Source organism: Platalea leucorodia, assembly GCF_965183815.1.
Source record: "Platalea leucorodia genome assembly, chromosome: 20".
In the NCBI taxonomy this organism is placed as follows: domain Eukaryota; kingdom Metazoa; phylum Chordata; class Aves; order Pelecaniformes; family Threskiornithidae; genus Platalea; species Platalea leucorodia.
The window spans coordinates 2,440,159-2,512,028 of NC_138842.1; the positions used below are offsets into that span (position 1 = coordinate 2,440,159).

General features: G+C 44.2%; 1 protein-coding gene across 1 annotated transcript; it reads left to right on the forward strand.

Moving 5' to 3' along the window:
• Window positions 1-17,332: 17,332 nt before the first annotated feature.
• On the forward strand, window positions 17,333-52,677 carry BARX2 (BARX homeobox 2; the record flags this gene model as incomplete). Its single annotated transcript, XM_082330547.1, has 4 exons — window positions 17,333-17,519; window positions 48,214-48,511; window positions 51,125-51,209; window positions 52,426-52,677. The coding sequence occupies 4 exons, from the start codon at window positions 17,333-17,335 to the stop codon at window positions 52,675-52,677; spliced, it is 822 nt and encodes a 273-aa protein (XP_082186673.1).
• Between the last annotated feature and the right edge of the window lie 19,193 nt (window positions 52,678-71,870).

Sequence of the window (71,870 nt, forward strand, 5' to 3'; positions counted from 1 at the left end):
AAGAGTAACAGAAGAAGTGTTATTCATGGTCATTCAAGCCCACAGGCAGGCAGTTTTACCAAGGTATGTGGAGACTAACAGTATTCCCTCTGACTTCTGCACAGGAGCTGCTAGCGTAGGAAAGGTGTTTTATTGTCTGTGGGGGTGCCCCTGGAGAAACAAAATAACATTAGATTGTAAAATCTTGGTGAAAGGGACAGTTTTTATTGCATGGTGATTCAGCATTCAGCACAAGGGGTGCTCATCCCAGCTGCATGCCAACGTATTAAAAGTAACTATTGCTTTCCAAACTAAAAAGAGCTATAATAGTAATGAGTAGAGTGGGAAAGACAGACAAATGAGAGGTATAAGAGGGCATGCAGTGATGATTTTGCCCATTATGGTACAGAAGTTCAGCCTGAAAGCTCAGGGACGTTTTGGTCTTTCATTTTCTCAGGTTTCCTTGGCTTGAGGTAGTGCTCTTGACTGAGGTTGCAGCAGTAAGAGGTTATGCTCGTGTGCTGGCTCTGAGGCTCTGCTCTGGAGGATTGCCATCTGGTGGTCTTCTCTTGGAAAGGCATAGCTATAGTGAGTGGTGAACTGGCATAGTGCAGCCCTCCGTTTACCTCTGCAGCTTGGCTCATCCGTGTTCCCTCTGGTCCAGGAGCTGGTGTGAACCCTGGCAGGGCAGAAGCACCTTTGCTGACTCCAGGCCAGCCAGACTAGGGAGCAGAGCTGGACGTTTTAAAATGGCTTTCCAGTGATGAGTACTATTTTACAGATGATTAATCCCGCTCTATGTAAGAGTTTGCAAAATTATAATGTGTTTTTTTTTTTTAAACACACTTTTATAAATGCACTAAAAAGCAAAAGAATTATTAGAAGTTGTAACATTAGAAATCAAATGCCAAACAGTCTTATTAAATCAGGACTTGGATCCTAAAGGTGAATGCATTCAAATTAGATGTAAAACTTCCATTTTGTAGTGGTGCATCTCAGCAGATGGGTGAATTCTTTGTTTCAGGATGCCATCAAATGAAGGCTTTGTGGATGCTTTTCTGAAGATGCTGTTTCACCCCAAAGTTACTAACCAGAGCAGCTCAAGGACATCTGCATTGAGCCGTCTGGATAACTTTATGGTATGTGCTTTAACTCTCTGAATGTGTTGCTGTTGCTTAATAGGGAGGGTGACTTGAATAATGGGAAGAGAAGGCTGGATTGGGGTTCAGATTACATGGGTTATACTTCTGTCCATGGGAGAAAGTGGATGGCAATCATTAAGATAAGACCTGGGTAGCCCTGTCTATGTACATTTGTTTAGAAACATAATTATACTGGTACAACCTGAGAATACAATATCTGTTACAGTAAAGTTGGCTGTAATGGTTTAATTTTTAGCTGCAAATGTACTGCTACAAACTGACTCGGTCCACACAAGTTATAAATCAGACAGTGCCCACCCACAGTTTTACCGTGTTTTTAGGAAAATCATACTTTGACTTAAAGCTGAGGAACTTTGTGTGGACTGAGTTGGAGTGAAGACTTCTGTGTTCTCTGTCTGGGACACATGGATGTGATTCATGAGCCTCTTCTTGTCTGTGATGAAGAACTCATAGAATCATAGAATATCCTGAGTTGGAAGGGTCCCACAAGGATCATCGAGTCCAACTCCTGTCCCTGCATAGGACAACCCCAAAAATCATACCATATGTCTGAGGGCGTTGTCCAATTGCTTCTTGAATGTTGTCAGGCTTGGCACCATGACTGCCTCCTGGGGGAGCTTGTTCCCTATCTGGGAATATGGATATGCAAGATATTCCTGATAGGCAGGAACCAAACATAAGGCTGGTAATATAATAAGGCTGTTCCTTAGACAGGAACAGAAGAAAAGAGAGACCTAGAATTAGGCAAGATGGTTTCTATAACAAGCATGAAAGACTCATCCCAGGCTCATTCCCTAGTCTTCTGTTTCCCCATCTTATATGGCAAGCAACAAAGTCTGGATCTAACACGGTGTAACTGTGAGCCTATTGCACCTTAAGAGTTTTAATAACTTCTTTGAGCAGAAGGATGCAGCCGTTGGCTATGATTTTATTTGGTCCAGCTGGTGAACCTGTCCTTGGCTTGTCAGGAGACAAGGGAAAATGCTGTATTTCAATGAGTAGAGATCCTGCAGGGAAGGACTGTGACACAAGACATCTGGTTGAATTTGGAGTGCTGCCCTGAAAATCACTCTTATTTCCCTAGACAAATCTCATCCCTCATCTTTGCCTCCAATTCCCCACATGTAAAGAAAATGATAGTATTGCGTGATGTGTGGATGCTGTGAGAGTGAATCCACTCGTACTTGTAGGGCACTCAAATTCTGTGGTAACACGCTCAAAGAAAAGCCAACCAATAAAGAAAGTGATGAATAACACAGGCCAATATAAACCATTCCTTGGACGTGGTACAACACGGTTTTAATGACTCACGGTCTCGTGCAGTGTAAAAAAACACCATCGTTTCTGATAGAACAATAGTTTTATATTGCGTCATGCATCAAGTGCTCACAGACTTATGCACAAGAAAGACAGTTTTATGTTTTATACACGTATGCTTTGCAGCCTTCTGCCCCTCTGCTTCATAAAGATTTAAGGGGGGGTTATTCCAACTTTGTAGCAAAGCCAGTGTTTCTTCCTGAAGATTAGTAATTAGATCCTGTGGCAGCACTTAGATATTTTGATGATGGGTCCTTTAAAAGCATCTTAGATTAGATAGCCAGATAGGAATGCATGATAATAAACTGAGCAGACAGGGCCATGTGCTGAGTTACTCGTTATCACTTCAATCCATTTTGAATTGCGTGAACATGCCGACACTAAAAAGGGAAAAAACTGAAGTGTGCTTCTTAAAAATAATCCTAGTTTTTGCTCTCCGTAATTGATTATATACATATGTTATTGTAGAAGGATTCAGAAGAAAGGACAAGGAATAGGTCATTTTATCCTTGCCTGTCTTTTGCTGGCTTCCTTAAAAAAAAAAAAAGCAACTTTGAATAGATGCAGCCATACTCTGAAAGTGTAAATTACATTCCATTAAAAACTTTATTAATGGGCCCTCTGTGAAATACCAGCTCTGACAGTAGTGAGTCAGGCTGTGTTTCAACGGACTTCAGTTGAAGCTCTGCTGCCTCCAAACACAGGACTGGGCATTTATAGAGGGGAACCTGATCCCAGAAAGGCACTGCAGGATGCCATTCACAGTTATGATTAGAAATGTCCCAGGAATGCGTGGGGAAGGAGGAGTGTACAGTCTGCCTTAGATAGTGCCAGCATGGTCTCTAGCTCTCTCAGAAGTGGCCAGATGGTATTGTCTTTTTTTCCCAGTGATTTTGATTCGATAAGGTCGTCTTTTCCATGTGCTCAACGGTAACAGCTCATGCACTCAGCCTGGCTGCAGAGGACCTGGGAGAGGGGGAACATCTGACTCAAATCTTTTCTGTGGGATTCTTTCAGGATTTTCTGCCGACCCCATTCCCCAGTGCTGGCATGCAACAGCCTGCTGCAGCGCTCCAACAAGCAGGGAACGACACAGGGACACTACCCAGTAACTTTTCAGCCTGATACCCAAATTTCCACTCCCAGCTATTTCCAGGCTCTGCAACTGGCCTCTGGCAACTAAAGAATCTCTACAAGAGGCTTCCCTTTCTCTTGCCAGTGTAATAAATTTAAAGCTTTGAGATCATTGAACAAAGACATAACACTGCTGCAGCACTAATAATATCATTACTAGGGTTAAGTTAGCCAACAAGTTACTGGCTGAGTTTAGTTCCTTCAGCTAGCTGTCAGTTATCTCCAGATAGGCTTTGATTATTTTTCCCTGACATGCAGGCTTTGTAATTTGTCTGACATACTTAGCTTTGAGCTTTATTCACAAGGAGCCCTAACCCAGCCTTGGATTAATTGAATATATAATTTAAAAAAAATTTAAATCCTGTTTTTAAAAAGGACTTGCAACTGCAAATTTTGCCAGAAGGGGGAACTGTAGCTCCATCTCCCAACAGCTGCTTAGCACAACTGGCAGGCATGTACTCACTAAAAGCTTTGGATTCAGTTAGTCCTTTCCCTCTTTCTCTTGAGGCAGCTGCTGGAAAGAACTCTTGGTAACATTCAGAGTGCATTAATTATTCTAATAGATCAGTTTTACCAAAACCCAATGATCTAAAAATCACATCAGGTCGGAAGGGACTCTAAGTACTCATTTAAAATCATGAGGTTTTTATTATTATTTTATTATTACCGATGCTGCTCGAAAGAAGCATCATGTGCTTTTTTGTTCAGTCTTTTGGTGGTTTAGTTTCTCAGCAGTCAGAGTTTATCTGACAAGGCTGTGATTATATTTCTAGTAACACAGCTCAGGAAGCTGGTACTTTAAGAAGAGTGTCAGCACTACAAATCTTGCAATGAATTACTGAGTCAGAAACACTTCAGACCTCAACGCTGTTGGTGACCTGAAGAGACTACAGGGTGAGGCTACATTTCAGAGGCATTTATCAAGATGCAGGCCCCACATGTAAGGCTGTTTCTTTTCAGTTGTACATGCAGTTCTCCAAATTGCGGTCTGAGCAGAGAACAGCAACAAAAAGGTAGGCATGTGTTGCAACTTTTCTGGGGTCACAGGGCTGGCAAGTGGCAGAGCCAGGAACTGCATCCATCTCCTGAAACTGAGTTGTCCGAGTTGTTTGCAGATAGCACCGTGCCCTCCCAGCGCACACCAACGATCATTTATTAATTGTTCAGTTTAGCAACAGATCCATTATCTGTCTCGCCTGTTTTTTACTTCTCCATCCCCTCCCTTCACCCAGAATCTCAAACCACAACAAATTCTGACCCTCTTTTTGAGGAAGAGAAGTCTTCAGAGAGACTCACAGCCTTAAATGTAATGGAAACATTTGCTAATGAATGAGCCCTCGTTATACACATTACAAGGAAACACTTAATTGACAGTGGCCACCGGATAACAGGGTTTAATTAATAAATCTAGGTGGCGTCATATACACCACAGGAAGGGATTACAGGGGTTAATGTGTCTGTCTGTTGGACTTTTATGGAAGAGTTGTGTTGCCTGTCTTTTAACATGAATAACCCGCACGTCTCTGATCCAACACTTGCAAAAGGGAGAGTCAATTGGTTATGAGAACACAGCAGCCCTGTCTGGATGTTTGAACATGGGCTGGATGGCATCTGTGGCTGAAGCAGACCAAAGGGACATTTGTTTTCTTGCCTCTTTAGCCAGCATCTGGGTTTCTATGGTGCTATCTATTCTAACCACACACACACCACCCTGTGTTTGACAAACAGTCTTCTCAAACTTAGCATTTTAATGACCGGTTCATTAGTGCCTCAGACCGACTGTCAGCACCTACCACTACAATAGTAGCGAGCTTTAGCAGCAGGATATGCAGAAGAGGGATCCTCAGCTGATGGATATCGATAACTTTATTGAAAAATTAGTGAAGCTGTGCTGACCTACCACTACCTACCACTAATGCGGTGACTCCGTATCCAATGGGAAGCAAGGCTCTGGAGATGCCACTGAAGTCTGTCACAGAAGACAGATTGCTGTTGCTCTGACCTGCAAGCTGCTCTTCAAGTTTGCAGTGTAGTGTGAAAAGGTCAGAAAGAGTCCAGGACTTCTAATCAGTCTGTCTTTTGATAACATTGTCATCCTCTTCTATTTGCACGCATTTAGAACAGTTATAAGTACTCATTTTAGAGCTGAGAGCATTTATTTGTTTGTAAAGCACAATGGGGTAACGTTCACAAATACCACCAGCCCAGGAATGCTCCACCTTTACCCACGCTGCAGATTGCTTGGGTGCTAGTCGCCAAGTCCTCAAAAATCCCCTGCAGGGGAGACAGAAAGCAGCAGCTGACAACGTGTACCTTTGCCCAAGAGACCTGTATCTCCTAATATAAGTTCGCTAAGCCCTGCGGAAGCAAACAGAACCAGCCTGATTTATCCCAGCCCACGATCCGGGCTGCATATCTACTGTTAACTTATGTGTACAAAGTGACAACTGGGTACTAGATGAGCAAAACTGCTCTCTGCTTGAAGTAGTGCCTCCTATCAAGAGAGCCCTTTGGAAGATGGAAGACTTGTTTGTACTCCTGTACACAGGAGCATCTTGTAGCAATGCGGCCATACCAGTTCTGCTTAAAACAATTAGAAACAGACAACCCTTTAACCTGCTCTTTGCTTTTCCCAACAATCATTTGTGGCTTACCAGTAAATCCTAAGTCACCATCCTTTGCCTGATTGAGGCTGTCGTTGTCATGCCTTTACAATGTAGGTATATATATAAAAATAAAAATCACACTGGAAGTTTAAAGGAGCAACTTTTCACAAGCTATAAGCTCAGAGTAGGTCTTTATTGTTAACCAGTTACTTATCCTGATTCAACCAAGAGAACGGTTGGACCATGGAGACCTAATTAGCTGGTAATTATTCTCCAGCTTTACCTCATCTGGATCACAAGACAGATCTTTATCTAGTATCAGTTTAGTCCCATTGCAGGCAATGGAACAGGATTAATCTGTTAAACTGGATCCTGTTCACAATCCTAGTATTCTGGAAGACCCTGGGAGTTTTTCCACTCGTGTGCAGAAACATAGCAGCTAACAGCAAGTGTTCAGTGGAAGTTCGAAGTGAAGGTAGTACGCCAGAGATGGTGTTGATTAGCCAATGCTGGTTAAAGAAGCAGCACTAAAAAAGATGGACACAGACCCGCTACTGGAGTTAGCCCTCTGCCTCCTGCCCCATCTTCCCCAGCCAGCCCCCTCCATGCAATGTCACTCAAACCTCCTCTCCTTCCTGCTAAGAGCTCCGTGTTCTTCTTAGCTCTCACGCCCTCCTTTCATGCTTCCAGTGCCCAAGTGCCCTCAGCTCCCCCATCTTGCTTTCTGTTACGGCATCCACAAGCGGCTTTGATTATGGGCAAAGCTAAGACAGGAGGCTGTCATGCTGCAATGGACCAAGAGCTGCTGTAAGCTGGTTGATGTACATCAAGTTGATAACTTGCTTTCCTCTACCCAGATCAGCAAAATTAGCTCTGCTTATGGGTGTCTAAAGCATGCCCTTGAGTTTGGAATTAGTTGCACATCAAATGTCCCTGTTCAGGCATTACACCAAGACAGAAACGCCTGCCAGTCTACTGTCAAGCTTTCCAGCCAGTGATGCCATCACCATTTATTGTCAGCCCCATCCTTCTCACCCCAGCTGCCCATCCAGGTCTGCCCAGAATTTTTTTCTGAAAGAATTGTAGCAGAGATGCTGTATGTTTCCTTTCTATGTTATTTGTTATTCTACTCTATAAGGAAAGAGAGCCTGTCTCCATCATTCTAGGAGCAGACATCTCACTGTAAAAGAACAGGCAGAAGTAAGCTGTTCATTATTAATAGTCATTAACAGGCTATGAAGTGGTAGTAGTGAGTTGAAAAAAAGCTTATTTTACTCTGAGAAATTTTGTATCTTGGTTTATTCTCTAAAGAATCATTTATTTCTGCTCACTTGATAGAAGACTTCCCATAAGCCTTGACTCTTCTTCCATGTGCCAATGTACATACCTGCTTTAATGCATCTATTTTCCCAGGCATGCAGTATTCCTCTACACTTTAGAGCTACAACTATAGTAAATAATGATTTTCTTTAATATAAAAAGCACAGAATAGGATGCAGAGAAGAATTAAGACTAAGGAGTCTCAGCATGCTCCCCAACCCCTTGTAGCTCATAAGGGGCTTTCTTACCTACAACAGGGATCCACAGCCAATGAAAGTAAAGTTGCATGTGAGTTAACTTCAGAAACTAAGTCTTAGAACATTCTTGTTTCAGTGCTAAAAAATATGTTTGTTTGAAGTTCAGAACCGAGAAAAAGAGAAAGAACTCTCTAGAATAAAGCACAGCCTATAATAAGGTGTTCTTACCATAAGATCGCAGACATTTTTTTCCTTCGTGGTATCCTTTTAGGCCAATATTGTGCAATTATAGTCTATATAGACTCACTGGATATTGACCTTGCCTATTTTAATAGCTAGAACATTTTGTTTTCAATTTCTGAGATTACTATTGAGTTATTACCACAGTATAACCAGTAACCACAACTATTACAGGTCTTTCTAAGACTGTCCTGCCCCCTTTTTATAGTGCAGAAGGCACTTAGCACAATGACCCCTAATTAGTACTTGCAGGTGGAAATGCAGGGGTGTGGGCACCCTTCCTTTCTTATAAAAGGGGGAAGATGAGCTTCCCTTCTGTATTTTTTTTTTTTTTTTTAGCTGGAGTTCTCTTTTCCTTCTCTTCCTTATAGTAGGGAGACTTTCAGAGCAAAACATGAGATGCTAAACAGGAAGGAAGGTACTGCCTCAACTCTGGTAAGATAATAATAAGAAAAGAATAGGAAATGAGAGAATAAAATGGAGCTAAGCTATGAAGAATTTTAAACGTAAAATATTAGTGTAGTAAGCAGGAATGCCTCTAGAGTAGGAAGAAATGTTAATGGCAGATTGGTGGCAAAGTGGTAGACAGGTAGCAGGAACAAGCTTTCAGGCAGAGTCTAGAGAGCTTTCTTTTCGGTGTTAAAGATGCTTTTTAATTGCTGCTGTTGTGTCTACAGCAAGCTGGAGAGTGGAACTTTACCTACCTTAGGAAATCTTTGAAGTATGTGAAAGGGCGATGACAACAGTTCTTGTTTGCAAACAGACGTGATCAAGATCTGTGCAGTCTCAGTTAAGCCCTGAATGAAAGGCACTGCACTATGATCAGTTTGCAGCTAATGCCAGGCTTGAGGCTCCCAGAAGCAGTAAGGTCCCTGGCAGCAGGGATTAAGGCCTTTCAGGATGTCATTGGAAAAGGACTGCTGAGAGCAGGTGAGGAAACAGGTAATGGTGAGAAAACAGATCAGGGTCAAGTATAAAGCTGAGATTATGGGCAGAAAAATGGGACATCTGAGTCAAGGAACTTGGGAGGTGCTCCTCAAATGCAAGGGGATTGGACACGTGCACCAGTTGTTTGATGTCCTACTCCCACACGTACACTGATAACACAGTAAAAGCTCTGTGGCTTAACCGTTGGCACCAGGGTCTTAGCAGCTATGTGTATTTTAGTGTCCTAATTATACTGAATGGCAATTGAATTATAGCTGATTTCTCCCTGCTCCTCATGGGCACTGGCTGTTTTGTCTGAATCCTAGGCTGGGGGCAGGGCTTGCCCCTGCACAGAGCCAGGATCATCCAAAACGCTCTGTCTGAAAACACGTTGCAGCAAACAGAAGGGAAGTGAGGCAGAGCCAGTTATCGTGGAGGTGGGCAGTGGCACGACCTGATTGATTGCAGATTCCCCGTGGGTGCCTTGGCTGCTGTTAAGCAATCCCGAGTGCAACAGATTTGCTTCCAGAACAGCACTGGTGCAGACAGGTCATTCTTCAGGGCCAAATCTTTTAGTCCAAGGCTACTCTGAGGGATTCAGTGTTACAAGTAGTTTTGACTGAGCTGGGGCTGATGAATCTGAGTGTACTGCAGGCAGCCCAGCTGTCTGTGCAGAGCCCCCCAAATAGAGTGCTCCTGGACCCTTGGAGCTGTGTGCTGGTTCCTAGCTGATGTTGAAATCCCCAACTGCTGCAACCCAGGCAACAAATCCTTCTGGGAATGGCACTGTTCTTCAACTTGGGCCATGACATTGATTCCTGAGCTGTTCCACAGGTAGGAACTTTATGCAGACTTTGTGGCAGGTCGAGGAAGGACACTGAACATCACAGGTAGCCAAATTAGGTGCTTTTAATACGAGAGAGACTCTCCTCTGTGTTTCAAGCACCAAACCCTGCCTTGCCTGGCTTCCATGGATACAGCAAGCCTTTTGCCTGTGAGCAGGCTACCTCAGAAGATTAAATTTGGCCAGAACCCTCTGAAAGGGGTTTTTCACTTTAGCTGAGGTTTTGCTCTTTCCTTGTTTAGAAGGAATGAATCTATTTATAGGCATGATCAGGCTCTGCTTCTTGGAAATCTCTCTGCCCTTCTCTTAGCATTAGGCAATGAAAGTCTCAGCCTTACCTGTGAACCCTAGGGACCCAGCAGTGCTACAGTAAATTCTGGTACGCTCTGTTATTTATCGACTCCCAGAGCCCCTGTCTCTCCTTGTTTGTCCTTGTATTAATTAAGTGCGAGTCTATCTACACCAGTGAACTGCAGCAGTGCGGCGCCTGGGTAAGTGAAGAGCACGACCTGGGCTCTTGTAGTGTACTGTGATAGCTGGGCTTCTTGCAGGCAATTCCCGACTCTCTGCAGCCTGCTCGGGAGCGGTTCGTGTAGGACACACAGCATCTGGGTTCTCTCTGGGGATGGCGGTCTTGGTTTCTTTTGAATGGTTGTGCTAAGATCCATCTGCAGGTTTGGATTTGGGGTCCTGCAGAGCCCAGAATGATGAAGGCTGTCTAGAAACCATTTATAAAGATCGGTACTTGATGGCATCAATAACTCCCTCTGGGCTTCTTGCAGGCTGAGATAGTGGCAGATTGTCAAAATTACTTAACGTCCTGGAACACCACCCATTCCAGTATGAATAGGCTTCTTGTGTACAACTCACATGATCGTGGTGTTTTTCTGGTGTCTCTATGGAGACTGGAGACATTCTTCTGGTCTATTGGTTTGGGATCTTTTTTCTTCTCTGCTTTCAGGTAAATTGTCTTGTAGGAAAAAAGAAAACAAACAGATATAATCCTCATGAATAAGGAATACAGCATCAGTCACAGCATATGAAAACATCCTGGCCCCTCTTATAGAAGGAGTTGGAAATATTTTTATTTTTCCTTTTTTAACATGCTACCATCCAGCTTGGCACAGATTTAGCAAGCCTTGTGCAAAAAAATAATTGGCCTTAGGCAAAGCTGGATGAAGCAGTGAGCGTTCGCATGTGGATCCTCATCCAAATTAGGCTGGAGTATGGATTAAAGAGTGACGTGGTGGTAGATTTGGGAAGGCTACCATGCCAAAAAATCAGGGGAGTTTAAGATGTTCCAATCCCAAACACACTCATTCTCATGAGATCAGATGCTTCCCCTTACTGTTGGCTCCAGTCCCTCTAGGAAAGTGGTTTAAATGAGATTTTTGTTACCTTGGCCATATTAAAATAGGTGTCTCTGTTTTCATTGGCATCCTGGAGAGGACAGCAACGTGGGTAGGATGATGAGGAAGAGGCAGTTTTGCAGCGTGGAGTTCCCTGGAGAAATGGATGCATGCGGAAAACCACCATTTATTGTCCCATTAATAACTGGGATGAATAGTAGGGGACCAGGCACATCTGTCTTGCCCAAACTGGACCCTCAGGTGTTGTGCTTAGGACTGCAGCAGGAACAGTTGCCTTCTGTGATATTCTCCAGGATTTTTTTCTTCCTCAGCAGTGGGCCCCGTCCATAACCGGTACGATCTGCTACCTTTGCTCCACAGTAAGTCCCATCGGTGTGTTTTACTGCTCAGGATGATACAGAATGCTCTTTTGCATTCCTGGTTGCCGCTCCCAAACTCCTTAGCCCTAGTTTACAAGCCCAGATTCTGGCCTCTTAGCTATAGCATGAAAAAACAAATCCCCACTTGCTGAAAGATGGCATATGTTTCTTGGCGTAAACTCAGGTGTACGTGGTATCTATACAACACCCAGAAAATGAAAGCCACCCCATAAATATCTCTCTAAATGCCTTCAGTTCTGCCAGTGAGTCTGTCTCAGGATTCATAATGATTTATTCTATCCGGTTTGGTATGTTTGCTGCCCTGCATAGTGGCAAGGCAACGCCCCTGGTGAGCTCATGGAAACCGCTCCAACCACCGCCACCACCAATGGCAGGATCTGGTTCGATTTTGGTAGCAATAGAGCCTAGGAAAGGAGAAGCTGCTGAGGTGTTGTGCGTCCCTGCAAAGAGGTAACTGGAAAAATAGCAAGACACTGTCTCGCAGCCCCCAGGGCCGTTGTGGGGAAAGAAAACATGAGGTCATGGGAGGAAAATACTGTGATTTAGATGATGCTGTCCACCTGGAGAATGCATGATGTTGAGTGAGGTCTGGCTTCTGTCCTGAGGGTTAACAGAGGGAGCCTCTGCCTCAGTTTCTCTGCACGTGGATCTGAAGCCACATCTGTATCTCCTTTCTAAGGGACTTTGCAATCCGTGTGATGAGTTCTTTCTGGCTTGTGCATTCTGAGCCTGCTACCAGCACTGATAAAAACAATTAATATTAGCTGTACTAGTACTTTGAAGTAGAGCATCTTAACTAATTTGGGGACTAGTCACTGGCTTCACTCACATGATAAGTACCAGTGTACTCTATTTCTAGATGATTCAAAGTTGGCTCTAAGCAAGGGAGACTAGGTTTAGGGCTTGTGGCAGAGCAACAAAGGTGTCCCCTTCAGCTTTCACTATAATTTTATTGAAGGAAGTAACTCAAGCCTTGACTTACTGCGACCACGTCAAGGGGGCTACTTTGTAGTGTTGCTGCCATAAGCCCAGGTCCATCCATTAAAGGACAAAACCTGCTAGCGAAGCCAGGGCTGGTTTGGACTGCACAAATGCTGCAGGATCACAGTGGGGTAGGGGGAACAGGAGGAGAATCAGTCAGGCTCAGAGTGAGGTCTGCTGACACTCAAAGAGGCTGCAGACAGATTTAAAGGTGGCAGGGGAAGTAATGTAATTGTGAGGATTTGAGACAGACTCCGTAGCTTTGGGAGCTGGCAAAAAAAATTCCAATGAAACCGCTGGACTTGGAGCAGTCCTATTCTGCAGTCACTTAGGCCGGGAGTGAAAATTGCTTGTAAAGATAAGCTGGAAGCAACAGCCTTCCTGAAGCCAATGGAGTGCGTGAACATGTGCAATTACCTCTCTGCTCTGCGATTTCTATTACATTGCACACTTCGCTGCCCAGTGGTATCATCTTGCCATTTGCAAAGGGGCCAAGGTAAACTTCAGAGTCAACAAACCCTTCAGTTTCTTTTCTACCCTATGATGGGATCCTGCTTTTACAGAGGCCTTCCAGGAGATAGGGGCAGAGACACCCTGCTCAGAGGTGTCTGTCTGTCTCTCTCAGAAAGCATTTCTGTCAGGGGAACATAGAAGACTAAGGGGCTCATTGGGTTTACCTTATGTGTGCAAGCGTGGGGAGATTTTACGCTCTTTTCCTGGTTTTAAAAAAAAAAAAAGCTTCCTAGGCAATGCTGTTTTCTCTGGCATCAGGCAGATACTAGAAACCCTCTTTACTTATGTGAGGTAGATGCTGAGATCTTGAGATCTTTTACTCAAAGGGACTTTCATGCACCGAGACCTTTCATGCTGAGAGGACAAAGCCTCTGGATACGCTTCCCTTGAGCAAAACACTGGCCCAAATTGTGCCTCCCTGTTTTTAGCCACACATTTGATTTTTCTGTTCTGGATCAGGTATCAAGCCCAATATCATGCTGAAAAAGGCATACACTTAAGATCAGAGTGGTGGTGTTAAACAGGATTGGTTATGTCTGTATGAAGCTATTTTCAAAGGTGGTTGGATTTTACTGGAAAAGAGACTTTTCTAGCGATTAAACATGGTAATGTCAGGGGCTTGCGAAAGGTATCTTTGCCCTTTTGTTAAGGAAAAAGGAATTCAGAACAAGAACCAATGCACCTTAAGGCTTTGGCACTTTTTTTTTTGATGGAATGGCCAGGAAAAAAAATAGGTATTTTGCATTTTAAATTCTTCTTAGAATGTGAAAACTAGTGAGCTGAAAACCCATCAGACAGAATTCCTCTCCTTAGGCAAATGATCCCAGTGTGCTAGGCAATGTACAAATACAGAAGCAAGTAATCACAACCAGCGAACTCTTCCCTCAGCAGAGCCGGGTAGTTGGGTGCTACCTAAATAACAAATTTAGTAACGTAGCAGCAGCTTAATTCCTATGGCCTTAATCACCATCTTACGATAATGTTTGTGCTGGGACTAAACAAATCTACCCTAAGGTGCTTAATCACTTTCCCGAGGCGCACAGCACCACTGGGGTTTCAGTACTGCACGAGAAGTGCCTGGGAGCACAAATTGTCTGCAAATTAAAACAAATTGTCTCCAGAAGCCCTAGTTCAGAAGGTCTCCTGCCATCTCTTTTCTGATTGAACGTGATTGCCCTCCTGGAGGATCTACTTTCAGTTCTCTGGTGGAGGGCTGAACTCCCTGCTCTTCATCATTAACAGCCCGTTGCTGACTGACAAGCTCAGAGCACTGCTATTTTCCTCCTCAGTTCTGATATGGGTTTCATACATAAAAATCGCTTCAGTCGGTGAATTGCAGGATCGTGTCCCTTGGATTATTCCCCTTCCCTCTTGGAAAAGGGCCTGTGCAGAAATCCTGGTAACTTGCTGTCACGCTGCCATTTGTGGAGTGCAGGTGCTGGGCTCACGCACGCAAACTGCGCCAAGTCTTCTGCTCTCCAAACCTTCCCGAACATGCCTTTTGCCTCCCACCCTCCCGTACGGCCCCATTTCGCAACCGTTAGAGAAACCTTAGGGAGAAGTACTTATCAGCAAGGCTGTCCTACATGGGAAGAGGACTGGGGGCTCCAACAGCTGCTCGCGGTTTGAGTCCCCTTGGCAGATGTTTGCTATTCCAGCCACTTCATTAATGTTGGAAACAAAACCCCTGATTATTCCTGACCAAAGCACCCCCTTTTTGATTGACAGCCAGTGTGTGTTTCATACGACATAACCCACCGTATTGCTCTGGCCACTTTAAAAAAAAAAAAAAAATCATTAATAAAAAAATAAAGTTTCTAGAGACATGCTGGGGTGTGCTAATCCCACCTGCCAGCTCATCTCCCTGGGCTCTGGTGAGGGCATCGGTGTTTCTAGAGCAGAGGCAGAGGCGCCAGCCCCACATCTCTGGATATCCAGCCCTTCAGATGCGAGAAAGAAACGTTTAAAGACAAGCGGAGACTCTTGTCTTGCGGTCAGTTGTGTGCGAGTTAGGTGAGCCGACGGTTTTCTTCCCCTCTTGATTTCTGGGCTGGATCTAGCAGGGCTCATGGAAGACTCTGATTTCCAGCGCTTGTGTTGCGCTCTCAATTTAGGAAACATTCCTCTGCTGCGTCTTGTTAGGTTTTGCAAAGCCAGTAAATGCAAAATGAATTTGGAGTGGGGGTAGGGGGGCTGCAGCTACTGCCCAGACACCGAGGAAACACGGTGGAGCAAAATGCCATTTGCTGCTGGTTTCTGCCGTTTCAGGATTTAAATCAGTAGCTTGCTCAGGAGATTGCTTCAGAAATATTCTTTCCAATAATTATCAGCAAGCAGCAATTGCTTAAGTTAATGTTACTGGTAATTATTTTGTTTTTGTGGGGAAAAAAAAGTCTGAAAAAGAAGCAAAGAAAGTATGCTCCTAAAATGTTTTATGTCTGAATTAAGATGTGAGTATAGAGCTGCATTCATAATGAAGTCAGCAAATCTCCTTAAATATTTTTAGTTTGTTTAGCAACAGTTTAAGTAGTTTAAAACCAGTTATATCATCAGGGGGAAAAAAGTCCTTGAACCCCTTAGTGGTTGTTGTCATTCTGGTTAAATTCTTGTTTGTAAGAACACTTCAGTTTCTCAAAATAAAAAGAAGTAAAACCATTTCCAAGCAATTTATTTTAAATGATGAGAATGCCGTTCCAATGGCTCAATGAGCAAAAAGCTTTGTTTTATCTTTGTTTTGATATAATTTGCTGCGCTGTGTTTTTTAAAACCACGTAACGAGTTTTTAAGAAAAAAGTTCAAAGGCGATATCAAAAGTATTATATTTCCTGGCGTCTGCCTTCTGGTTTTGACAGTGGGCGGACAACGCGAATATCTTTATTTTGGTTTTAGGGCTCTCGAAATCGGCAAATGTATCTCTGAAGTTTAAAGCCGAATGATACTTGTAATTGAAAAAGAAATAGTGCTTATACAAAAGAGATTAAAGATAGTTTATAGATTTTTGAGGGCTTTTAAAAATATAGATCAATAAAATAAAAGTTGCTCAAATAGTTTATGAGAGTTTGAGGCAGTTGTTTCCTTCTGCAAAAGCAGACTGAGTTTTCTAATAGAAAATAAGAGTTTGCTGCCATTTGGATCACCAAAGCATGAAAACTGAACGGCAGCTGACAACGTTTCGCAGACTGTACTTAAATCCTTGTGTGAAGCCTGCGAATAATTTTTTTTTTGGGGGGGGGGGGGGGCACATTTCCATAATGAGCCTCTCTTTACCTGTTTAAAGTTTGTGGCCATGAGTAATTGCGAGCTGCTGCGGTTTCTGGAAAACCACTCAGCAACGGGTTGGAAGCGGGAGGACTCCTGATACGCCCTTCCCCGGAGAAGGTGTCCCGGTGATTCCCGTGCTAAACCGCACCGGTTCCCAACGGGGCGCGGGGTAATTTCTCAGCGGGCTAAAATCCCCCTTTGGGAGCAGCCCTCCCTGCAAATCAGGGGGGCCGCCGCAGAGAGGCCCCACAGCAGAGAAATAAAAATCGGGGCTCAGCCTGCGAGGAAAAACAGCTTTGGCCGAGCGGGGAAACCTCGGCACCCCATGAGGGGTCTGTCCTCAGCAGAAGGGGCTCAAAGCTCATCTTTGCAAAAATCCAGCTGCGATAAGCAGCGATCCGCCAGTAAATCATCTCAGGCTGCCAGAGTAACGCTGCTCCGGAGAAGGCAGCGTTTGCTTCAGCAAAGCACCTATAAATAGTAATTTTTTTTTTTCCCCTGCCGCTCTCCAGCACTTTGCGGCTGGGGAATAGGTTTGATGCCGATCGGAGAAAGCTGTAGGGGCTCGGGAAGAGGCACCCTCCCGCCGGCAGCCCGCATTTGCGGGATGTGCACTTTTAATTTTTTAAACTAATTACAGGCGGGGGGGGGGGGGGGGGGGAGAAGAAGAAAGGAAGGGGAAAAAAAAAAAAAATCCAGCCCCAATGTGGAACCTTTCCAGTTTTGGCACAAAAAAAAAAAAAAAAAAGAAAGGAAGAAAGGCAGACACACACCCCGGTATCTTAAAATAGAGAGCGGGGAGGGGAGGGGACGGGCGGGATCCTCCCCGCCCGGCGCAGGGTAACAATGGTGCTCGCCGGGGAGCAGCGGCGCCCTGATTGACAGCCGGAGCCTCCTAAAAAGGACGCGGCGAGATGCTTATCGGCAGGTTTATATAGCGGGGGAGCCGGCGCTCCCCGGCGCAGGGCAGCGGAGCGGCGGGGCGCAGGCAGCGGCGCAGGCAGCGGGCGGGGGCCCATGCGCGGCCGGCCGCGGCTCTGGCAGCGCCTCTGGCAGCGCGGCGCAGCCCCGCAGCCCCGGGGCCGGCGGGCGGCCCCGCCATGCACTGCCAGCCCCAGCCGCGGCTCGCCGCGCCCGGCCGCCCCAAGGCAGGCAGGAGGCGCTACAAGACCTTCATGATCGACGAGATCCTCTCCAAGGAGACCTGCGATTACTTCGAGAAACTTTCCCTCTATTCCGTCTGCCCGTCTCTCCTGGTCCGGCCGAAGCCGCTGCACTCCTGCGCCGGTAAGCCCGCTCCCTGCCCGGCCCGGCGGCGGGCCAAGCCGGCGGGGCTCTCCCGAGGGCGAGGGGAGCGAAGCAGCCCCGTGGCAGGGGCTCGGAGGATGCCTCGGGGCGGGGGCACGGGCACCGTTTGCGAGCCAAACCCCCGTCGCCTCGGTGGGCGAGCAGCCTCCTGCGCGTCCCGCTCCCCCAAACCCCGTCCCTGCCGTGAACCCGACTTTTCGCGCCCCCATCCCCAACGGAAGGGTTTGCGTTTGCTCCCGCTCCCCGTCTTCTCCAGGGAAGGGGGGAGATGTCATTTGATAAATCTTCAGGGCCACATGGCTAATCTCGGCGTGCAGCGGTGGGGTTCAGCCCCCGTCTTCCTCGGGGTGTTCGCAAATACATAACCAATGCAAATGATAAGGAGTTAAGGGGTCCTCTAGTATGAGGAGGCCTTGATCTTGTGCTTGTTGAAACCATTGGTGGTTTTTTCAGTGCCTTCTGTGGGAGTACAAAGAAATTAATAGAAGCTTTGAAAAAGGAGAAGAACTGCTATTGAGACACAATTTTTTTCTACCCCAAATTCTCTCTTCCTTTGAAACAACTTAGGCTATTTCTAACAGAGATGATGTGAAAATATTGGTGTTGATTTTGCAGACGTAGACACCACAAATAAAGACATACAAATGCATCTCTGTCCTGGAAAGATACTACTGATTTTAATGCAACAAAATGAGTGAGTGGGTCTTGCCTGTGGGCATGATTAAATTTCACAAACAGATTGGTGTAATGTGAGCTTTTAAAAATCCATGTTAAAAGTAAAAATATAATTTTATAATGCATTCCAGATTTAAAAAAAGAAAAATATCCTTCTTTTTTTGGGTGAAGTAGGCAGTTTGCCACATTTATATTCTTCCCATAAGGCCACGCTTCCAACGGTGACACCTAATGTCTTAAGAGAATCAGGTGATGAATCTGAAACTTGAAAATACGTTCTTCAAAAAATCTTTACTATTGAAAAATATTTGTAAAGGACTAATTCCCAGTAAAATAATATGTATTTCAAGGTCATAAAATTCTATCTTTCTCTTTCCTGGGAATGTTCATTTTGCATTTGTAGTAAGTTGCATTTAAAAATTCAAGGCCTGCACTTTGGCTTAGGTTTGGTGTTTTGTTTTGTTTTTAATGCTTGGCTAAATATAAATAAGAAGGAACTTTTCACGTCTTAGTGGAGCTCTGCTAAAATAAAACTTGCTGTTAGGTTACCTAAGAGTTTGGTGAGCAGAGTAAACCCTTGATCCAAGCACAAGTCTTCCTCCAACCTCAATATTTATTTTGAAAATAGTAATAATTAAAGATCCAGAAGTGATTAGGAGGCCGGATCAGAATTAAGACCCACGATGACCAACTTTTTGAAAGAGATTATATGAATAGCGTGGTCCTCATTGAACATTTATTTCTTCGGATGGATTTGTGCGTGACGTTCCTTGCCTTCTCTAACTAATCGCTGACATATTTTTATACAAGAAGATCTGGTTGTTAATCAAGATATTGCTGACAAGGGAATTTTTCAGAGCTGATCCCTCGCTACTGCGTAGACAGTGAAATTCTGTGCTTGGCAAAAATAGGCATGAAAGTCCCAAATGGTTTCAGTGTGTAGCAGCTTGCAGTTAGGCGGAGAGGGCCCAATTCTGCTCGCGTCGGAGTCAATGGCGCGACTTCCACAGACCTCGGCCTGCCGGGAAGAGGAAAGAGATTTCTGTCCCCTTCTGTATGGGAAGAGGAAGCATTGGAAAAGCAAGCTTCCTTTAGCACCCAAAAGGAATATTAACCTGAATGTTTACCAGCGTCCAGAAGCATGTGCAACTAACTCAGCATCGAAAAACACGATTTGAATGTCACGTTTAGGCTAAGGGATCCTTAGCATTTTTGATGGGTGGGGCGCTTCCCAGCAGCTGTTTTGAGTCTCACCACCCCCATGGGAAAAAAAGAGAGGATTTTTTTTTTAATATGTAGTTCTGTGTCAAGCATAGCAAACATTGTCTTCGCAAGACTAATATATATTCATTAAGTAATCATTCATAATCCTCAAATGATTCAGCAGTGGATTCCGAGTGATGCTAGCATGACTCTTGTGGTTACTGTTCAACTAAAGCCTTATTTCTCTTTGTGCCGGGATCTTTAATGAATTTGCCCTCAAGATTATGTTTCTAGCCCAAGCTCTGGCCTGTCCCTGTGTCAGGGTGGATTGTGAATATCTGCTTCTAATGGAGTAAGCTTTATGGAGTTGCGGTGCTTGAGAAGTGAAGTGCGGGGAGAGAGTTGCTTGCAGGATTAAAACCATAAAAGAAACTGCTACAAAAGTCCACGCTTCCAAACTGTAAGCCTTTTAAGTTTATAGGCACAATTGAAGTCCTATATGTATTAGGTAATGGGAACTTTCTTTTTTTTATTGTAAAGGAGAGGAAATTCTGTCATTGTCTAAGAAATGGACAATACCACAAAAGATAAGTAAATATGAAAGAATTTGAAAAAATACCCAACCCAAATCTGTTTGGAAAAAAAGAAAATAAATGAAAAAAACCCCAAACCACTTAGGGACTAAAGACTGCAGAAATACAGCACTATGGCATTTAACTTACTGCCTGTGTTTCTTTTGTCTCTTGAGTTAATTGGGAAGGGAGTGAGCACTCAGGCTCTCTGCGGTCTAAAAGAAATTAATCTTAATCTAAATCGCAGAAATTTACCTTGCCAGTACAGTCATAGCTGGGACTTGGGAGCATTTGAAACAGTAATGCCTGGTTAGTTACTTCAGCTGAACTTCTCTTCAGCAGCACGGCTTTTTCTCGAGTCGGGAGTCAAATTTTGTAGGCGTTTTCATGGGCTAAAGAGTTAATAGTTCTTTCATCTTGGGTGCAGTCAGAGAAGTCTGATAGGCCTTTATAATTTATTTGGAGCTGAAAGATGTTAAGATGATGTAGTTGTGCAGCATGTGTGTTTAACAACATCCTTAAGTGAAGAGAAAAAAACATTGGTAACCCAATGGAAAATATTTTTTCCTTTGGCTGTGATCAAACACTAAATATTTAAGCATGAGCAGCTGAATTGGGACAAAACAAAATGGTTAAGTAGAGGGGGATGGGGGTGGCAGGAGCGTTGGGGACTTTTCCCTGTGCGTCGTGGAGGCGAAGACTGACATTTTAGTTGTGAGGAGCGTTCAGGAGGTCTAATGCAAAGCTCGCCGATCTCCCTGGGGAGATTCCCACTGCGAAGAGCTTGGAACGAGCCTGAGCTAAAATTTTTCTTTGAAAGAAAAATGCAGTTCCCTGTGAAAACGATCCATCATTAGCTTAAAATTTGGTGCGTGAACATGTATTGTGGCATTTATTGAGCCAAATAAACAAGACTGTACTCGTACTGGATCTGTAACAAAATGCCCAGGTTCAGAGCCATTATGATAACAACAACAAAAAAAAAAAGTTTAAACAGAAATATTTTCAGATGGTCGTTAGTACCTGTTTGATTTATGACTTTTTGGATTGTGATGACTTAGTGAAAACATTATTTATTTTGTTTCATGATATTTATATTTTTATTGGCTTTTCATATTATGTCATATCTAATTAATTTGTATAAGTAATGATTACAGTGTTAATGTGTACTGTGTTTGGTTTGCTACAGTGATTTCTGAAGGTTGCTTTTTGACTGAGCAGAGTCCTGTAGGAATCGCTTCTCAAACTATATAATTTTTCAATTTTACATTTAAAAATATTTGTAGGTGAGTCTCTACTGATTGTGGTTTGTTTCCTGGATTTTTTTAAAATCTTAGTTTAGCGATACATGCAAAATCCAAATGCCATATTTGTAGTTACGGGCATGGTAAAGAATCAAAGGACATTGTCAGTGTATGATGTTATGAGGTCAAACTGGAAATATTTCATATTTATCAAAGTAACAAAAATAGCCTGAAAAAATAAACACCAGGGTGGGCATGGCCGGGGTGGGGGGGCAAGGTTGTGTGCTATCACTGGTGATAGTGGAATTCATGACATTGTGTATTGATAATGGACAATATTGGGCTTGCGTGTCCTTTCTAAACTATCCCAATTAAATTAAGATGGCTGAATTGAAAAGAATCGCGTTGCCTCTTTCAAGAGGGAGCTTTTTATGAGTTTTCAGTTTATTTTAGCAAAGTTCGTAGTGCAAATTCTTTGTTACCTATGCCATGTATTCATTTCTACCCAGACCCGTTCTGGAGCTCATCAAAATACCTCAAATTTGAAATTATCTTAGTGATTTATAACTTCAATTCCAATGAGCATCAGTAATTTATTTCCATTCTACACCAAGGTTTTTAACCGGTACGTATCTCAGGTAGGACTGCGCTGCTTTCTCTCTTTTCTGCTACAGTAGCTATTCTAGAACAATGCCTCGCGTGAACGTAGCTTTACAGGTACAAAGATGCCTTATATTGGTGTGGTTTTACTTGTCTTCTGAGAGAATTAGCTACTTTCATATCAAATATTTACACTTTTATAAGGGGAGTTGTGTTAAAGGGGATTGTACCGCTCTGGGTATATTTAAAAGTGCCACAACTTCTGGAAGTGGACGTAACCTTAATTTTCTCAGCTTGTTTACATCTTTTTGAAAGTTTACTACTCTGCTTGCTAGTCTGTGGACCAGGTTGCCTTAAAGAACACTAATAATTATTGTTTGCTTCTTGAAATTATTATTTTGGATTTTTGAGTTGGTTTTTTTTGGAGGAGGAGAATGGCTCCTCGTTCAGTATTTGTGCAAGCGGGTTTTTAATCTAAGTAGGTAGTACAGAATTGTTCAAGACTTGAATTCTTCTTTTCCAGTTCTTTTGTCCGTCTTCTGTTGTTTCATCTTAGGATGAAACTGGGAACTGCTTATTCCCGAAGTCGGGTTTTTTTTTTTTTTTTTTTGAGCTGTCATTTTCCTAGTATATTTGATATTTTCTGAATTAAACTAAGCGATACCTGCAACCACTGGGGCTGGTGGGGAATCATTGCTTGTGCAGTAAAGCGTGAGCTTTGATATTCCTGGTCCTCGGTCAGTCTTGTCAGCCTTTTTAGGAAACCACAGTGAGAAAGTAGATTTATTGCATCTTAAAACAGCTCAGTTTTTATGTGTGACCTTACAACAAGATTCCTTGTGATTCTGTTCAAAAAGGCCTTGATATGGGCAAGGTTTGAATTTGCTCTGGGACATTATTTAAAATTGGGGTGGAAGCCATTTCTTTTGCTCAAATACTTGCTGAACCTTTTCCCTTTAAATAGCACGGATACTGTTACGGAGTTCCTGGGGGAAAGCAGGGCACTGTGGGAAAGGAAAAGGGAATCCACGTAGCGTATGTCCCAGCGTGAGGAAAAATGAGATGCCATCCATTCAAAGCGCATTATCTGAAACATAACAGCTGGATTAATCCCGTTTAAATAAAGCTAATTTTTAGTTGTGGGTATACCTTCTGCCAGGCTAACTTGAACCCGAGTGTGCCCAGCCTCCCGTGAGCCCTGCATCTTCAGCTGGGGTCGAACTGCCATCCCCCAGGACGCTGCAGATGCAAGGGTTTGCTGCAGCATCCCAGTCATTATTATCAGGTGTTGGGAGGAGTTTTGGTCTTGTGGTGTGCGAAGTGGGTGCTCAGGAGACCTAGATGTCTTCAACGTGTGCCTGCGACGGCAGGAGCTGGGACTCGATGACTCACGAGGTCCATTAAAGACCTGTGTCCCAAAATGTATTTGTTGAGGGAAGCAGGCCAAAAGGAATATGTTTATACGGCAGCAGAGAGTGATAGGTGCCAACTTAAATTGCAAAGCTGTAAGTGTCTCTGTTTGGAAATCTACATTGCTGCAATGCTGTTTGGGATATTTTCTGATTATTTGTGCAAACGTATGAAGAAAAAAATATTCTGAAAACTGCCAACATTTATTGGATTTAGCTTGCAAAGATCAGTATAATTCTATAGTTTAATAGCAAAAAGTAAAGGCAAAATGACAAAGGAAATCTATTCATCTTGAAAAATACGACGTGTTGCTCCTATAGGTGTCTCTGATCCAGTATCAGGGAAGCTATCAAGTATTCCTAATAAATGTAAGAGAAGTCAGAGATGACGTTACTGCATACAGATTCCAGAAGATGCAGTCACATTTACGCTGACGTCTCAGAGCTCTCCTCTGAAAACCTAGAAAAGTCAGAATTCACCCTTGGGACTGTCTCCCTCCTCCCATAGTGTGTGATTTATTCAGCTGCAACCTCAGGAAAGTCTGAGTTTTCTCAAAACTCTCAGCCAAATAACTCCCTGTCCATTTTAGCCTCACAAGAAAAAGCCTGTCTGTAGCAATCACGCTGAAGACCAGTTTATCAGCCGAAGTAAACTGAACAAACGCTATAGACTTGGAAAGTGGATTCATCTGCTGAAGGCTGGGCACAAAACTTAATTTTAAAGAGCTTGGCGTTTTTCAGGATGTTTGCCTTGGTTTTACATGTTTTGATATCTTTAGCAGAAAACATAGTTCAGAAATGCCAAAAAGTGGCATATGAAGGATAATAATGGGCTGGCTAATAATAACTATATACTCAGAGAAGAATCTGTCAATTTTCTCTGACAGATTACATCCAATATTAGAACTGGTATTTCAGAAGCAAAGCCGGATCAGAGTCTGAATTTGAAAACAGGTCTCACTTAGACTGAGCAGGGAAATCTGGCTCTAAGGAAGTTTCAATGCTGGGCACTTAAAAAATTGGAATCAAGACTGCATTTTGCTGTCTGTGTCTCAGTACTGTTAATAGTGAGTAGAAGAAAGAAATGAAAGGTAAAACTGCGTGGAACAAAACAGAAAATAACACCCCAGTGATTGCAATAAAACCTGCTGTGGAAAATAATCAGCATTGTGGTTGTGGTTAAGCATGAGTAAGCATTGTGGAGGAATGCTATAATAGGAGGTATTAATGAATGTGGGATTCCACTGGGAAAATTGACACCTACACCGTATTTTCTAAAGCCTCACGGCTCGCACTGAGGCGCAGTTTAAATCTGTCTACACACTGGTTTAGGTTTAAATGCTGTAGATCTGTAAAAAGTATCCTCGATTTGGACACTGCTCGCGGAGGCTGCGCAATACAGACCGAGGGCCACAGCTCTCAAGTTGTTGCGATTATTATTTTTATTACTTCTATTCAACTTGCTGCTGTAAAATGCAGGAAAAAGGTCTTGTCTAGTAGAATAAATGTCCCCCAGCACTGCTGCCTTCAGTACTGGTGGGGTGTGAGCGAGGGCGAGAATCTTCACGGGGGAAAAAGGAGACCGTTTTGAGCCAACGCGTTGTGTGAAGCTCCCAGTCAGCTCGCCAGGCTCCGGGGAACAGAGCAGAGCAGTAGCTAAGGAGACTTTTTGTTTTTTCTTCTGTTTACTTGTGTTGAGCATTACATTTATTTTCCAGCTAAGAGTATGGTGAAGGACAGCTCGCCGTATCATAATCCTGGCCGTGTGTTGATCAGAGCGTTGATCCGCCTTCAGAAAGGATTTAATGCTGATAGGAGTGTTGTAAGCAGGTTTGGATGATTGAAAGAAATCTCTGCCTTTCTGACTTTTAAGTCATTTCCGTGCCCTCAGTGCAGGCCTGCGAGGAAGGAAGATTTACGTGCAACTGTACGCGAGAGATGGCAGAGCTGATCATCTGGAATTGATCTTCACGTCAGGAACTGAGCTCTGCAGATGACTTGCTCAATACGCTCGCTGGAGTTGTTTCTTAATCCACTGCTGGCATTTACTGGGTTAGAGAGAGGCTCTGCTCTTGCTCACTGTTGCTCAGATGATCTTGATTGCTTGATTCTGATGATTTATTTCTTATGTGCGTTCCCTTGATACCTTGTCCAGTTCGAGGTGACTGTGCAGCCCTGCTTGGAGGAACTGGAAACCTGGGCTTTGCATTTGCAGACCGTGTACAAAATTCCGTCGCATCAGAGCGGAAATACTAGAAGTAATCAGAAAACTGGATATTTTGGTTTGTTGGTAGATAGAAGAAATAATAATCACTTGTTCTTTTCCCTTCAGAGTGAAACAAAATGTTTTAGATTTATTTTGGCGAGTTAAAAGTTTGAAAAGTATAGGGGCGAATCCGGTCAGAGAAAATACTTGATCTGGAATAAAATATTGAAAACATATCTTCTAAAGGCTGAAATGAGACTTTCTAACACTTTACTTGTTTATATGAGACATCTGGCAAAGCAGTGGAGTTACCTTCTGTATTGCAAAATTTTATTTCTCTTTTTTTCTTGATGAAAGGAAGTTACAACCGAATGTTTTCAGTCAGTTCTATTTAAGAACTGCTCCAACTGGACTGCAGAAGCCAGAACACGTTAACACGAGCTTCATTGGTGCGGAAATAATAGTTCCTTGGAAAGTTTAGGACCTGGTTTGTGATCTCAGCTGTGTTTGTCTAAGTCAAGACAGAGTCCACAACAGAACAGGATCACAAGAGCAAGCTAATGGGCGCCGGGCGGTAGATGCCCTATGTACACTTTTGCTCGGTGGGGAGCGGAGCACGGCGTTGCACCGCTCAGGTGAGACAGACCGAGTTCTGCCTCCTGCTTTTGGGCATGACGGTGTCCGCTCACGCTGACTTACGCAGGGAAGCGGCCCCTCTTTGCATTGCTCGTGTTTCTCGCTCTGCTGGGAAGAGTTTCTGTGCCACGGTGTGTCTGATCGCTCCCACCATGGATTGCATGGGTAAGACGAATGTGAGAGTTTCAGAGTAGCTGAGCTTCAAAGTAGGCAATAAATCGTGAGGTGATATTAGTATTACCATCCAGGGAAATACTGGAGATGGATTTCTTCCCCTCAGGTTATCTATTATTTCTTGTGTTCCTAGCACTCTGGGAGAATCTAGCCGAGAAGCTTCTAGCCCTTGTTGAGTGATGTGAAATTTCCAAACCTACATTTTAATGACATCTTTAAAAATATAGAGAGATTTGGTGTTAGGACCTGGCTAACACAGTAAATACTTAATATTTTCCATCTTCCTCTCATGTAACTTTACATTTTGACTGATTCTTGGCATCTTCTCCCTCATTTCTCTTGGCCAGAACACAGCTCAGAAGAACACCAAGTTACCGGTTGCCGATATTTCAGACAGGTGTTTGGGTACTTGGTGCCGAGACCCGTTTAAATAACTAAAGGGAAAAGTGAAGAACTGCTTTTCCGAAAATAATCCTTCATCCTCCCAAACATGGACCCCCACACTGGTATTCAAATCTCTTCTGACTGCAGTTAGCACATCCCAGCGTCACAAATGAAGTTATATTATTTGCTGCTTTCTTACCTGTCCTCCGAACATATCCTGGCCTCCAGAGGGGACAGGTCCAGCGGGGTCTGGGTGAGGCATGGTAGAGCCATGAGGATGCTAAAGGTTTGATTCTGCTCCTAGCTAGTTGATGAGAATTCATGAGGGTGGGAGCGTTCTTGGGGTCAGCAGCCGTTAGTTGTCTGTGTAAATCTCTCTCTGAAGTCTGCCACATGGAAAGGCAGTCCAGAATCTCTTCCTTATTTAAAAAAACCCACACGAAAACCCTGCAGTTAATTTCCTTTTTTTGACTGGCCTGTGCATACGTCTTTATAGTTGGCACTTTTGCAGAGCATAAATATCTATAGTTTATTAAGAAGAAATGGATTCCAGTAAAAACAACAAGACATTTTCTAGAAGAATATCCTGGCATATATGATGAGTGGGAAAAGACAGTCTTTTCCCTGTACAAAACTATGCTTTTGGCAGTATTTATTTCCAGAATATTTGAGCTCTATCTAAAACACAAAACCTGAAAGAATGCCACACTTAAGAGCTCCCAGGCAAAATCTCTGCTTTGATTTTTCATTTTTCTGTTTAAAAAAAAAAAAAAAAATCACTTTGTTTTGAAGGAAGGAGAAAAACAGTTTTCCAGAACTTCCTATATAACAAAAATAAAATTCCCTTTGAAAATGTAATGACATAAAATTTGCAAATACATATGCTGAGATTCAGAGCAACAACCTTACAGTGACCTTGAAATGTGTTTGGATGTGCGTATTCAGGTCTTATCTTGTAAATTCTTTAGCATGCCAGTGGTTTTTATTCATGTAGTTAGTTGGCTAACTTCAACAGGACTGCTCATGCAAAGAAGGATTTGAATTGGATGCTTTTGTATTTGCCCTGCAACTCAGATAATCTTGCTACTCGTTTTGTTGATTTTCTTCAAAATAAGAGTTTTCAATGTAGTCATAAAGTCAAGTTTAAACACTTGGCTTTGGATATTTCTATTAATGATTATCTTGAAAGTTACAGGAGAGGTAATGGCTAGTTTTCCTGATGATGCAAGTTCTTTCTTCCCTACCCGCGCGCCCCCCCCCCCCCCCCCCTTACCTGGGATTTCAGCTTACAGAGGTTGGATTTCATCTGAATTAAATTTTAATAGATATTTTCAGAACGAATGTTGAAGCAAGAACAGGTCCCTGTAGCTTTGAGTGTACAGGTACTTATTGCCACATCTAGTGTACAGCTGCCTACGTTTATACATTAAAAAACAAAACACTGTTGTGTAAGCAGAGATGGCTTGAAGCCTTAATAAAAGCATCTCTCTTTCTTTTACAAGACAGAGAAACATGTGTGATGTTTGTGGTTACTTAAATAGGGTACTCTATGACAGATTAACCTGTCATCTTTGAAGCAAAATTAGCAGTGGTGGTACTTTCTCATGGGAAGTATCCACCTGCACGCTGTACGTATCGTGTACATATAACTGCGTAATGATATACGTCTTTAGGAGAGCCTAGCGCTCTGGCTTGCATTTATTCATGTGGCTCAAAGGGGAAAAATACAAAAAGTCCCCCTGAAATAGAAACGAGTAACGCAATCATTGATACCATATAACGATGAGAAGTCTGAAGCAAACGGGGGTTTTTTGGCCACAAAACATTTGCGTGAGTTTGTGAATACATTTCGCTTCACCCTTCTGTCTGTTTTGTTCACAGCCTCCTCTTGACAGCTTTGCTAACAGTTCATTTTGTTCCTGTGGTGACTAAAGAGTGGAGGAGCTGATATTTGAAGTTTTCTGCAGCAGCAGAGGACAGTACTAGGCAGTTTGGATCTCTGCCGTCTGCTCTTGGTTGTGCTCTTTGCTTTCCTTTAAGCAGATTTGGTTTAGGTTGCTGGATCGTAGTGAGATTCTCCGCTGAGGGACAGGAAGCCGTGCCAGAAGTCAGAAGGGTTGGTTTCGCCTTGTTGCAGTAAATTACACAGCAATCATAAGTGACGGGAAGAAGTTTGATGAAGTGGGTGAGAAACAATTGATGGATTATTTTAGTTAAAATTACTTAGAGCCCAATCCAACTCCCACTGAAGTCAATTAAATCGTGGTTGGATCAGGGCCAGAATAAGTCAAATTCAATTATGCCTTAACTGTAAACATTTAAAAGCACATTACTATAAGGTAGTTTAGCACTTAAATTACATTAAAACAAAAGCATTCATGAAATCCCAGATTGATAGCATTTTATTTGTGCGGGTCTAATGAAACCCCTTTTCCTGCGGCTGAGAGACAGAGAGCTCTTAGACGGGTGCCTAACCCCTATAGCACCTGTCTGTTGTGAAGAGATGTCACAGCAATTGATACTGCAGATGTATTTTTGTCCGTCAGAGACTAGCTGGCTAGCGATCGCATGAGAAGAGACAGCAAAGATGACTGAAATGAGATTGTAGAAATCCCGCTGGTGTTTCATCTAGTTGTCAGGATTTAGAGAGCTTACTTGTTGAAGTATCAGCTCATAAACTGCTGAAATTTTTGCATAAGCTAATCTCAAAACGGTAATGGTGATGGATATTCATCTTTGTCAAAGTACAGCATCCAAAATATTATTTAAAAAGAAATAACCTACGTGGTAAAAAGATGGATTTATAAATACGTTCAAGTTTAATAAGATATGGTGATGTTTTCAGAAAATCAGGGATATTATCTTTTATATTGTGATTCACAAGCCTGCTTTAAGACAATTCATGTATTTTTATTTTTTTTTTTAAGAAATTCAGGATTGATCCTTTTCATTCTGTGCTCAGAATTTCTCCTCACCATCCCTTTTCCAGCAGGGCCAAGGCATCTCCTGCTGTTTGGAGCAGCTCATAGTTGGCAGGTATAGGGTTTTCTGGCTTGCATTTGTCTGTCGGGGAAGGCTGTCTCAGGAGGTTTTAGCACCGCATCCGAAGTGCCATCCCTGAAGATCTGTCAGAAGCTTGGGACATGGCGAGCTGTGTATGCAACAGGGAATAGCTGTTAACTGGGGTCATTCCTGTCTCTCGGAGTGAACTAAATTCGTCCCCACAGACAGACGATCTCCCAGTCAATGCCAAGCGCTGAAAGGACTTCTGCAGGGTTTGGAGTTGGTCTGGTTTGTTTTCTGTCTTCGTAAGCAGCTGTGTTTAGAATGAAAGATAGGGCCTGATCCTTGTCCTGACTAAGGACGTGACGTCGCTCGGGCTCTGTGAAACGTCTTTGTGGTGGATGGAGGTGCGGGATGTTTGCAGAGCAGTGACAGGACAGAAAATGGGATGTGGGTGGAAATGAAAAAGATGGATTTGACTGCATGCACACCTAGCACAGGAGTGTTGGAGCGTCTTCAGAGCTGTTCAGCTGGCTAAATGGACTTGCTTTTTAGTCTGGCAAACTCGGTTTGGCAAATGATTTCCTTTTTCTTTTGTGCTGTCACAATTTTCGTGGTTGTTTGCCTTTTTTAGATCCTTTTCTGTTTTCTGTGTGTTTCTACTTATAGCAGGATCAACTAATAGCTTCCACTAACACTTTCTAAAGAGCTTGCAACTATGAAATAGAAATTTCTGTCCTTCAAAGAAGAGTAAAAGTGATACCCATCCAGCAGTGTTAATCAGGAAAAAGGGATAAAACCGTGATAAACATTGATATAGGACTTCTATGGCACAGACTCAGCTTAGGAAAAAATACTGCCTGTTTTCTTCCCCATCAGAAAACACAGACGCTACCGTGAAAGCGATGCAGACAACTTGCTAGCTATAGTTGATGATCTGTGGCTTTAATATGTTTCGAAAAAGTGATTTCTGTGACCCATGCCTTATTTCTCCCTCCTTAATATTGGCACGATTAGTCATGTTACAGCTTGTAAAAATGCATTAAAATCAGTTGACAGCTATTTAAAAACTAAGCATTACTATTATCTATTCACAGATATTGACTGCTTAGTACAGCCTAGGCGTGATTTGTTTGACTCATATGAACTCTCCAGTGATCTTCACTTTGGCATTACCTTTCAAAAAACAAAACCACCGATAATGTTTTTACCCGCTGATTGTATTTCTCTATCTCTGAGTATACGCCTGCAAAATAAAAATGGTACTTTCCTGTAGTAAATTACGGGATAGAAAATCCTTTTGGACAGTGAAGGATACCAAAAAAGCTTTTCATTCATCACAGTGCCTTGACAGCAACTTCGGTTGAAGAAAAACATTTCCTTTAGGGGAAATATCTTGGGAAAACTCCCGATATTGCTTGAGAAGTAGAGGTAGTGCTGAATTTCTGAGTACCTCTGCAATGATTTGAACTTCTTGCTGATGATTTGCCAGGACGTAGCCCACTTTACCCTGAAACCAGTCATGCCTACAAGGTAATTCGCTGGGTATTTCTTACATATGAAGAAGGTTGTAGTGGAATAGCTGCTGCTGCCTATTGCTGCTTTGTTAATTAACTGTAAAATCCACCCAGAAGAAACTTAAGCGTTCGTTTCCAGTACCTGGCATGTAGCTTCAGCGTGGCTTAAAATGTAGTGGACTCTTTCAATTTGTCTTCTCAAAATGTTTGTTTTCCCCAAAGCCAATCATGGGTCACTTGCCTCCAGTAATTGATACCGACATTGGAAACGTTTGTCCAGTTGATGGCAAAGTTAAGTGTTTGAAAAGTTACGGCCGCTGGTTAAACTGGGGCCAGTTGCACATGGTGAGAAAATTCAAATACATACCTCATCTAGTTTCTCTCTGCAAGAATTTTCTTCATTCAGATGTCTCACTTTTTACCACAATCAGTAAATAGTGAGGCTTATATATTTTAAACTCTTAATTTAACCCTTTGCATGCTACAGATTACATCCAATTCTTGCTTTTCTCAGTACCTCTTGATTTTCCCCCTGTCCCCACTATTTATTTGCTCCTTGAAGTCAATAGAAGTTTTGGGTGTGTAGAAAAAGAAAAGGAATTGCATCAGACTGCAAATACACGAACGTTTTCTGCTGAGCATTCATTTAGCTGGCAGCTTGGGACATGCCGCTGTTGGGAACAGGGACAACTTTGTGATTTTGCAGGGCCCATGGACTGGCCGAGAACTGTGCAGTGGACGCCCGGTGGTTTGGCCATCTCTACTTGGCTTTGCCCTTGACTCACTATATGATGTGGAGCCAGTTACATGCTTGCTGCACGCCTCATCTTTCCCAGCAGTTAAAGGAAAACGGCGGTTCCTTACGCACTGGTGCGAAGTATTGTAAAATCCTTTGCTAAGAAATGCGAGAGAAGCCCAAAGTAATATGGTCAGTGGGGATTGCATATGTTTAACTGTGCTCTTCATGAGGATTAATTAAGTACAACTGGAATCTGTCTTTTTTTCCCACCAGAGAGAAGTCTGTAGGAGGGCAGAGACTTCCCCACAAATCACATCAAGATAGGTGTTAAGACAGAGCTGTGTTTATTACTTTGTGGGGGTTTCAACTCATTCATTAGCGATTTTTATCCATCCTTTGACCCTTTACTGGACTTTTTTCATTCTGCCCATGCCCTGCTGGGTTTTTTGATTTGCTGTTTCACCGTCTTCTTTCCTTTTTCTCTCCCTGAGCTCTTTCCTGCTGTCTCCCCTCTGCACAAACTGCATCTGATAATGTTTGAGTTCAAGTCGAACTTTCGAACCCATGACGTCAAGTTGGTTTGGAATTAGGCAAAACCAGTTTGCCCATCCCTCGTTGTAAAAGGGTTAATCCTCTAAACTATTGAGAGACAAGGGCAGGGAATTATGAAAGGAGCCCCTGTTTTATAAGCATTTGTATTGCCAGTGCTTGAATATCCATAATAAGTAGGTTGCTTCTGTGATTAATGACTGCGTTTTACATGCTGATGATGGATGATGTGTCTTATTGTAGAAGCCATTTATTTTTATTTGGTCTCCTCACCCAAGCAGTACTGGAAATGAGATGTTAACGTCTGGGTGGGAGTATGTTTTATTCTCAACAATTTAATGAAAGGTGACCCACAAAGAGGAGAAAATCATTAAAATGATGCCTTTTTTGCCTCTTCATAATGTGTGCAAAGATAACTCTCATGGGTTTTTGTTTTAATACGGGATTTTTCCTTTTCTTTTAGAGTTTCTTATTTTGTTCCCTCCAAGTTGGAAAGGAGTAGGAATGTATTGTCAGTCTGAAACTATCAATTTGGAAGGAGCAAGCTATTCAGATGCCTTAAACTCAGTCTGTCTTTATTAATTTATTTTTAATAAAGGATTAAAATAATTTGAAATCTTTAGTTATTTTGAGCCAATTCTTGTATCAGATTATACGTTTCTGATTTTGCTTTAGTTTCATTTGCACTTTTTTCCCCCGGTATGTTATTTTGTGGTGGAGCTGGAGTGTTTGTGGTGGTCTGAATACACAGGCTAGGCAGAAGAGACACAGAAGAGAAATCATCTTTTTATTAAACGAGCTATATATCTATATCTGTATGCATTCAACACTGCATCCATCTAACTTGAAGATTTTCATTTCTATAGAGTGATTTAATAAAGGAAGGAGGAAAAAGACGTTAAAAAGCACTCTTGAATTAATTGGAGAAAATCTATTTCAGGACAGTGAAATTGGTTGCAGTGTCCAAGCAAGTCTTTCTAAAGCTCTACGTAAACTGAAAGACCTTGGATCTGGCTTCCCAGCAGATGGGGTGGAAACAGAGATGGGTGTAGGCATGGCATCGATACTTCAAGAGAGAAAAGAAGATGAGTAGGGTTTTTTTTTTTTAAATATTAGAACTGAAGTGCTTTTTCATCTGTGGTTCACCAAACATATATTAAAGGCTCATTTAGCACTTGGAATTTAAAAGACCCCTCCTAACTATTATACCATGGCTGAGCAAAGCAAACCAATCCAGCTCAATGGATTGGTAGTGTTGGTTGCTTTTCATCATATAGCAGTAAATGCCAATAATTGTCGAAGTTCTCTGGGCAGATTATCGGATAACATTCCAGGTGGGATGTGGCCCCTGTTTCAAAGCTTAATGAAAACACTGGCAGTGTGTCATACTGTCTGTAAGGAGAGCGTGGAAATGCCAAATCTAAGATGAGTTTCATCCCAGCAGTGCCACATAAAGGAGTCTGGTAATGATGGTATTTGAGAAATATCAAAAATATTCCCTGCAGACTTACTTCTTTACATCACTATTATGTAAAAATTAGCAGCCACAGCTGATCTTTGGCAGAATATCTTTCTTGGTTTAGAAGAACTTTTAAAAAAAAAAAAAAGCTGAAAAAAGTTATTTTGGTTTGAAAAACCACACGCTGTATATGTGCCTGTTATTGGAGGAGTTCCCGTGGAAACATTGCCGGTTGCACAATGACAGGATACATGCATTGCTTCAGTATTAACATATATATTAATGGCACATTAAGGAATTTCGTAATCGTATGACACAAAAGAGAGTTCTCAATGCAGTGCTCATGCAGTCTATTAATGGGAAATGTCTTCAGCAAGCTGTGAGATAACAACACCTCTGCCTCCCCGTGTGCCTTCCGTTTGAGTACTTTCCAGACCATGCAACAACCTTGTGTGGCAGGTATTATCGTCCTCATTTTGCATGTGGGGAAAACAGAAGCGCAGTGAGATTCAGAGACTTGGCTGAGATTGTACGTGAAGGCAGCGGCAGGGTTGGAAACACTATGCCTGATGTCCTCTTTCCCCAAAATCCACACCTAAGTGAACAGAACTTTGTTCTTTTGGTCCTTCATGGGGCAGGTGAGAGTAAAGAAAGTCAGTGGGAATGAGACAATATTCCCATCGGCCTGGAGTTGTTTCTAATGCTAGCGGGAGCTCCGCACTCGCACACGCGTGGAGGGAAGAATGGGCTGCGTTGTTTTTTGCACATTGACTTTTATGATTGGTATTTAAATGAGGTTATCGAGTCGCAGACGTACCTGCGGAACACGGCGATGCTGCATTCTTCAGTGACGGGTGCCGTAGGAGAATCGGAGGTAAACAGATGTGCTGATGAAAACCAGAGATGGGAGATAACCAAAGCTTTGACTCAAAGCCCTCCAAACCTTAGGGTGAGGGAGGGTCTCCCATCTGGATCCCTAAATCAGAGCGTTTCTAGGGGCACGTTTGTAGTTCTAGACTGGAGCTGTCGGAAACAGGTGTCCTTTTAACATTTCTGTCCATAATGGCATTAATTCACAATGAAAGCTAGCAGAACTTGAGCACTGTAGAAACCTAATTCAATCCCTTATGATTAATTAGGGCCTATCTCCACCCTAAGTCTAATCTGTGTTTATCTGGAGATGTGAAAACAGTGTCTCCTTGGCTGACTTCCTATCAGAACAGAAAAAACCCCAGCACACTAATGTCTGGCCTGAGTGAGGGCTTGTATTCTTTGGAGATCGGGACAGCTAGAGCCCACCAACTGGAATTTCTGGCTTATCCTTCTACCACTGCTGTGTGGTACAGGCAGCCTGGTAGCTGGGAAAACCTTGTCATCGCTTTTCTGACATGTAAGTGGTTGCATGCCTCCAAAGTGCTTTGCAACTCCAAGGTTGACATTTCTCTCGTGGAACTACTTATTCTGGGTGCGTCCATTTTGAGACTGCCTATCCTTGAGAAGTTTTTCAGTTTTCTTTTTGAGATTAGATGAATTTCAGTAGGAGTGAAACTTGTTTTGTGCTTCAGCTGAAAAAAGCCAAACCACCACCCACCCTGGAATGAATGGGCTGGGTCTCAGCTACTATAAATCAGACTGGTTTTGATGTTGGGGGCTATGCAAGTTTGTACAGGCTGAAGATGCGGTGCAGACAGTACACCCTGGCGTAGGGTGGGCTGAGCTGTTGTTTGGAGTCCTCTAGGTCCTTCTCCACTGAGCAACTGGCTATTCTGCTTGTTGCTTACCCGTTTCCCTGCTACAAAGCAACCCCATAGCTGCCTTGTCTGCTCTGCTTGTGTTTTCATCCCCCAGCTGGACTCTGCAGCGAAAATACATGTGTAATGCTGCAGTCTGACATGTTCTTTCCATGATGTCTGTAGGAGTGAATGCAGCTTTCCTTGTCCTCGCTCACTCCTGGGCCACAGGGCAGGCTAATTAAGCGCAGATGTTGAAACGAGTGGAATATCAGTGTGCCTGGAGACCGGGGGTGTAACCGATGTGAGCATCCCGCCTCCCCATGTCCGTACTGGGTAGTCACGGCTGCAGGTAGAGGCAGAGATGAAGCCGCATGACTGAGGGTTCTTGCAACATCTTCAGCTCATGACTAACTTTATATCATGTAGACAATCCTGAAGTCAAGGAAGCTGCTTTGGGAATGAAGTTGCCAGCACTGAAACTTAGCCGTGTTGCAGAATGGTTTGCAATGAAACGTTTCTATAAACTGGAAATTCAGCTGTATTTTTTTTTTTTCCCCCCGTCCAAAAAGTGAAAGCTTAACTGTCCTTGATTCATTCTGTTTGGGTTAAGATTCAGTCCATGGGGTGACATGGGTGTGCTGTTACTTGATGTGGAGGGAATAAAAATAGCCATGCCCTGTGCTGGTGGAAGCTGTGACATAGCCTTTGTCAGCTTATTCAACCAAAAAGATCAAGTTTGGAGGAAATCCTTATGCGAAGGTGCTCTAGACTCTAATAGGGTTTCGGCTTCCTGGAATCGTACTGTGATGTGCATTGTGCTTAGCTTTATTCCCTGTATAAGTCTCTCCTCCTTACCCCAGCCACAAGAGCTGGGTTAAGATCGCTGCTCTAATTGGCAAACACAAAGGATAGACAGGCTGTGAACAAAACCTGCTCGTGTATCATTTGCATCCTTCTAAATTGCATTGTTTGTGCAGCTGTTCAGCCAAATCGTCCGCAGAGTTTATTTTTGTCCATAGAGGAAACAGAGATGAGTTTTCTCTCTGGTAGGGCAGATGCAAGATCAAAGAATCATGTATGCAGCTCAGAGAGACCGACCCCTCTGCTAAACGTGTCCTGATGGGGGCAAGATTATTAATAAAGCAACCCTTGAGATGATAAGCCACAATTATAAGAGGCAAAGCCTTTGCCAAGACATGACAGGTCTCTTTCAGGTTAACGCTGGTACTTGCTGAAGTCCCCCTTTCATTTCAGCGTGGAGGAAAAGAGGGGGGTGTCTGTGTATTTGCAACACTGCTCTACTATTCTCCCGAGAAGAAAAAAGCATTTTCCAAAGGATCCATCAGGCAAAATTTACACAGTCTGGTGTTTAGAAACAATTGCACTCTCTTTCTTCCCATGTGTCACTCACCAGAGTGTTTTAGAGGCTCGAAGCAGGAAGAGGTAGTGATATTTATGGCAAGCTTTTTGCTGGAGCTCACACAAGGGTGGGCTTGAGAGACCTGAAGAGTGCTTTTGTGCGCACGGCTAGTCAGCTGTCCAAGGCTGGTGTTTGCTTATGGATGTTGTGATAATAATTAACAGAGCAGGAAGTAAAGGATTGATTGATTTATGCGTGCATGGCATTATGCGTTTGAACTTGGACAGAAACTGTGAAATCCTGAGAGAAGGCAGATTTATTTATCAAATGTGTAAGGATATAGGAATGGTCATAATGTGTCAGTCCAGAGTCCTTATAGACTCGTATCTTGGATGGTGGCCAGTAAGAGATACTTGGGGAGCAGTATAAAGAACAGAACGTGACTTATCCTTCCATTGAACTGTACCCTCTCGGCTCTGACGATCTGTTCCTAGATCTGAGTCCAAATCTTGCTCCTTGACCAGTGACACCATCTGGACGGAGGGTTGGATTTGGCCTCCAGGATTTCTCCCCAGTGTCCCAAGATGTCTAGTCATCTGGCTGTCATCAATAAAGACAGAAACTTGATGCAACTTAAGCTTAGACACCCTGAGAGTTGGGTCTTCTTGGTGCTGTGTTTCTCCTCCACCCCCAATAGACAAGACCAGAGACTGCCTGTAAATCCCTTCCTTCTAGCTATTTCATTCTGTAATCTTTTGGCTACTTTGCTTGCTAAATCTGGGTCCAAGGGGTGATGAGCTCTAGAGTTGAGTCTTATCCTCGGTAATGGAGGAAACACTTGGCTGAAGTATTTAACATGACTTAGTTCAAATGAGAGAGCTTCAAATTGAAGTTGGCTTAATGGAGCCAAAGTGTCCCTTGATACAGATATGGTAAATGAGCTGGTGGCTTGTATCCCAGTAACTTTCCTGTGCTGTCGTTTATGGAGATGTGCTCGTGTTTATTTCTCTGGGACTAATGTGGCCTGGTCTTAAAACTCCCTCGGAGTCCAAACAGTAAGGGCCTGGAACGGAGGTTCATGTCCAAACCCACCCTCCCTTTGGAGCTGTTTCCAGTCGTGATGGCCTTGGGCCCATATATCCCAACAGGAGATATTAGGACTCATCTGCTTGGGTTCAGAGCACCTCCTTTCCCACTGAGTAGGATTTAAAGGGGTCATCTGCTAAAGATGAGGAATGCCAGACAGAATCACTTTTCTGTAGCCTCAGACAAAGAGCAGGACCTCTCTGAGCCACGCTCATTTTGCCTGAAGAGCGTGGATTTGAGTCAAGGGGGGCTCCCTTCCAAAAGGCAGGTTGCTGTTTGAATACATGAAGCAGAATAATTCAAAATAGAAAAGTGGTGTGTGTTCTTCTGATTCATTCTCCACTGATTAAGCCAGAGTGCTATTACATTTGCTACAAAGGATTTCTTGAGTGCTGGCCAAATAGATTCTTTAAATGCTTCTTTAAAAACAAAAGAAAAAAATCTTCTTTATATATAAATTTTCTCCTTCACTGAGGATCTGGCAAGGTCCTGGGACACTCTCCTGTTTGCCAGACAGCCTGGAAGAAAGGCGGCTGTGTGCAAGGAGAACAACCTATAGCACGTCCCTATAGCACCCAGGAGATGCTTGCTTATATCTTTCCGGCAGCTGAGAAGCAGCCCAGCAGCTAAGCATTGCTATCCTGTGATAACGGGAAGCCACGGCAGAGTGACGAGCCCCGGGACAGCAGCACAACCAGGTCTTCCGACTCCAGATTCACCGTGCATTCCTGTCTCCTCCCCCACCAGTATGGCCCTCGAACGAAGCCAGCTTGTTATAATGGTTATCGCCAACCCAGCCAGAGGAACCCTGGTGCCATCCTTCAGGGATCTGGCATCCCTGGAGACACTGATGCTGTAGGTGAATTTTTGGATTGTGTTTATAAGATAGATAATTGCCCCACATGCAGTCCTGTCTAAGGCAGGGTATTATACATCTGCCTGTGGCAGCAGGGAGTGAGACGGTTCTTGTTCAGGGAGGCTCTCAGGCTCGTCATTTGTTCAAGGCCAATTACTTACTGTGTGTACGATGCCTTAAACATGTAAAAATGCACAATATAAATATCAAATGTCATTATTAAGTAAGGATTAATTATCTTTCAGTTTAGTTTTTGTGAAGGCCTCCGGCATGCATGCCTCAGATGCATTCAAACTTATTAATTACTGTTATTATGTAGAAGTTATATGGAAACATTACGTTGATAAATTGCTAATGGGGATGGGCTTGAAACAGAAAACCTGGATCTCACAGCTCCAAGCGCTGAGGGAATTTCACTTGTGGCTTTGAAATTGGGCTAAACTTAACCACAGATCTAAGTGCCTCGCAGCCTGGGGAACGGCAGCTGAAGCTTGTGTCCGGCTCCGCTCACCTCTGGATAGCTGGACAGGTACTTGCGTGATGAGAGATGCTTTGAGGAAGAGCACCTTTTAGCTGCAATAGGTTATATTCGTTATTATAAAAGTTAATATTTACAGACATCAGGGTTTTTGTTTGCAACTGACTTCAGCTGAAAACCCACTCCCTCAAAAAACATGATTGAACAGAAAAGTGATTGTTCTCTAATGTGCCTAGGGAAGGTAAAATAGGACTCCTGGATGAGCCCTAATTTTCCGCCACCTAAGAAGCTGTTGTCAAAAATGACCATTTGATAAGGTGCTGCTTTTTTCCCTCGCTTACACTTGGCTCATCACAGAAGGTATAGACTCCTGAAGAATTGGCCTTCAGTCAGAATGCCCTGAAAAGGACCATTTTAGCTGCACTAACTTTAAATTTCTTTTTTCTTGGCCTTTGGTGGACACAGGCAGGTGAAATCCTGGCTCCACTGAAGCTGATGGGCATTTTGTCATGGACATCAGTTGGGTCTGGATTCTTCCACAAAGGAGAGAAGCCGTTTGCTGCCAAGCAGACTTTTTGCTGCGTAGCTGAGTTGCATTTAATTTTTGCAAGACTCGTGGTCCTTGTCGGGCTAATAGGATTCATTGAATTGAAATGGAAATAGGATATGGTGTGAACTGTACCTGCAGCCTTTGATGATGAACAGTTAGACTTTGCTCCAAGGAACCTTGCTGAATGCTATTTCGGAGCACCACCAGTGTCTCTTCATGCTCCAGTTCTGCACTTAGATTTCAGGGTTGATTTTCAGGGTTGACTGCTCTGCTTTCCTGTAGCCTCTGTGACACTCATGATTCCCAGGGAAATTTTGGCTCTGTGCATTTGGGCTGAGTCTTGGGACTATTTCTGGAAGCTTTCAAAAATGTTCCAGAAGTGCCCTTCACCTCTGCTTATGTGCAGAGACTTTGGCTCTTGCTTAGCTACAACTGGTTTCCACATCTAACCAAAGAAAAAGAGAGCTAGTAGAAAAAGAAGCAACAAAAACAAATAAAGAAAAATCTCCTCTCCCAAAACAGTGCTGTCAGTTAAGTGACTGAGCTCTTAGGTGCTGAGATGCTGGAGAAGAGGAATGGCAATAAAGAGCATTCTCAAGCATTCCCAGTTCCAGAATTCCGATTTAATATGTGCTAGCCACAGAAAGATCTGATTGCGGTGTTGAGATATGGCACTTTTAAAGGGTCTGAGGACCGCATGCAGGTTTTCCAGCTATTTCAGTATTCAAAGAGGGGTAAGCTCTGTAGATTTGTCTTACAGTAAGACTGGAAAGAATGAGAAGAGAATCAATGTCTGAACTGTTTGTTTCAAAGGATTCCTGACAAATTATCTGTCAGCACCTCTCTGGCCAAGCTTTGTTTGACAGCGTTGCTAAAAACATTTAAGTCCATACTTAGGTACCACCTCTGGGCTTGAGACTTGCGCAGGGGACAGCTTCAGGAAGATTTTGTGGCTGTGCCTGGACTCCCAGCCCGTTAGGAGAGGATACAAGAGGGGTAGCTAGCTCTGACGGACCATCGGTGTTAACACGTTGCAAGGGCTGCACCGTGCAAATGCAGCGACTCGTGTCGTGGAAACTGTCAAGCTGTCGACACAGTGTTCACAGCCTAATTAGCCCACCTCTCTTCAGGCCCTAGTTAGCTCAGGTGCAATCGTACCCTGGCATGGCTATGCTGCTTCCCATTCTAGAGATAGCCAAGGGGTCTGTGCACAGCACCATGCTGCATAGCATAAACATCACCCAGGTCATTTTTTTAACTTGGGATTCAAGTGTTTGTTAATGACAGCACTCCAGTGGGCAGCGCATCTAGGAAAGGACTGGATCTTGGGCTGTTTGCAAGGAGGCTGGGAGACCTGGTTATTTCCCTTCAGCCCTCTCCTAAGCGCCAGTTCCTAAGGGGAAATGAATTTGCCTGGTACGTGCACAGCCCATTGCTGTTCTTCTCTTTCCTTTTGCCTTTAAGTCCTTATCAGGGCGCTTGGTGGAGCACAGCACTGACCTTGGGAAGAACCTGATGCAAGCTGCCTTCTAATAGTTAATAATCATAAAGCGGAGCTTAAGGAAGACATTAAGAGTAGATGAGTGCAGTTTTCTTACTTACACAGTGGCTTAAGTTTCTTGTGTGTTATTGGATAATATAATGGAATTGCAAATAAGCGAGGTATCTTGGTTTGGCAGTGCCTGTAAAAACACACCGTAAGCACAGGGAAGAGACGAGAAGACATCTCGCTGTGGAGGTGCTTAGTCCGTGGTAAACTCGGCAGCTCGAGGGTACAACTCTGCTGCCAAGGGCGCAGGCAGAGGGGGGGTATGTGTGCATGCTCCTCGTCCCACCACCTCTTGCCTGCTGCCTTGCCTTGCCCGACCGCGTGATCGCTTTCATGACAGGCGCACTCCGCAAGCGAGCCGACAGCGTGGCTATGCAACGATGCGGTGCTGAATGTAGGCTGAGACAAGCCCTGCCGGGGGAGGGAAAGTCGCCTTTCCAGGGGAGACAAGCAGCAGTGCCCGGCGAGATGCTGATCCCATGCTTGCCAATGCTCGGCATGCTGGGGGGCAGCAAAGGGGAGGCAAGGAGATGCAGGAAGAGGCCCCTATGTCTGAGCCTGGTATAGATGGAGCAGAGAAGGCTTAAATCCAACGTCAGCAAAAACAGATGGAGTAAGGTCTAACGTGAGAGCAAGAATCGCTTTACTACCCTCAGTAGGGTTCCTGGTGGACAAGAGAGATGCTGCAGGTCCGTGTGGTGCACGCTGGCTGAGGAAGCGAAGCAGAAGGAGCACAGCCCTTGCATAAGAGTCACGTTAGGTCCCTGGTCAGGCTTTGCTAGCTCTAGCGAGCACAAGGCAAAGGAGCCCACACTGACCTGAGAGGACAGCCTGTGGCCTGGGGCACGCAGTGGGTGTTTGGCTGTTGTCTTTAACCAGTTGGCTCCTGGGCCACGTTGAGTTTGTGGATTGTACCAGGTCCACGCTCAGCTCTGGCGGTAAAGTCCAGCCAAGATCCATGGGAACGGCATGGCTGGCAAATCTCAGCTTTTGGGGATCTGTGGTGGAAAAAGCAGATGTAACGCCCTGCCCGCAAAACAAACTGCGTATGGTTCAACTTATTCTCAGCGTTTCCTTGCTGCTTTCACCTTCTTTTCTTCACTCAGGGCTGGCTTCTTCCTTTCAGTAGGCTGCCCACTCCTTCAGCAAAATGAAGTTCTTTCCTAAATGAACTCAACTCCTTCTTGGTTCCCTTTTGTTCTGACACTCAGGAGAAGGCAGATTTATAGACCTTCCTGAGTCGTAAGTTCATTTTCTTTTATTATTTACCTTTCACTGCAGCCCATTCTGAGTGAGATTTCATTCTGCCTCCGAGCAGGGCTGACCTGCCAAGAGGAGCTGATCCATAAATCTTTCCTTCCTTTTTCTTTCTTTCCAAAACAGAATTAGCTGAGTTTGCCTAGGAGGAAAACTGTTCTGCTATTGCCGGCAGTCAAACAGTGCAATTAATTAGTGCTTTCCCTTTTCTCTTCCCTGCAGTCTGTGTCTGCCGGGGTTGAAAGTAAGCCAGGGAGGAGGCGGAGAGGGAAAAAGAAGGGGAAAAGATTTGTTTGAAGTATTTATTTTTAATTAAAACTTTTGCAATGCGATCTGTTGTACTGGTGATGCACCTATTGCGTCATACCTGGTGGTTATAAGCAGATGAGGGGGAGCTGACTTCAGCTCGGTCTGACGAAAAGCAAGCGTTCCCAATTCCTGCTCATGTCGCTGCGGCCAGGGTGGCGAGGCCCGAGTCTTTGCTGCTTTCCCTCTTGGGTTCGTACCTGGGGTAAGAGGGAGTAAAAGGCCAACACGCTGCAGATTTATGCCTGGGATATCGGCTTGTTCTGGCTAGTAAAAATTGACATTCCTGACTGAAACCTTCTGGAGAAAATGGGATGAATTCTCTGTACTTCTTCTTGGCGTTACTGCTGAAAAGCATAACAAGCGAGAAAAAAATATCTTTGGATACGTTAGATCATGATACATTTCTAGGACAAATATTTTACGTGTAATTAGGAAACAGGAGTCTGGGATTCTTCTAGACCCGCGTGGCTTGAGTAAGCCAGCTCTTTTCAAGGTGGTGTGGTCAGTGCGTTGTGCAAGGGGCAGGTCTGTTATTCCCTGTACGGCGGCTGCCAGCATGCCCTGATTTAAATAGCAAAGCAAAATGTTTTCGAATCCTTAGAAAACACTCTGCAGATCCAATGTCCTTTTTATTTTTAGCTCTTGGTTAGTTTTAGCAACTGAGTGGCCAGATGTTAGCTTTACAGAGATGGACAGAAAGAAGAGCTTTCTTGCTGCTTGAAATTGAGACTATTCAAATGCTTAAAAAATAACTACAGGAAAACTTCTGTTGCTGAAGCACTGCTCCCTCAGACGTGCGTGGTATGAAGCGTGGATTATACTAATACTTCCCAAGTATTTGAAAAGTATTCAGCAGCAAAGTGAGCCTGAGACTACCCTAGACTTTGGGGTGATTAAAACTATTCTAACAGATGAAACTGGGACTTTCCTGTATAAAACCACATAGTAAGAGACCGCTGTCCTTATGAAGAGCATTGAGACCTCCTGAGTCCTAAACCACTGGGTGGCTTCACCATTGGACTGTGCTGCCTCTTGATCATTTTAGATGGAGACAATAAAACCCTTGAGGCGTGTTGCTAGGGTAGCAAACTAATTCCTCATTTTCTGGCTTATGTGGGCTGCTTTTTGGTTTTCAAGTGCAAAAGACCAGTGGGTCAGGATTGGAAAAGGTGCTCAGACAGCAATGCAGGAAAGTATACATTCAGCTGAAACTGTTCTGAAAGGCAGGTACGGAAAGGAAGAGCGCGTCATTTCCATTCCTTCCCATTTTGGGAGACAGAGCATGTCACAACAGTGCTGAGCAGACAAGAGCGGCTTGCCAGCGTTTAATTTGTTGAAGATTAGGAAATTATTCCATTCTAACAATACCATGTCAGTCTAGAGATACCTTTGAACGCTGGGGGACGTGAAATTTAGATCTAGCCTCAGATTTCGTTGTGTTTGGAAGCCAAGGCGTTATCAGGGTAAGAAATGTACGGATGGTTTGAGGGGAGTCATGTTAATAGTGTACCTAGAGACAATGCACTGGCTCAACTTCAGCTACCTTTGAACTTTGGGATAACTAGATCCAGAACAGGACACTGAAGTTAGGCTCTTTTCTTTGTGATCTAGAAGCTAGCTAGTGCAATGTAGAGGCTAGCTATTTCTGTTTTACTCCATCTGCAAAGAGAGTTGGCTGCTGAAGCATTGCCCCCTTTCTGGCCAGCAACTTTCCCCCCAGAAAATATCTGCAGCCTTGAACCCCACGTCTTTCTCTAAATGCTGCCCTTACTCTATGCCCTGACCATCTTGTGTCCTCATCAGGCTGAGGGCAGAAAGCTGAGAAGCCCTGTATACGGCTGGGCTGAACATCAACAGATGCTTTCATTATTCGTGATGGTTTCTAAAAGCGCCGTCGCAACTGTTGGTGTCAAACCATAAGCAAAGGCTTCTCTTATGAGCACAAATGATAAACAAATATAAGACGCTTAGTGTCAGCAGCCTCACAAATCTGTTCACCACCTGGAGCTTGAAGCAACTCAGCAGTTGCAAAGCACTACTTGCACAGAAGTAGAACAGCGGTTTCAGAAGTGCCGTAAGTAAATACGTGCCCTGACGTGGGCACCAAAAATAAGCGTGTGCTGAGCTTTTCTGAGCATTTGGGCAGGTCACAGCTGCTGGCTGCTGAACATTTTGGAAAATGTATCCCCTCATTCAGGTGCTCAGCACTTGAAAACGTGGACCTGAACAACTCCGATGTCATCTGCTTCTCTAATAACCAACCACTGCTCTACCCTGCAAAAATAGCCGGGTTCTTGCTGCTGATCTTGGAAGGAGGAAAGCAGTTCTTTTATTCCTGATCCTACCTGATTATTACAAAAATAGCCTGAAGAGACTTTCCTGTGTTTGAGGGAGGCAGATCTTAAGCTCCGGGACCATTGTAGCTAGCCTCCCCCCACTCCCGAGCAGTCCCACATGCTGCTGGCATGCCATTCGGGAAAGCAAATATCCCTGATTGCTCTGATATCAAATGCCTTTTGCTGACCTCGCTTGAAGAGAGTTCCTTGTAAAAATGCTTTTGTCCAGAGGTTTCAGTCACTTGGAGCCTTGCAGGGGTTTCTGAGCTCTGGTGATTTATTACTCCTTAGTAATCTTGTGGTTTATGGAGAGCCCTGCTGGAAATATACGGGGGTACAAGGGTAAAAGTATCAATTAACCAGTGATCTGGTGCCAGAAGCCACCCATGTGCAAGGACAGGACTGGGGTTTCAGGCTACGAGATAAGGCTTGGCAAATGCACCTGCAGGGGAGCAGGAGCTGTGTGACGGGCAGGTTTGAACCAGGCCCCCCTCACAGCAGGGTAAGGGTATGTAATAAGGCTGGAGCCGCTCCTTTATGGCGTGTAAGCTAGGGCATCGGCTTTCAGTCTCCTCATTCAGAGCAGGTTGGGACTGGGATCCGTGACGTCTCTTCTCTTCTAGCCTCTGAGAAGGAGAGCAGTAATGCAGAAGAGCGGTAGTGCAGAAGGGCTAAGTCCCAGGACTGCTGCCAGATGCAGACCATGAACACATCCTCACCCAGGAACATCTCTTACGGTGCAGGTGGCTTCAGGGTTCCTGCATAGGACGCTTGCAATGAAGGTGCCCTTCAAGAAGGGAAGAGGGGCTGATTCTTTTCGGCAAATTTGGCTGAAATGGAAGTAGTCTGTTCCATTGGTGGGTCGGCATTGCTTTTGCTATCCTGAGACGGCAGAAACCAACCGTAGTGGGTACTGGCGAGGAGGATATAGACTATGGGAGCAGGATCTGTTTTACCTTCTGTGTAGCTGGCTGGTGCCAGTGGGTGCATAAATATCAGTGAGGGCAGAATTAGGAGTGTAAAGCAAAGGACAGCGCGGTCTATCCTAATTTATGATCTTTGAACAGCCACTGAGGCTGTAAATCAAGGCAGAATTTCTGCCAGGTTACTTGGTGATGCTGTAGATCAGCACGATCTTCAGCTGAAAAAAATCCACAGAAAGAAAAGGTAGATAATGCTTTACGCAAGCTGAAGGTTGGCTTGGCAATTCTGATCTCAGCTCTCAAGTACTTCCTTGGTGGTTTAAGTGGAATAATTTAAATTTAATGGAAAAATTTTGATTTTTAGTGTTGCAGAGATGTGGAGGAGAAAGCAAGGCTTAAGTCCCAGTCTGCCTAAACCCCACTCTGTAGTGAGTCTTGCTTAAATTGCAGTCTCTTGGGATTTACAGTGTTTTGGCAATAGTTTTCCAAGCTTGCTTTGTAAGTGGCTGGATTTTGCACAACTTGCAGTGGTTGTGGAGAGAAGCGACGCTTCTGTGATGTACCCCGTGCGCTGCAGCTTACCTGGGACCTGATTTATGCGATCACAACCCTTCACTCGGGGAGGAGGGTAAGGAATACAGGTCATGAGCAGGCCAGGCTGGCAACTCCTTTCTTCCACTGTGACGAGTTACTCACCGAAATAGACTCATTGAGGTCTACAGATCATTATTTTCATTAGTGGTGATTCATATTAAGAGTTTCACAGTCAGGCCTGCTGGTGTAATATGTTCCTTTCCACAGTACCATTTATCTAAAGATCTCAGAATACTTTATGTACATTAAACTTTAATCCATGTTTTACCACCAGTGAAGCAGGTAAGGAGGATTGTTTCCATTTTGCAAATGAGGTAAACTGAGGTATGGAGCAAGAAAGTGACCTGCCCAAGACCATGCAGGTTGGCTGCAAAGTTGTATACAGTGCTGTCTTGCAATGAGTGTGCATTTCCCATACGCGGCCCTGTTTCCCTGCCTAAATTTTAAAGGAACATTTGATTTCCTGGAGCTAAGGCTGAGCAGAAATCTGTCTGTAGCTATAAATTGAGACGGTCTGATGTGAATCAGAACTTCCTCTACTGTTTGGGAATGTTTAGATTTGTCATCCCAGACTGGCCCTGACCTGAAAGGATTGGAGCAGAACTGTGGGGGTTTTTTTTAGGGCTGGTATCAACTGGTTGCTATAAGCTGTAGAATTGAGTTGGTGAAGAACTCTGCTTCCCGTCTATTCATCCTCATCTGCCTGTATAGTCAACGGGATCAGTATAGACGGCGGAAGATGAAAGTGTGATTCATCTGACTCTTTCGGTTGGTTACCTACGAGAGGATGAGATGAATTGTGACTTGAAGTCAGTTGTCTGTCGCCTGTAAAGGGAGATCAGGTAACTGTCTCAAGTGCACCCTGTCCTAGTGTCTGTAGAGAAGCAAAGTTGCATGAATGGGGACAGATTTCATTGTTAGCTGAGTTTAATCTCTTGTGGTAATTAGAGAGATGACTTCAATGGTGTGTATTATAATAGCTCCTAAAAAAAAACGAAACCAAAACCAAAAGGCAATGGAAATGCAGGCCCTCCTTTCCCTGTGCTAGGGAAATGCACATCAAGACTCCTAGCCCAAGGAAAGCTAAACACATGCAATCTGGGAGAAGGAACAGGTCCAAAGAGGGGAATTCACTTGCTTCTGGTCATTTAACAAGTAAATGGCGGAGCCAGGGAAGGTCTTACTCTCTCCCTGCTCTCTCCAGTGCTTCTGTTACTTAACCATATTGCCACTGAACCGGCCTTTATCCACCTCTGCTTCCTTCCCTGCCAGGGTCCCCTTCTCTGAGGGCATATCCCCTCATCTCCGTCATCACCAGGCAGCCCTCCGTGGTCCCTCACCTCGTCCCAGCTGCCACCAGCTCCCGCGTGCTGCCAGCCCAGCCCTCCTCGGGGACTTCGAGCTCAGAGACGCCTGCCAGCGAGACCCATGCCAGCAGCGAGTCGGAGGCAGAGCAGCCCACGCCTCGGTTAAAAAAGCCACGCCGGAGTAGGACCATCTTCACGGAGCTCCAGCTGATGGGCTTGGAGAAGAAATTCCAGAAGCAGAAGTATCTGTCTACCCCTGACAGGTAGGTCAGTCTTGCAGTAGGAAAAGGAATGAGCAAAAAAGCTGCTCTAGCCCTGCTCAGCTGTTCCTATACCGAACGCTCCCTGGCTATAGTTGCTGCCTTCTAGCTGCACAGACATGCCTCTGCCATAGGCCAAGGACGTAGGCAGATGACCAGATTCAATTTCAAGGCTAACTTTTCCTGGGATCAAAGGTGACATGAATAGATTATATCGATGGAAATGCCACATGGTGAGACACATGCTTTCTAGCAGGCATCCAGGCTCAGAGATAGGCAAGGTACAGAGTCAGAAGGCTCCGTCTTTCCCATTCCTGCTGCACACTTGAAAAAAGGTGGAGCCCATCCCCTCCTGGGATCTGGTGGTGGATGGCTGTGTCTCCATGGCAGCCGGGAGGCTGGCTGTAGTTTCAACTAGCTGCTGAACTAGCTTTCATCTAGCAAACTTGGGTAGCAATTCAGTGAGAAGGCGATGGCCTGTCCATCAGCTTGAAAACAGAGGGGTACATAGGGTTGAAGGCTGCCTTGTCCTTGTGAAGGCACAGGCGAGTACCTTGTCTTTGTGAAGGAAAAGGCAAGTTCTTAGAGACTATTTGGTGCCAAATGGATAAACTAAACTAAGGAGAGGTTTTATCTTTTTTAAAGGCTTTGAATCCTACTTTGCAAATTTAAATTACAGGAAAAAGACCTGTCCAATTCCTATTAAGTCTGTAAACTTAGAGAGGGTTTGAACTCCACAGATGGCAGTGTCCCAATATGTAAATTGGTTTTGAAGATCGGCATTCTTCGCTCATACTGCCCGTCACCAAGGCCAAGAATCGCAGCTATACCAAATTTCATGGGCACAGCCAGACTGTCTCATGCAGTTTCAGAGTTCCTGATGCTCCTGTACTGACTCCTCACAGCTTCACATAAACAGATGGTTGACACAGTTGATGAAGCACTTGAGGCTGTTAATTTTGCGGTATGACTGTTCCTTGGCTTTGTACATGTTTGAGGCCGATGAGCAATTCCTGTCCGTGTACCACTTCCCCTCTGTTTGTTTCCTCAGGTTTCTAGGCAGTGCTGGTTATGCTAATGCGCGTGGCCAGAGATGGTAACTGGTTGCAGGTAATCAAAGTGTGATAAGACATGTGCACTAAGGCAAGAGTTAGTCAAGCAGTGTTTCTCTCTGTCAACTCATGGCTGGAAGCGTGATGGCGAAGCAGTGGGTTGCGATCTGCGTTCACTCCTGCAGCTTTTGGCCTGGACACGAGATTGTGCTGCTTGGAGGGCAACTGAAGCACTTGGTTTATTACTAGTAAGGGAGTGCAGTACAACAGGATAATGCCTCTGCTAGATTCTGCTTCTCAAATAACAGTGATTAGTATCTTTAAGTCAATGGGATATCTCGCAGACATTATGTAGTGGCATAGGCAGTAGGCAAACCAAGCCTGTAGGTCTAGAGTGAATCTAAAGTGGGGGAAAAACATGAATCCATGAGTGTGCGTTTGAGCGCGGAGAGCTGGTGTGGGCTATGTAGTCATTTGCAAATGTAAGAGTGAGTCTGACTGCCCTAGGAGCCTAGCTGAAACAGAAGTTTTATTATGAAAAACTTGGCCTTGACAAACGTGTTTCCCCATCCAACGGCGAGGAAATATCTTCCAAAAAGTTCACACAATCCAGAACACCTTGGAATGTGACTCTGAGTTTGAGCTGTCCCACCTGCAGGACTTGCGTGACTCTGTGGGGCACTTGCCCAGCGTTGTTGAGGGTTTCCAACTCCGTCCGTTGTGCAACTCCATTACAACACTGCCAGATGCATGGTGCTGTCACCTGTGGGGAAGGATAAAGAGTTACTCTGAGCTGCATTTGCTTCATATCCTGGGTTTTAATACAGAAATAATGAATGGTTTCAGAGGAACTTGCACAGGTTGGAGATTTGTGGAGGATGAATCAGGATTATGGGCTGTCTGCCACATATACCCTTAAGCTAAACACGCAAATAATAAATTCATTTATAAGCCTCAATTGCCTATAATAGTAGAATGCATAAGAAATTAATAGATTTAGATGTGCCACTACTCCGTGAGAAATGAGAAAGTATTATTATCCCCATTATGTAGGTAGTGAAGAAGAAATATGATACAAAGAGCAGCACTTTCAAAGGCGGACTGATGCTGGGTGTCTTGGTTCTTACATGTTTGCTTCAGACACCATAGACGTGTTTTTCAGGGATGCAGTGTAGCAGTAGCTCCCCGCTTCATATACGAACGTGGAGTGTCAGCAGTTGGAGTACAGCAGGCTTGTGTTTCAAAGAGGGCAGGCAAACTTCCGCAACTTCGAGGCTTGTTCATTTGTCCAGCGGTCACAGAGGAGAAAAGAGAACAGATAGCCTGCAAACACCTAAAGATTCTTGCTTTTTCCATAAGAGCATCTATCTTTACATCCTAAATTCACAGTGGTTTACCACTTTTGTCTGACCTTTTCTCAAAACAACAGATTAGAGAGACAAATAGCTATCTTTTCTGATGGTCCCACTGTTGTATGCTCTTAGAGTGTTGGACTGGCTGCGCCTGGCTTCTGAGCTCTTCTCCTCCTCCGTGAACTCATTTGAATGTCTGTCTTGTCTCCCAGGCTTGACTTAGCCCAGTCGTTGGGGCTGACTCAGCTCCAGGTGAAGACGTGGTACCAGAACCGTAGGATGAAGTGGAAGAAAATGGTAAGTGGGTTGTTACCGTTTCTCCATGGTCCTTAAAAACTGATTTCAAAAGAACAGATTTGGAAGTTGAGCATAGTGTCAGTGACCTGTGTCTATTTATACCAAATTTTGCTTTATTCTCGATCACTTTTCTTAGAAATATACTCTTTTTTTAAAAGTTTATACTGCAACATATGTGGTGGGCTAGAGGGACCATAGGCAGTAGGAAGTATACAAGGCAAAGGGATGAAAGAAATTAGAACAGAACAGAGGGAAGAACCAAAATATCTCCCTCTGCATTTTTGGCATTCCTGTGATCTTAATGCTTGTGGGATTGGCTATGCGCATAGACAAAAAAGATTGTATTGCTCCATGGAAACCAATGCAGTTTTGAGAGCTAGTATCATCAATTCTCGCTTTTCATATCGTCCTTTCACCTCTTCAACTTATTCTCAGCTTCATGGCCCTTTTCCAGTTAAAATGCTTTTAGAAAGGACAACTGTCTGATAAATCCTGGTGGGAACCATGATGCTGTGACATTCTCCAGTGGAGATGTTTATGTATTCTGATCTGGGAGAGGAGATGCAGTTCTAGACTGTATCTTTGAATGTGTGTGACAGCTGCAGAAGTTACTGCCACTTAAAACAAATTTGGGATTTGCTTGGATACAGATCTTTGGTTGGAAGTGTCTTGTTGCTGCAGTGATGGTGTGAAGGGAGAGGGAATACAACACAGGCACAGGCCTGTTTTGCTGACTCCCACCTTTTACACAGATGAGAGGGGTCTCGTGTATTTTAATGCGGGTGTTACGAAAAAAAAAAAGGCTATTTCAGAAGTCAAAGAGGCTGGAGGAAAGGCAGACAGAGGAAATCCTGGCTAAGGTTTATGACTGTTCTTACTTGGGCTTTGAATAAAGCAAACACTCAGGAAAGGAACTGAATTCTGCATAAAATCTTCTGTGTGTGTAGTGTTGAGGACTGTGTGCATAGGTTGCTTTTGGGCCTCCCGTAGGAACTGACTTAGACACCTCTGGAGTTTTAGGTGTCCTTGCCGGTAATGTTTGCATTTCATTTTATTTATATGAGATAACGGGTGAGCTCACTCCATGAATGAGGCTGAAACGGTGACCAAGTCATGGATTAACTTTGAGGTCAAAGCCGAGTTTCATCCTTTTCTAAAGGATGTCTCACAGTGGCAAAGTTCAGATTGATCCTGACGGTTCGTCTCTTTGCCCCAGGTGCTGAAGGGTGGACAGGAGGCTCCAACGAAGCCCAAAGGCCGTCCAAAGAAAAACTCCATTCCCACTTCGGAGGAAATCGAAGCAGAAGAGAAAATGAACAGCCAGGCTCAGAGTCAGGAGCTGGAGGGATGTCAAGCTGCCGAGGAGCCTAAATTGACAGAGGAGAAGCCAGAAGTCTCTCTGGAGACAGAGAAGTCTGCAGAACATATACCAGAGCCCTCCTCAGAGGAGACTACGCCATTAAGTTAGGAGGGAAAGGGGAAAAAAGAAAAGCAAAAAAAAAAAGATAAAAGAGAAAAACCAAAACCAAATATATATATGTGTATATATATATATTTAAATATGTATGTAATTGTGTGTGTGTACATATATATATAAATATATATATATATATATGTAGACCTTGTGTAAAAGTCTAAAGATCGGTCACTTTGTGCCTTTGGGAATCAGCCATCATGGGCCACGGTGGAACAAAGACATCCCGTGTGAGTGGTGACGACCCGTCCCTCCGGCGGCGTGCATAAGCCTTCCCACAGGTAGTGACGGAGGCCTGAACGTGTTTCCAGAGAGAACCGCGTCTAGAAACCTGAGACAGCTCCTGGCAAGTAAAGGAGCGGTCCAGGGCTCCTTTCATGCTGCGGGAGGCAAATGTGTAGTGATGCGACTGTGTTGGAGGGTTCAGTGTGTTCGCTTGACTTTATCCTTGCCTTTTAAAGTAGTGCAAATGGACGGAGTACTTGGTCTGGCCTCAGATCAGGGACAGCTAAGAAATGGGGAGCTCCGATAGCACCATTTCATCGTGTAACCAGCACTTATTTCTGTTAGGGATGGGCCCAACTTAAACAGTTTTAGGAAGGAGTTCAGACCCATAGGTTTGCTTTGGCCCAGTCTAAAGATCAAAGCTTCTGAAGCGAGATTCGTACCCGGGTCAGCATTCAGATTTCATCTCTCTTGGTTGTTTGGGTGCCGTGTCTGTGACTTTGCAGTGATCCAGGATAAAACTCCGAATGAGATGAGGGTTTGGATTTGAGTCTGCTCCAAAAGCTTTGGGATGCTTGGGTCTGGGACTTTTGCTTTGGGCCCACTTCTAATTTTTGTAAGGTTTTTTTAAAGAACATTTAAATGTTTTCAGGGTTTTGGGAGAATGATGGATTTAAGAAGTTGCTGCAGAAAGTTCGCGTTTGTTTAAGATGTGTGCCAAGAATAGATGTGCATCATGTTTCATAAAGTCTTGTTAAGGGTGCATTTTGCCCAAAGGCTGCAAGAGATGTATTAAGATAACCTTTATTTTTTAATTAAAAATTAAATATATAAATAAAACAGTTGTTGTTGTTTCTCTTTCAGAATGCTAGACAGAGACTTTTCTGGGCTAGGTTTTTCTATTCTAACAAACCCTGGAGAAAATGGGAGTCATCAGACTTTCCGTAACACCACTGTGCAGCCAGCACTGTGCAAACTTCCATGTAGCACCCTGCTAAGGTAGGTGAGGGGTGTTGTTAATGCCACCTTGTCGCTGGGCGCAGATGGATGTGTCAGAATAGAGCGCGCTGGTGTTCTAGCTGTTTTCTGTCACCTCCCCTCCTGCAGTTACATCTGGACATCCAATAAATGGGTCTTTGTGACCCCGTGAAGATGATTTCTTAAGATCCAGTTTTCGGGGCAGTGGTAACAATTCACACACGTAGATCTTAAGTGACTTATCCAAAGGGTGTTGAGTGGGGAGAAAGGATTTCTTTTTCTCCCGTTTCTTGCTCAATGGTGTTCGAAAGACTTTAATTCCACCTCTTCATTAGCTCTGCAATGGCACGCGCATCTGCATCAGGTAATAGCTACGTGGCAAAATTCCAGCTGACTTCAGCGAAGCCAGGGTGGGACACTGCTCCGCTGACTGTGTATGGCTGAGTGCTTACTACACGGTAATCAGCTTTGAAAAGGCATCTACAGGTTTGCACCTAAACATAAAAAAAAAAATTCACCAAAGGTGGGAAATGCTCGTTTGCAAGAAACTTTGAAAATCCCAGGCATTTGATGCCATTTAGCTTTTTTTTTTTTAAGGGACAGAGAGATGGAAATGGGATAAAAGATTTCCCTTGTGTTGAAAATGCAGGCTGTGAGCTGCAAAGTCTTTGCCGTTAAAATGCGTCAAAATTTGTCTTTGAACCACTGCTCTTTCCACAGAGCCCTGACGTACTCGTGACAGGCACGGTGAGAGGCAAGGGTGGTAGGGCAGGATTGTGGCGCTTGTCTGGAGTTACGATGCAGTATGCTGTTGGATGTTCTTTATCTGTGGATGTCTCTCTTTTTTTCTTTCCAGAACTGTGCTTTAGTTCAACCATATCTATTGGACTTGAAATGGCATTTCATTTAAAAAAAGGCCTATGGCCTGTTTATACAGGAATTAGATTAGATGGTCTATGAAATCTATAATCGTCCTCTATTGTTCTTGGACAGTAGCAACAGCACTGTTATCTCAAAATAAAACGTTTCCACAAGTCTTAAATGCGGTAGTACTCGGTGAGGGTGAAGGGAGCAATTTACTGGAAATAATTTGTTTAATGAGTTTCACCATCAGATTGCAAAAAAGTCTGCAAGAGTCTGTACTAGTTTATTTGGAAGCCTGAGTAGTTCACTAAATCAAATTTTGTGTGCAGATCATTCCAGAAGCATAAAAAGCTGACCGTCAGGGAAGGCATCAAAGATATTTTAAGTTCTCTGAGTTCAAAGTGGAAATATCTTCTAGTGAATTAAAAAAAAAAAAAAATCAGAGGTGTATTTCAAACATAGCATTTGGAAATTTCGGTATATAGCCTTTCAACCAAAATGTGTTCCATAAAATGGGTAACGCACGTGGGGTTTGTGGGTTTTTGGGGGGGTTTTTTTGTTTGTTTTTGGTTTGTTTTTTGGTTTTTTTTTTGCATTCGGCACCTAGTCAATTTGTCTAATGTGAGGAATTTTGGTACATTTATATGGTGGGGGAAAAAGAAAAATAGAAACGGGGAAAAAAATTACTTTCTTGCCCTGAAATAGGAAGTGGTGTGTGGTGTTTCTGTGCTAGCCAATGAAATAAATATGAAAATACAAAATTTCAAAAAATTTTAAAGATACGTTTCTAAATCACGAGCAGAGCAAAGTTGGTCATTTTCCAGCAAAGAGTAAAGTCAGTTTTGCAAAATGACATTTCCTGCTTCCCAGGTGAAAATAATTGTTACTGACTCAACCCCACTTTACGGTGGGAATAGTTCCAGTGGGTTTTTTGGTTTGGGTTTTTTTTTTTTTTTTGGTTAATCCCATTCTAATCACTTATGAGTCAATCTGGGTAAAAATGCAAAATGCAATACTCTAGCTGCCTGGGCTAGTTTTTAATGAGTCCATAAGACACTGAAGATGTTTTTGTTCCTCTTTTGGATGAATAGCAATCTTAGCATCTTATTTTTCTATGTGATTATTTAAGTGCAAAATTAGCTCTTGAAATGCTGTCTGATACTTGCTCACGCTGAATTACTTTCACTGACTTTCCTGATAATCTCTTGAATGTTCATGGAAAGCACGTTCAGAATGCGTGCGTTTGGATGGAAAGAAAGCAGCAGAGGAGAAATGGTAAAACCATTTAATTATTTCTTGGCTAAGTCTTTTCATCCTTGTTGTCTGTTCTGTGTTACATCTGCAGCTGGAGAAAAACATGTACAAATTCTAGCAGAATTGAACATACTGATCCCAGCCATTGTTGGTAGGCAAGTGCTCCTTTTCCTCTTGTTTTAAGATTTTTCTCCGTTGGGCTTATTTTTGGTCTTGTCACTGAAACACAAAGAATTGAGCCGCTCTTGCCCTTTGCTTTGGGCTGAGCTGTGGTAGGCTTCAAGGCTGGGATGGAGAAAGCCTGGCTGTTTGATTTTAGCCTTTAAAGGGGGCTGTGGTGTGGTGTGCAGTGACACCTGGCTCTTGTGGATGTGAGTTGGATTCGCTTCATGCTGCCGAGACCCAGAAATAACATTACGAGTCTCACTTCAGGCACACTTGTTCAGAAGTGTAGCCAACGTGGACCGCTCCTTGCAGTCACCTGCACAAAAAGGCTTCATCTTTATCGACAGAGTGACGGCGAAGGGCTTTCCAAGTGCCTTGCTGAAGATAGTTTTATCTTTTTTAAGAGGCTATCGATTGTTCTGTCTCCCAGGCACCAGGACCTCCTGCCCCAGGACCGCTTGTCACGTACCGGAGGAGTCCGATCGGAGACACGTGCCCTTGGGCTTGAACCCTGCTGATGTTTGGGGGTGTTCGGCTTCCAGTTCGAACAGCAAGGCACAAGCCCCGATGTCGAAATCCAGACTCCCCTACAGGGATGGAAAGTGCTCATATCCGGAGTTCTGGCTGGGACCCACCTTTTGTTGTACCCACTGTTTAGGTAATTTTGCAAAGCACTGAGCTCATCCTGCAAGACGGTAAGTTCCCCCAGGTCCCAGCAAGGATGAATGGGCTTTCGTCCTGTTTTGCAAGGAGAGGAAAAAAAAAAAAGTATGTATTGGTTTAACTTCAGGCCAGTACAAAGAAATACGGTGTTTGGGTGGGTTTTCAGTTCCCCCTTCTCTCCATCATCTTTCTTCAGAAGCAAAATGAATAAAGGCAATAAGAAAGGAATGAGTAAAAAAAGAGGGGAGAAAGATGAGGTGAAAGAAAAAGCCAAAGCTGCTGAAAAGCTTAACTGTATCAAGGTACATGAAAAATGAAAACCAGAGGGAAAAATAATCATGTTGAAAAGTCAACTTTTTTTTTTTTTGGTAAATTTTGACAGATAAAGAAAGCTCTGGTTCTGTAAAGACAGAGACTTTTCTGGAGTTTAACTATACATGCAAGGATGGTGAAGGACAAGTTCTTCATAAGTTTCCTTTTATGCTACGTAAGTTAAAGCGTAGCTGAGTGAAGAACAGTTGGATTAGACTTAGGCTACGATACAGGATTTGGGCCCAAATATGTGTCTTGGCAAAGGCACAGGTTTGGTGAAGCCCAGATCCCATGGAATCTTAGATGTTGGGCATGAGCTCCTCTTTCTTCCCAAGGTCTGGTACTGCTGGGTAGGATTTGCCTCATTTTACTGTGAACTGAAGAATAGGTGGTTTGGGGGCTTAAATCTCTGGAGCACAGTAGCTTTCCTTTTTTTACAAGAGTGGCACATTGCAAACATAGTAGTTGCAATTCGTATCTCTTAAATTAGTGATGTTTGGTTAAAATGACAACCAAAAAACCTACACGCACCCCCCCCCAGCTTGTTGCTTGTCTTGTGCTCTAGGAATCCATAACCAGATACTAGGTTTAGACTTTGAAGTCCTGGAGTTAAGGTTCATGAGGATGATTTTCAGTGCAGGGATTTGAACCCTAAAATCTAAATATATTTTTCTCTAGCAATTTTTTTTTCTGTTTTCTGGGGTTCTTTTTCCCCTCATAATTTTTTTTCTTTTTCATAACCAGATACCCTGTGATTTCTAGGCTTTCCCCCCAATTCTAGTCCCTTCCCATATTGTTAATCCCCTTGAACACGCTGTCCCAGCACAAGGGAATAATTACGCCTTAGCATGGCAGTAGCTGCTAGGAAGGAAGCCTCTTATCGCCGCTGGGATCCGCAGGTGCCAAAAGGGAGAGGTGTAGTGCTAGGCGGTTGCCAACGGAGAGAGTTAACCCCTCTAGGCTGTTCCGACATGTCAGTTAACTGCTGGAAACACTGAAGCTCTTGTTTTGTCAAACAATTCAGAGTAAGAGAGTGAGTTACTCACTAAGAGACATTCCTGAAATCATCCTGGTCCTGGACAGCCTACCTTCCTGCATGCAACTGGGAGGAGGGGTTTTTTCCCCCCCCTAGAGATTAGTGAGAAACAAATTTATCCAAAAGAAATTTCGTAAGCCAAAATTTCCTGGGGAGGAAGGCTGCTGAGCATGCCAGAGCACTAACAAAAGCAGAGGAAGCAATGGTTACCCCTTGGGCAAATGCTTCTAATATTTGCATAAAAATAAAGGAACCAAACCCTTGTAGATAAAACAATAGTAAAATATTTCAGGCCTCATGTTTCCCATACGAGGGCCATTAATGTCTTTCCCAAACAGTAGCTAGCATCCTTGTCAAGTGGCAAACGTTACAAGTTCCTGGACACTTAAGACTTCACCGTTCTCACCACGCTCAAAGCCCAGCTCTTATTTAAGCTAAAGCAAAACCTTTCCTATCAGAGCTGTAATACCCAATTCTGAAGCTGTGCAGATTCTTAGAGTCCTCCAATGAGCTAGGAAGGGTTTGGCTAAGGTAGACCTACGTGCAAGAGATCCTGCACCCTGCAAGGTGTCAGAGGGGCTATTGCGGCGGGTGAATTAAGTTAAAGCTGAGAGCTGCTTTAAGTCAGTCGGGTCCTATACATCCAAGAAGCAAACCACCGGGAGAAAGTCTTCAGCAGCATCCTTTCCTGTCACAGGTAGGTGGCTTGGGTGGCTGTTCCAGCAGTGTCACCTCATAATTACGATAGTATAGTAGTGCCTTTTGCAAAAGTAGTGGGGAAAAAAACATAAAAGTAGTGGAAAAGAAAAAAAAGAGGTATAAACTGTCATGAAAACAGCAGGACTTCTTCCTTGAGACTGCTGGATACAAACCCTGTGGATTTTTGTGGCTCTCGAGTACTTTTTAGCAAGCTAACATTCAGGGGAAAAGATAATTTTTAAAGCCAGATCACACAGCTGCTCTCTGTGGAGCTTTGCTGGTGCCTCTGGAGAACACAGACTCTCCTAGGCGTCTGGGGGCTAAATGAGAAAGGAACAAGCTGAAAGTGGTGGATTAAAGTGATAAATACACAAACAGGTCACAGGCTGGGGCTTTCTTGCTCACAGCTGCTCTGCTGGGAGATGATGGCACCAGCTCGGTGAGGGGAGAGAAACTTTTCCTCCGTCATCCGTCCCTGTCCTTAGCGTATACATGCACGTACGAGCCTTGGTGCTCTGGGCATCCAAGGTCCTGCCAGGAGAGATGGGAATTTCCCCTCTTCTTACTGGAAGCTTGGATTACCCGTAATTCCAGCTCCTCTTCCAAACCTTCCTTCATCTGCCCCTTCGCAGTCAGCTTTGCTCCCGCCGGAGCTCCTCGGGGCTTCGGCAGCTGAGGGATTGCACCTTCTGGGATTCCCAGAGGCAGAAGCTGTGATCCACCCGTGCTGCCAGCTCTTGCGCAGCAGACGCCCGAGTCTGCTCCCAAACCACAAGCCGCCACATCAGAACGGCTTTCCGCATCCAGAACAATTGCTCCCTTTATTCTGCGGCTGTGCCCATCCCCGGATTGATGTGGGATCATCGGAGGAGCACGGCTGCAGTCTGGAGAGGACCGATCCCTTGCAAACAAGGGATGTACAGCATCAGCTCCCTGCAAACCTCAAAGACAGCAAATAGCTGGAGTCCGGGCCACCTAAGTAGGGAGAGCTGGCTTTCTGTGCTGGGGTTTGCACATAGGAACTTTTTCATGATAAAAATTAAGTGCAGCTAATCCATAACGTCATCTGCTTCTCCACATGGTGATATTTCTATTATTTGGGTGGGGAGCATGACTCAGAGAAATTATTTCCTCTCTTGTCCATGCTTCTCATTGCAGGAAATACAATGGGTTTTTCTCCCCCGTGTTTCATTTTGTGTTATTTAGGCTAATGATGCTGAGGTGTCTGATAATGGGATTAGAAACCCAGACTGGGAGTTACCTGCCTGCCTTATTCTCTGTGTGCCTGAGTGAATATTTACCCCTGAGGTAATAATTAGATCCATTTGGGCAGCGAAAAGTCACCCATCATGAGCAGTAAGATGAAGATGTCAAAGAGCAGAGGACGGCTTGACGTTTGTTCTAAGCTCTTGCCAGGAGAGATGGGATAACTCATTCGAGCAGCGTCAGCCAGACGTTTCCCCGCTAAATCTGAGGTGGGTTATTCCCCTTCCCAAGGACCTGCCTCTCTCCTCCTGCCATGTTGCCACCCAGGGATAAGCAAAAGCCCATGAACTTGATCCTCCCCTTCGTAAAAGCCGTTTGAAAGCTGTGGAGCCGTCTCTGAACCCCTTCCTGAGGAATGCTGCGCTCCCTGGCTCCCAGCCCTGGTCTGCATTAGGCCAAATGCGTTGACCTTTTGGACGCAGTATGGAGCCCATCTGTTCAAGCAGTAATTTGTGGAGAGCCCGAGGTAGCAGAGAGTGGGATTTTAGCCTTATTTACTCAGCACTGTGTGCAGTTTGTGTGGGATGCGGGCCCGGGAAGAAGAGCCAAAATAAGTCTTCAAAGTCCGAATGTAAGATGCCCGAGAGAGATCCTGATTTGCAAGCGGCAGATAATTCTGCCTCTGAAGATGGAGCTCCTCTGAGGGCGTCGCGCGCGGTCTCCCGCAGCGGTGGTTCTCCTAAGGCAGGAGTTACTGCAAATCCAGCAACTGGGTTGCAAAGGCAGGATGTTATTTTATTTTCTTTCAGAAAAGGAAAGCTTTCTACATTTTTGACCCTTTTCCAACAGCTCTTTTTAAAGATCTGCTGTCAGCAAAGGAACTAAGCTCGGTTTTGGACAATGAATCCGGAGCAGGTAAACAGGGGAGTGTTGCCAGATCAGTGATGTTCCCCCAGTGCTTCTGCGAGCTGTGCTGTCCTCTTCGGAGGATCCCATTTTTATCAGTTTCTTTTCCTGCTTGTTCTTCCTAACAGCTTAGTTTGATTAAACTCGGTGTAGTTACAATAACAACAGACCGGGAAATGGATGCTTGTGAAACGTAATACAAATATTCCCCTTTTCCCCGTGCAACAGGATTCTCCGCTGTTAGTGCTGGGGGATGCTTTCTCAAGACAGGATCCTATATGATGGCAGGAGATAAAAGTCAGGATTAGCAGCGTCTGTTTGGGTTACAAAGAGCAGGTTGTTGCAATTACATGTGTTTGTTCATGCTTTCCCTTTCATAAATATTTCGGTCTCCGTTTACAAACAAATCGAAGGGGTTTGTACATTTCTGCTCCTCCTGGAAAGCTGCTTCAGAAGCTAACTCCTGTGGCACTCCTTCGTTACATTTTCTGACTATGCTTATATATGTCCCATTTAGATGTATTTTGTTTTTACTAGCATTGTTCACTAGCACAAACAGTCCTTCTCCCTCTCTGCTGCTTCTCTCCCGGGGTATTTATAGCTAGGGATCATATCTCTGTGCAGCCTTCAGCCTGCTAGGCTCTTGGAGGCTTGTCTCATGAGATAAACTCCTTCCCCCAATCGCTCTGGTATCTTTTTGCTGCTTCTGTTCCAGGCTGAATTTATCTTTCTTAAACATAGGTGATGAAAACCATACACGTTGCCACAGAGGAGGTCTCCCAGCAGTGCTATCTCCAGCACAAAACCTTATCTGGCTCATTTTGGAGTTACAATTGCTTTTCCCCCCTCCCAATATAGGCCACCTGATTTTGGTAGCAGGAAACCTCGGTTAATCGTGCACTGATCACCACACTCATGGTTTGCTCTTCCCGTGTCTGGTTCCTCCGTTCCAGTCCTCCATCTCCTGGTTTTCCCGCAGGTTGTACAATCCTTTTCGGTAATGGCAATCTGACTCAGCTTTTTGTCGTCAGCCAACTTTGATGGCTCAACTCTGCTTTTTTCTGCCCAGGGTTTTAATTAAAGACTTACATAAAATTAGTCTCAGTCTGAATCCTGAACAACTCTGTTAATAAACTTCCTTGAGCCCACTTGTCCCCCTCTGAACACATTTTCCTTTGATCTCACGCCGCCTCTGTACCCTCTCATACAAAACCCCGCTTTTGTCAGTGAAATTATTAATTCCCTATACGGAATTATGCAGCCCATACAAATTACTAGTGTACTGCATTTCCTTTGTCTAGAAAATCCATTATCTTATTGAAGAGAGAGATTAAGCATAGCAAACTTCTTTCCACATTATCCCATTTCCCTGTATCTCCTCCACATTTAGGGTTGCCTTTTTTCCCCAAGCTATTAAAGTCAGCGTTCAGTCCGTTTGCTTATTTCAAGTTTTCTTTCCTGCTCTTAAATATCTGTGACATTTCTCCAGCGTCACCTTCGGCTAATTTGATTTATTAAAATTTCAGTCTTGGAGCTGGGGGATATGATAAGCGTCTTGTTTGCAACACAAGAGCTATAAGCTCTCTGAGATTTGTTTCTTCCTGGATTGTCGTAGTTTCAGCTTTTCTGCCCAAATTTCAGCCCAAATTTGACTCCTGCTTTCAGCAATTTGAGTATTTGCATTCATTTTTGCTATAGGGAATCAGAGTTCCCATTTCATAAAGGCAAATTTTGCTTCCCACCAGAGTGGAGATGCCCTTTTGCTAAATCAGGAGGTCCCAGTGGAAGCAGGTACCTGCACAGAGACACGGAGAGATGGATCTGCGCCGTCTGCAACAGATCTATCTGGCGGAATAGAGAGTTCCCAGATATCAGCCAAGCCCGTTTTCTGCTGAGAATTCAAAGGTCAGCCAAAGAGGGGCAGGAAATGGGAGCAATCCCGCTCAATACCATTTCAAACAGTTTGAGTGACAATATCCTTTTATACCTGCCAGTGATTTTGTTTTATTTTTTTTTTAGCTCTTTGGCATTGTTAATCTTTTTTTTTCCCCTCATCCTCTCTGTTTATTTTTGTTGCAGATTTATTAGGTGCGCAGTTAAGTGCCATTTAGCTCTGCAGAACTGTCATCACCAGCGCTTTATGAATGGGATCATTCACTGACAAAGTATTTAAACACTAAAAGGGGGGAAAATTTACTGCTACAGGTCAATGAAGAAGCCAAGATCAACTGAAACTCAGCTGCATTTCTCCCTGAATATAGGAATGTGACGAAGGCGCTCAGAGTTTTCTTTAACGTATCCTCATCCTTAATTTATCCTCGCGCGTCAAACTGAATGTCACTCTGTTTTGCAGTGGTATTTTACCTAAAATAATGCCTTTCTTTCTGACAGCTTGCAAGAGCCCGGAGATCTAAAAATGTGGCTAAACAGGCAGTCACACACCTGCTAATTAAGGCTATGAATAAGCTGTGACCAGTCATGCAGCCACTGACAACCAGTTCCAGGCAGGGAAACTTTTAGGAAAAAAGCGAGGAGTTTTGCGGATCAAATGCAATCCGGGTACGGGAGCCTGGGAGCAGTTCTGACTTTTTTCCCTCGATAGCCTTGAATAAAATCTTACCATCTTTTTACGTTTCTGCCCCATACTGGCAGAAGGGCAGAGTGGTGCGTCCTTTCTTCTAGCAATAGGTTCACAGAGTTACAAACTTTTCAGGCCAGATGTCAGAGCCGGACTTTTCCCTTGGTCGCGTCTTCCACCCATGTAGCATGGTAGCAACTTCTATGGATCAATGCATAGACCAGTGAGGTTATCACAAGAGGTTCTCTCTGCTCTCTTTCAGCTGAAACATCTCGTAAGCGAGGGAAGTCCTGTAGGAAACTGTGCTTGCTTCATTTTAAATGTTCTTCTTGAAAGGAAATGGTCTCCCTTTTTTTGGTATTATAATGTACGTAGCCTTCAAGAGACCGATCAAGGCTGTCTGTTGGCTCCCGTTATTTTGTATGTTTAATCATGTCCTTCACATCCTAATCTCTCCTAGTTGTCTTTAATTACTTGGGAGTGTGTAAATATATATTTGTATATATATATGTGTATGACTATAGATTTGAAGAAGGACTGGACGAGCTCCAGGCGCGCAGCCGGTGGGGCCTGGCGGGTGTTGAGTGAGGGAGCTAGGTGGCCTCAGGTTTCCCATCTCTCATGTCTCTGATGCTCTGACCCTGTGAATTCCACTGTTTTTTTCCCAAGTGAAAGTTTTCTCTTCACCTGATCCTGGGATATCGCCAGGCTTACGGCTCATTATCCATGGGGGATCAAGTTGTATTGTAAAGTTGACAAAAATGACAATTTTATATATTTTTCTCCAGCAATACTGCATTGCCATGCAAGGCTTCTTGACTAATCCACTCAGATTTAGAGTTAATCCTCGTGCACTCGGTGTATTTGCGTGTAGGTATTTGAGAGATTTAAATGGACACCACTAACTCCTATGGGGTCTCATTTCTTAACATACCTTAGAAACTTAATCTGGTGGAGGAAGATGAGACACAAAGGTTTCTTTTCTGTAGCAATCAGCTTTAATTTTACTCTCCTTACGGGGTGAAATCAAGAAAACAAGATGTCCATGGCCATGATTTTAAAAGCTTTAGCAACATTAGTCGATGCACAACTTCTATGTTAGGTGAAGCGCCCATTTTACAGATATGGAAACTAAAGGCACAAAGCGGTGAAGCACAGTTCTCAAAATAACAAAGACAAGAGTGGCAAGAGTGCAAAACCCAGGGATCCTGTCTGATAGCAATAAGAGCATGGACATGAGTTCAGCTGCTCATAAGAAATGTATTCTAATTCCTTTGAAAGGCTCTGGCTTGTGACCCGGGGTGTAAATCTTGCCGGAGTTTCTTGTAAATTCTCCCAAATTCCTGTGCTTTTGCTGCACGGGGAATATTATAACAGACTTTCTGGTAGTATTTTACCACCTGCAATTCTAGCCCAAGTCAGCAGGTGCAGAAGGATAGGGATAGGAGAGGCAGGGATAGGAGCAAGCTGTAGCATTCAGGTCTGGAGCTGGGTTATGAAAACCCACGGTCGCGGTGGAGTTTGCTGTTGGGGGAGAATTTGTGAAGGCACCCAGAGCTGACAGTCAATAAACTCAGCGTGCGAATCACATCGGTGCTCCTGTGGGGCTGTTCATCAGCTTTAGAGAGGTTCAGGTTGAAGCCACCAGCCCTTCGTGTCCGAAATTAGATCGTCACACCCATCTCCAGTGAAGCCACAATCAGCTTTACTGTCTAGTTTGGGGTCCAAGCCACTTCGGGTATCTCAGGTCCCATGACTGTTTTGCTGTAATGTAACTCCCATATCCAGACTGCCATATTCATTCATGTTCTTAAGCCAAATGAGCTAAAATGTCACCTGGGTTTAATAGAAATGCTGTCACGATCTCTCGGTGGAAGTTGCTGTGATTTACACAACACTCTCCTCCACTTTCAGTTGGTAGTTGGATCGCCATATATTTTTCTTGCTTTTATGGTATGCAAAAAATCAGCCCTTTCAGGACTGACAATTAAAAGGTGAGGAAATAAACGTTACACTACCTTCATTTTTTTTAAATTAAGGTAAAAATTTTTGTTGTCATTTTGAGAATCTGTCAGACAACACTACGCAACGGTGGCTTGAAACACTCCTCCCTTTGGGTGGGCTTCATCTCACCTGGCTTTGACCATCTAAAAGTTTGCTGTTCAGTCTGAGCTGCCTGTCTCCTTTCCATCTACGGCCATTGAAGAGAAAAAGACAATTTATCCTGTCTCCTGCAGAGGTGAATTGCCCTCTGGAGATGCCTCTTACTGTACACAGAGGTTAGGTTGGTTTCCTTAGTTTAGACTGCTGATGTCTAGATAAGATCTGAAGCCACCAGACCTTGATTTGCATGGAAATGAATGATCCCCTGGTACCTTTAGCAAAAGCAGATGTCTTAAAGTTCGGCTACCGCATTCTACTTACCTGAACGCTACCCGCAACACAGAGTGGAAGTGGAGAATGCTGAGTAATGCAGAAAAAGAGGCGTCCAAAACAACAGACTCAAATTTGTGCAGCCTGTGTCAGCGCTGGGTACCAAGGGCTCGGAGGGAAGTACAAGGAACAGTAGCAGACAGATGCAGAGCAATCTTTCTTCCACAATGGCCCTTTTCCTGACCTCTAACAGCTGGCTTAACCCCGGTACGTGACATTGTATATGCCTTCCAAATGCTTCTTACTTCTGGCTATAATGACCCTAGGTATTAGTATCCACATAAATTACACTTTGGCTCTTGGGTTTCAGAAGCATCGTGTGGCAGGGAGTCCTGCAGCCTCATTAAGCTCTCAAGTACGCCCTTCCTTCTCGCTTCTGGGCCGATCCGCTTCTTGCTCGTCAAGGATGGACGCGTGGACATGCCCTGGGCAGCCCCTCATGCGCCTTTGGGTTCACGGACCTGCCTTCCCTCCCTCGCCTGGCGTTGTGCCCTTGTCGTGTCTGTAGGTGAGAGCAGAATTGGGCCCGTCATCTCTCTAATTGCTTGTGATTTATAATTAATAAAGTTCTATTTTTATCCAGCTTTTTTTTTTTTTCAGGAGCTATGGGTATTTTGGCGTAATAACAGATGTCGCATTAAAAATAGGTGATCTTGCTAAACAGGCTGTGAATAGTTATGTTCTGTTCAGCCTTTGTTTTTTAACCCGGGGAAAGAGGAGAGAAATATCTGCGGTTGCTTAATGGAGTAATAATAACTCGCTGTTACGGTTATTCCATTTGGCAAACGTGGAAATATTCCCCCGTGCTCAGGCACAATGTTTTTGAATGGAGGCAGCATTAACGCGGCTGAGGCTGTACGAAACCTTCTATTCATAGGGCTCGGCATTGTGCTGTGCCAAGTCCCTTTCTTTGCATGCTAGTTATATTGTCAATGAGTTCATTAGCTCTTGGTCTAGAGTCAGAAGCAAAAGAGCTGTAATTGCAGCTTCTGGAAAATAATATCTTGTGGGGAAGGTTTTTTTTAATGAATTATACTTTTTTTTTTTTTTTTTTTTGCATTAAAAAATGATATAGAAGTTGAAATGACACGCATCTCATTTTTAAATCTACTGGATTTTCCCTAATGGACAGAATGGATGATGGAGACGGCAGGAAAAGATGTTTTAACAGCGAGGCTAATTGACTGTGGAGCAGTGTGCCTAGGTTATGGTGGATTTTCCATTACTGGAAATATTGGTATCCAGGGTACATTTCTCTTCTTAAGAAACTTCCTCTAATTAAAATTAATTCTGCGCCTGTATTATAAGGGAGATGAAAAGGGGGGATCACGCTGGTCCCCCCTCACCGTGTTATGTTGCCTCCCAGCCCGGCGCTGTTGGGATCACTGCGACTCTTTAGGACAAGGACTGAATAAACCCCGGGGAGCTGATGGATGCTCTCTGCTGTGTCTGTGGGTCGGTACCGAGCCTCCTGCTGCTCTTTCATGCAGAAGTGCTCGCTTGGCAGCGCCTGGAATTGCTGCAATGCAGTTAGGCTTAATCCGGCCTTGGCATCGCGCGTTTACCCGGCGTGCCTCGGCTGGCAATCCTGCTTTATAAATAGAGGGAGCAGAATGCAAGAATTACAAGCGAGGAGCATTTAGGGCCCATGACGTGGTGTCATCGTACGTGAATCTACAGCGGATAAGGAATGGATGACACGGAGCTGCAGGCTCTGCCTTGCCAGAAGCCCAGCACCAGGCTTTCTCCTCTCAGCTTTAGCCTCCCGTCCCGGTCAGCAGGCATCTCCAAACGGGCTTTGGAGAAGCAGAGGAATGACAGGAGGAAAAGAGGGGAGGGACAGACATCTGGAGGGAGGGTAGGCTGGAACAACAGAAAATGTGGAGAAGAATCACAGAATTCTTTAGGTTGGAAAAGACCTTTAAGATCATCAAGTCCGACCATTAACTGAAGAGGGCATCTGTTGTTGCATAGGGTTTCGTATCTCGCCCAGTCTACTTCTACAGGTGTTTCCTGAAAAAACAGAGCTTAATTTACCATTTCTTGCAACACCCAATTTCCAGCATTCCCAGCTTCCAAGGCCTGGAGTTCACAACTAAAATACCGAAGGTTTTTTGAAGGTTCTTCATGCAAACACGAATGTTGTATCCAAGTCTCTTCGTTCCAATGCAAAGGCATCTCTGTGTGATGCATTGCAGGGATGCTGCACCCCCGCCACCGCCATCCTGCTCTCCCCTGTATGCAGCGTTGTCCATGCAATGCATCCTCTCTGCTGGCTGAACATGAGAAATAAAAGCATAATACAGTATAAAAAACTTCAGGAACTTAGACAAATAGCTGATTGGGGATTTCTTTCTGGGTTTTTTTTGTTTGTTTTCTTTTTTTTTTTTAAAGAAGATGGTAATATGTATTCTGTTGAGGCAGGAGAAGAGAACAGCCCCTCATTCTTTTCACCTGTTGCAGTAGCTTGAAATTTTTGCTTAGCTAAAAATTACTGGGTTCAAGTGCAGCATAGTGCAATGCTATATAGAAACCTAGAGACATAGTCGAGTCATATTTTCAGCTGACATAAATCAGCAGGGAGCCATTTATACCCTCTGAGTATCCGGCTGGGGATTAGGTATTTCATCTTCTCTCCTCCCTGCCAGAGGCTCACCCCGTGAACAAGGAATAGCTTTGACCCAAAGAAGTCAGAAAGAAAGGTCAGGGTTACACACACCAGCTCCCACAAAGTCAGCAAGGGTGGGAATTTGCAGCGGTGTCTGCTTGTAATGCCACATCGATGGGAAGCTATTTATCTCTCCGTTTTGGAGAGGAGGGAGAAGTGTGTGCTCCAGCGGTGGAGGCAGCAATGCCGAGTCGTTCCCAGGCTGGGGCTGCAGGACTGGGATGGGGATCATCACACGGAGAATATAACCTACAAGAAAAGGCCAATGCTGGGGAACCATGGCAGCCTTAATTGCTGACAAACACCGTGAAAGCCACATGAATCATGAGCCCATGCATTAAATTGTTACATACATTTAGGAGAGGAGAAAGAAGAGTCTTAGCCAGTGAAGCCCGGAATTGGCAGAAAAAGCTCTTCCCACCTATTATCTTTTGAAGGAGACGAAGGGTGAAGAAAAAGGGAAGAGAAGGTGGAAACTACATATAAAGATTAATTAATGCTCTCCAGGATTCTTCTTCTTGGTCATGTTAAACTTCTAATCCCTGGGATTTAAGGCCATGGCTTTTTCTTGGTCTCCAGATAAGAAATTTGGAAAGGAAGTGCTGCGGAAAAGCCTTCGCATCCAACTGCTCGCCCGCCGGGCCAGCGCAGCGAGCCGGGCATCCTTCGTGCACAGCCTGCATCCCGCCGGAATGCGGACGCTGCCGAAATTCGCCCCGCTTGTGCTCACCTTCCCCGTGCTTTGCATTAACCCCTTTTATTTTCCATTTGCAGTAGATGAAGAGCGTGTATAAGGTCAGCCACGCCACCTCCGCTCAAAGGTGGTAATTTTGCATGATATGTTATATCCCCTTTATTCACAAATATCCTAGCACTCTTCCAGAATGCAATCGTACCCAGCTGTTTCCACTCGCATAATGGCACAGCAGGGCTCTTCGACGTGTCCCTGCCACGTGGATTAAAAGCGATCGGTGGCTGCTGGCAGGGAGGGCTGGAACGGATTTCTTCTCCAGCGATTACTGCTGCTCCTTGGCAGGGGAAATGCTCCCTCGCTTGAACTCTTGAGGTTAAGCCACATCATTCCTGAGTGTCATTCAGTGCTTAAAGGTGCTGTCACAAAGATGACACAAGAATTTGTTAAGAAACTAATGTTTCCCCTCATCCCCTGCTCTCCCTTAGGGCTCGCGGGCACCCCGGCTAAGGAAGCGGTAATGAGAGGGGAGGAATTACATCGCATCGCAGCTGCCCCAGAGCCAACACGAGGGGCTGGCTCCAGCCCGTACCTGGGCTGTGTGTCCTTTGTGGGGTATCGGAGGCAGGAAAAACAAGCTCTGGACACTTTTTCTGAGCTTTAACCCCAATTATTATCATTTCTGGAAGCCCAGCAATCTTTAATGTTTATTCCAAGTGAGTTGATCAAAGTCCATTTTGCAGATGAGCAGCTGAGACCTGACCATACAGCATCATTTCCCAACCTGAGTCACTCTTTCAAGCAACAGATAATATAAAGCTAATATCAGTTTCAAGAAACAGAATATTTTCATGGATGTTTCTGAAAGCCAAATCTGGAAGAAGCGCTCGTCCCACCGACAAGTAGGAGCGAGCCCGAAATGCAGCCGGGGAGGATGCCCAGCCCGAGAGGGGTCTCCTCTTTCAGAAGCTGTGCTCTTTTTTCAAGCAAACCATTCATTTTCTCTGGCGAATAATGATAGTTTAGGGTTAAGATTTATGGCATGGCTGTTAGTGTCTTGATGGTAGATATGCAAGGCTATTTAGCTATTGCCGAAGGTGGAAATCCATAAAGATGATGGAAGAGTGTCTCCCCAGACAGCACAAAAGGTCATTTGCTTTTTTCCAGAAGATCTCGCTGAGCTGGTGATGCCGTCAGTTTTCCTCTCCTCCCCTTTCCCTTGGCACACGTGGTGTACGTTGCTTTGCTCCTCCAGTTTTCTGGGCAAGCAGGGGTGCAGGAAAGGTGCTTCTCATTTATTTTCTGCCCCTCTCTATTTGTATTTCTCCCCTAATGTCTCTTGCTTGGGTTCAAAGCCTCCAACCTGAGCATTTTTGCTGCCACCTTTCTCCAAAGCCCTTTCCCAGGCTCCTTCCCATCTGGCTCGCTTCACCCCACTCTGAAAGTTTTAGGTGGTTTTTGCCCCGTTGCTTGCTTAGTTCATGAGCTCCCCTCAAAAATAAATACACATTTTTCTGTTGGGAAAACAAGGTGAGGCAAAAGCAAAATCCTAACACGTTTGTTGCTGGATATTTCAGTACAAGATGATAATAATAATAATAATAATAATAATAATAATAATAGAAGTAATAATAATACAAAATTATGCAACAGTTGTTGGGGCTGCACGGGAAACTGAGTCCTCTGTCAAAACAAAGTTTTGGCTGAATTTTTCCCACCGTTTTGGGTCACAAGCAGAGACTCGAGCAGGCAGTGCCGCATCCTACGTGTCCAGACCCTTCTCCTCGCTCCCGCACCTCCCCGCTGGCATAGCCCGTATCCAACTGCTCGGGAGCAGAGACGAGCATGGCAATAAACAATAAACAGAGGTGACCCAGCCAAGCAAAACAAAGGAGGCGAAAGCCCTGATAATCATTTTTGTTTTGGAAAAAAGGATTTGAGAACATGCATTCGGGAGCATGTAAGCGAGATGGAGCTGTGCTAGCGCTTGGCACCCCCTGGCACAGCGACGCGTAGCCCCAGGCCACCGGCGAGGTCTGTCCCTGCACGTCAGGTGGAATTTTTCTGCTCATATCTTTCATCGGTGAAGACACATGTTGGATTCCCAAAAACCTCACCTCCGGAAAGATAGGTGGCCTCTAGGAAAAGGGGCTTAGCCCCATGCCTCGAGCAAACCTGCCCAACATCCATCCAATTTCAGGAAGAGTGAAATTTTCAGCAAGCATAATTAGAAAATCAGAAATTCCCAATCTCCTCTCTCTCGGAAACAACAGAGGGACGGCGCAGCCAAGCCCCGGACGCCGGCGATGCCCCTCTGTGCCAAAACCTGCAAGTGACCCGCCAACTGCATCCAGCTGTGAAATACTCGTTTCCTCTCACTGCAGGTGCTTCTTGTGGCTTTCAGGCTCATTTAGTCCATTAAATAATTGGAATTGCTTCATGGATAGGCAAGAGAGAGCAGATTGGGCTTCTTTTTTTTCCCACAACCATTGGGTGTGATGTTGACTTA